Source organism: Eschscholzia californica, unplaced genomic scaffold (genome assembly GCF_041429995.1).
Source record: "Eschscholzia californica isolate CP2 unplaced genomic scaffold, dmEscCali1.0.p SCAF_4, whole genome shotgun sequence".
Classification (NCBI taxonomy): Eukaryota; Viridiplantae; Streptophyta; class Magnoliopsida; order Ranunculales; family Papaveraceae; genus Eschscholzia; species Eschscholzia californica.
Window position 1 is genome coordinate 8,890,986 of NW_028238461.1, and position 68,757 is coordinate 8,959,742.

General features: G+C 37.3%; 8 protein-coding genes and 1 long non-coding RNA gene across 15 annotated transcripts; 3 read left to right on the forward strand and 6 right to left on the reverse strand.

Annotated features, from left to right (window-relative positions):
• The first annotated feature begins 3,105 nt into the window (after positions 1-3,105).
• LOC147542351 (uncharacterized) lies at positions 3,106-8,763 on the forward strand. 2 transcript variants are annotated; one of them, XM_086635143.1, is made up of 13 exons: positions 3,106-3,740; positions 5,373-5,510; positions 5,620-5,707; positions 5,822-5,898; positions 6,042-6,148; positions 6,834-6,957; positions 7,036-7,152; positions 7,229-7,320; positions 7,473-7,539; positions 7,646-7,724; positions 7,950-8,041; positions 8,178-8,321; positions 8,416-8,763. In XM_086635143.1, the coding sequence occupies exons 1-13, from the start codon at positions 3,423-3,425 to the stop codon at positions 8,440-8,442; spliced, it is 1,470 nt and encodes a 489-aa protein (XP_086491269.1). In that variant the 5' UTR covers positions 3,106-3,422; the 3' UTR covers positions 8,443-8,763. The 2 variants fall into 2 exon arrangements, with proteins under 2 accessions (XP_086491269.1, XP_086491268.1); XM_086635142.1 differs by having other exon boundaries at positions 3,185-3,740; positions 6,834-7,152.
• Positions 8,764-13,889: 5,126 nt separating this feature from the next.
• Positions 13,890-17,845, reverse strand: LOC147542352 (uncharacterized). The gene is made up of 8 exons (XM_086635295.1): positions 17,685-17,845; positions 16,645-17,412; positions 16,279-16,419; positions 15,494-16,094; positions 14,461-14,893; positions 14,132-14,303; positions 13,957-14,049; positions 13,890-13,916 (listed from the first exon to the last, which is right to left on the reverse strand). The coding sequence occupies exons 1-8, from the start codon at positions 17,835-17,837 to the stop codon at positions 13,890-13,892; spliced, it is 2,388 nt and encodes a 795-aa protein (XP_086491421.1). The 5' UTR covers positions 17,838-17,845.
• Positions 17,846-20,416: 2,571 nt separating this feature from the next.
• On the reverse strand, positions 20,417-22,687 carry LOC147542353 (uncharacterized). The gene is made up of 4 exons (XR_015223516.1): positions 22,402-22,687; positions 21,327-21,414; positions 20,962-21,172; positions 20,417-20,796 (listed from the first exon to the last, which is right to left on the reverse strand). It is a non-coding gene; the product is annotated as an uncharacterized LOC147542353 (long non-coding RNA).
• A 1,631-nt stretch (positions 22,688-24,318) lies between these two features.
• LOC147542354 (putative protein phosphatase 2C 40) lies at positions 24,319-28,623 on the forward strand. Its single transcript, XM_086673339.1, has 3 exons — positions 24,319-26,347; positions 26,461-26,725; positions 26,843-28,623. Exons 1-3 carry the CDS (start codon positions 25,169-25,171, stop codon positions 26,971-26,973), a joined length of 1,575 nt encoding a protein of 524 aa, XP_086529465.1. The 5' UTR covers positions 24,319-25,168; the 3' UTR covers positions 26,974-28,623.
• LOC147542355 (forkhead-associated domain-containing protein / FHA domain-containing protein) lies at positions 27,293-34,153 on the reverse strand. 4 transcript variants are annotated; one of them, XM_086673336.1, is made up of 13 exons: positions 32,658-34,114; positions 31,980-32,114; positions 31,733-31,877; positions 30,934-31,236; positions 30,269-30,374; positions 30,113-30,166; positions 29,672-29,838; positions 29,437-29,547; positions 29,223-29,274; positions 29,041-29,150; positions 28,818-28,946; positions 28,313-28,402; positions 27,293-28,003 (listed from the first exon to the last, which is right to left on the reverse strand). In XM_086673336.1, the coding sequence occupies exons 1-13, from the start codon at positions 33,845-33,847 to the stop codon at positions 27,458-27,460; spliced, it is 3,138 nt and encodes a 1,045-aa protein (XP_086529462.1). In that variant the 5' UTR covers positions 33,848-34,114; the 3' UTR covers positions 27,293-27,457. The 4 variants fall into 4 exon arrangements, with proteins under 4 accessions (XP_086529462.1, XP_086529463.1, XP_086529461.1 ...); XM_086673337.1 differs by having other exon boundaries at positions 27,293-28,239; positions 32,658-34,088; XM_086673335.1 differs by having other exon boundaries at positions 30,113-30,374; positions 32,658-34,153.
• A 62-nt stretch (positions 34,154-34,215) lies between these two features.
• On the reverse strand, positions 34,216-35,859 carry LOC147542356 (uncharacterized). 2 transcript variants are annotated; one of them, XM_086673341.1, is made up of 3 exons: positions 35,658-35,859; positions 35,416-35,494; positions 34,216-35,291 (listed from the first exon to the last, which is right to left on the reverse strand). In XM_086673341.1, the coding sequence occupies exons 1-3, from the start codon at positions 35,688-35,690 to the stop codon at positions 34,396-34,398; spliced, it is 1,008 nt and encodes a 335-aa protein (XP_086529467.1). In that variant the 5' UTR covers positions 35,691-35,859; the 3' UTR covers positions 34,216-34,395. The 2 variants fall into 2 exon arrangements, with proteins under 2 accessions (XP_086529467.1, XP_086529466.1); XM_086673340.1 differs by having other exon boundaries at positions 35,416-35,497; positions 35,658-35,810.
• A 6,043-nt stretch (positions 35,860-41,902) lies between these two features.
• On the reverse strand, positions 41,903-43,817 carry LOC147542357 (xyloglucan endotransglucosylase protein 2-like). The gene is made up of 4 exons (XM_086632212.1): positions 43,445-43,817; positions 43,020-43,327; positions 42,745-42,938; positions 41,903-42,638 (listed from the first exon to the last, which is right to left on the reverse strand). The coding sequence occupies exons 2-4, from the start codon at positions 43,311-43,313 to the stop codon at positions 42,239-42,241; spliced, it is 888 nt and encodes a 295-aa protein (XP_086488338.1). The 5' UTR covers positions 43,314-43,327; positions 43,445-43,817; the 3' UTR covers positions 41,903-42,238.
• A 3,300-nt stretch (positions 43,818-47,117) lies between these two features.
• On the reverse strand, positions 47,118-54,564 carry LOC147542358 (uncharacterized). Of its 2 annotated transcripts, XM_086634393.1 has the most exons (13): positions 54,293-54,564; positions 54,056-54,181; positions 53,740-53,869; positions 53,507-53,637; positions 53,228-53,372; positions 52,218-52,396; positions 51,217-51,460; positions 50,794-50,892; positions 50,478-50,623; positions 50,298-50,405; positions 49,769-49,857; positions 48,331-48,860; positions 47,118-47,313 (listed from the first exon to the last, which is right to left on the reverse strand). In XM_086634393.1, exons 1-12 carry the CDS (start codon positions 54,359-54,361, stop codon positions 48,332-48,334), a joined length of 1,995 nt encoding a protein of 664 aa, XP_086490519.1. In that variant the 5' UTR covers positions 54,362-54,564; the 3' UTR covers positions 47,118-47,313; position 48,331. The 2 variants fall into 2 exon arrangements, with proteins under 2 accessions (XP_086490519.1, XP_086490518.1); XM_086634392.1 differs by lacking the exon at positions 47,118-47,313 and having other exon boundaries at positions 48,016-48,860.
• Positions 54,565-62,858: 8,294 nt separating this feature from the next.
• LOC147542359 (strychnine-10-hydroxylase-like) lies at positions 62,859-66,476 on the forward strand. The gene is made up of 2 exons (XM_086673342.1): positions 62,859-65,579; positions 65,698-66,476. Exons 1-2 carry the CDS (start codon positions 64,530-64,532, stop codon positions 66,331-66,333), a joined length of 1,686 nt encoding a protein of 561 aa, XP_086529468.1. The 5' UTR covers positions 62,859-64,529; the 3' UTR covers positions 66,334-66,476.
• Positions 66,477-68,757: the final 2,281 nt, after the last annotated feature.

Here is a 68,757-nt window from a genome sequence, read left to right on the forward strand (position 1 = left end):
CTACCCGGCGGCTAATCACAGGGGCCTCACAAATCAACTCCATCTGGGGGAGTTTTTTTTTTCTCCATCATCAATTTGATGTTGTTTAAAGGAAATATAAATCTCACTTTAATGTTGCAGACGCATAAGATGCAAGTTAGGTTAAGAACTACCAATCCCATCCAGTCCAATCCAACCCGGTCCAGATGAGTTCTCCACTTCTCATCCTCCTAATGCTGTTATTAGACGTTAATTCTCTCTTCAATGATATGACGACAACTCCCTCTCCTCTAAAGTTTCTTAATTACCCCTTCATCTCATCTCATCATCTACCAATCCCCCACCTTATTTTTTATTCACATCTTAGTACCTATTTCACCTTTCCATTTATATATCACTAAAATTCTATCTATTTCTACTATGACTTTTGGGACCCTGTAGAGTTGTAACCGATCTTGCTAGATTGTGATTTAACCAATTAATTATACTTCCGATTGTAGTGAGCGAATGCCAAATTTGTAAATGATTCCTTCATGTTGTCGATATATATGTATGATAATGTGGCATGCGATGTCCATTGCGTGTTGCATTTGTAAATGATGCCTCAGAATTGAGATAATCCCTGAAACCTCTCTTTAACTCTCTAAACTCTTCACTATATCGATGAATCCAAACTCAGTAGTCTTGGTGATTTTGATGGAAATCAGTCGAGGGTTCTTTAATAGGCTAAAAGATGGTGTTATTTTATGATGTTTATTTAGGTTTTTGTTGACTAGGGTGAAACAGTAAATTCATACTATTATTCAGTTTCGAACCGAGTTTGCTTCACAACCAATACCAAATACTGTTAAAATTGGTGGAGTCAGACCAAGTTCGGTTATGAAAGTATTCTCGAGTCCACAAATTTTAGCAGCGCCAATAAACAGAGTTGCCAAAGCAAACTTACGGCAGTCAAAAGGGGGGAGGATGTTCCAATAACACAAATTTGGAGCACCTTTAAGACATCCCTAATACAGAAGTGTTGTTGCTTAGGAGTTAAAATATATAATTGGCGATAAAATTTGTATTTATTATTTTTGCAATTCCAAAACTTATCGAAAACAACCCGAACCACACAAAATGAGAAAGTTGTATGATTGTTGAAGTATTTGTTGTATCGATATAATCAACTTTTTTCAATTTCGCGACACGTTCTTAATATAATTTGGCTGCCTTATTTTTTTCTTTGGATATAGTTGTTTTGCAATACGGAAAATTAGCTTATTAAACCTCATTCACATAAAATTACATCAAACGGGGCAACTATTCACTTGTGGCAATTAATATTATATTAATATATGAGAGTATACAAAAAGGAATTTGTGAAAAGGACTTGGGTAGGTAATAAAGGTTGAGTGGTTTTTATAGTTATCGTCATCTTTGTGTTTATAGTAATCTATTACACAAATTATATTCATCCATCTATTTGCTCTCTATCCCAACCCTTCAGTTGATGTGTCGACGGCTCACTATATTGGAATAGAGGTTAATTTTCTATTCCAATTCAGTAACGACAACTCATCTAAAGTGATATGACGACATATCATTGAAGTATATTTTCTCACAATTCTCTCTCCAATTTCTCCACACTCAAGTGATATGTTGCCACATCGACGGAGAGTTGGGAGAGGGACCAAAATGGAGGGATAAATAGGACTTATCTTCTTACTTAGCCCATCTCAGAATGTTATCGTCATCATCTCCGGACTCCTCACTTTAATTTTTATTGGCATCTTCTATCTAATTCATCTTTCTATTATATATCATTAAAAGTATCTACTTCTACCTCAATAATTTTTGTGGAAGTAGTTGGATGTCTCACCTTGTAAATCAATGCTAAAATTACACTAAGCATCTATGTGCATATTGTCAACCCATAGTCCTATTAATTGGCATGGTTTCATAAGAAAAATATATTAATTGGCATCGACATGTTAAATTATGTCATATTCTACATATTTATTTTTGAGGAATGCGAACAATGTACACGGTAATTTTTCGAAGTGACAGTCTCAATAGCTTATTGATTGAGAACTGATTGACAGGGTTTCTACATAGGCATGTTCTAGTGGCCCTTTTGATTTGTGTTAATAGCGCCTCCCAATTTTTAGAGAATTGTTAAAAAAAACCTTACAAAAGAGGAATTTTCACTTTTTGTTTGGCTCAAAATTATCGGCCTAAAATCGGCTCGAGTCCACTGATGTCAGAGGGGTTGAACACTTTTTTATTTTCTCTTTCCGTTCTCTATTGCCCAAGCTATAATATCACAAACTTTATTTCTCTCTAAGTTTGATTCTCTGTGCAATAAATATTTGATGTCTTAAACGCAGTGGTCAAAGCAAGCTTACCATACTCAGAGCTGGAGGGGAATGCACCTATAACACAAGCATAGTCAAAACAGAAGGGGGATGCACCTATAACACAAACTTTTGACGCGCCTTAAAACACCCCTAATATATAATGTTGTTGGTTAGGAAATAGAGTACATAATTTGCAACATGATTTGTATTTATTATTTTCGTAATTCCAAAACTTATTGAAAACAAACTGAACCACACAAAATGAGAATGTTGAATGACTGTTGTAGTATTTGTTGTATCAATTGATATAATGATAGAGAACAAGAAAATTCAGACATACTCTAGACATACATCTTACGTGGTTTGCTGTGATTAGTTGTCTAATGAATTAGAATCATCAAAAACACGAATCAGAATAAGCCACATAAGATGTATGTCTAGAGTATGTCTGGATTTTCTTATTCTCTATCATTTTTCATGTATAATGGAGTAAATCTTTTTCTATTTCGGGACACGTTCATAATGTATGATTTGATTGTCTTATCTTTTGGGTATAGTCATATTGCTCTATAATAATTGAGCAGAAAAACTAGCTTATTAAACTTAGCTTCCATGAAATGTAACAACTATTTCAGTTGTGGCAATTGGGTATGAAATGGGAGTTAACAAAAAAGAATATGTGAATAGGACTTGGTTAGGTAATAAAGGGTTGGGTGGTTTTTATAGTTATCGTCATCTTTGTGTTTATAGTAATTTATTATGTACACACATTTTGGTAGCGGTTTCTACGGCCACAATCAAAGAGAGAAAGAGAGAGAATCCTTTATACTTTTGTTATGTTATATATACTCTAGCATCTAGAGATAGAGAGAGAGAGAAATAAAGAGAGAGTTGAGGGAATCGATCACGAAAAGGAAAGGAGAGGTGTTGCCAAGTTTCCCCCTCATCTCCATTTTGGAACTCTACCTAGCTAATAATCCCCTCTCTCTCTCTCTCTCTCTTTCTTTCATTATGAAACTGGAGTGAGTTATTAGACTACTCTGTCTCTATTTTTGGGGGAACAATAAACAGAATTAGCTAGAGGAGAGAAAAAGAAGATTTACAATGTACAAGCTTATAAGTGAAGAGGAGAATGGGCACCTAATACAATGGGGGGCTGGAGATGATGAGGATAAGTATAATAATAACAAGCTCATGTTTATGGAGGAAGGAATAGGATTAGGAGACTCCTCCACACAAGATACAGAAATGGTACAACCCCCTCATCATCTAGTAGGAGCAGTACGAAATGCCCGCAGTGACATACCGAAATCATCTTCCTTACCACTAACCCGTGGAGATCCTGTTGTCGTTGCTGCTTCCTTTTCTGTTTCCAAGACGCGTCTCATTTCCCTTGATGTTTTTAGAGGACTCACCGTCGCGGTAAATATTGAATCTTCTCTCCCTTCTTTTTGTTTCTTTATATTTATTCGTTTTAGCTTGTATGTGTTAAACTAATTAGTCTCTCGTTCCGTTCTCTATCTCTAATTCTTCTCTCAAAATTCGTAAATACTTTAAGAGAATGTAGTACACATTCTATTTCTTTATTTTTATTTTTCCTTTCTTTGGGAATTGGGATCCATGGGATGGGATAGTAACATATTTCAACATTTGTTTGTGTGACAAATAAAATGAATATTAAAAGGAGGGCCATTTTTCAAGGAAAATGTAGACAAAAGCTTTTCTGGATACAATTATCTATTTCTCCCAATATTGGCTCAATCCGCTCTCTGGGCCTCTAATCATATTGTAAAGTCTAGATGCACGAAAATTGTGTCTGAACATGACCGAAATGATGACATGACATACATGGGAGTGGTGGAAAATGGACATGCTGCATCATAGCATCAACAGTCTGGCCACGCAGAAAACAAGTTTTGGGCCATGTGGTACCCTTTAATCATATTGTTTATCGAGTCCAATTTTCTCAAACTTTGAGTAGAGTACTTCCTTGTGTCCACTTTCTTAATGTATTGGGTTATTATTTCTACTTTTTTTTCTTTCAACAAAAAGAATTGTCAATCTCTCATCTCCATTTATCTAAATACAATTTTTGTCTTTTAAAAGTGTATGCAATTTTTCAAAGTCATTATTGGATTAATAAAATGAAGGCAGTCGTGGGTTGGTCGGAGTTGGGGATATTATTTGTGAATCCACATCAGTCCCCTTCTGCCGCATAAATATTTTATTTTTTTCTTCTTCTTTTTGTGCTTATCAAACAGATGCTCTGTCCCGTTTACTTACTTAAGAATTATAGAATAATAAAAGTAAGTTCCATGGTGGATCTTGTTCATTGTTGACAAACAAAGGAAATAAATGCTCAAATATATTTCTCAATGAAAAGTACGGAAACGAACATGGTGCCATGAACTATATAAAGAAATACTTTTTACTCTCTCCATTTTGTCACAATCACATTGATTATGACTATGGTTGTGTATCCATTGGGTTACTGATTTTTTAGTCCTCTCCACAGACCAATCCGAACGATTCGGTCGCTGCATAATTCAATCCGAGCTAATCCATTTGTTACTGAATCAAACTAAATACCTGAACGGTTTGTTCGGTTGGATAACCAAACCACAAAATTACACTTCAACAAAAAGATTCAACTTTAAATGTTAGATCTTTTTATTGTGTGTTACTTTTTTGTTTTTTTTTTAATTATATGATATTTTTTGTTTTCTGATTGTTTTTTCAATAATGGGAAATTTTTTGATGCGTTTTTATGTATTGGCTTAAACATTGAATCTCCACCACCCATCCTGACCATCATATAAAACACAATAGTTTGATTCCGTTATCAGACACACAGCTCTATGCATCAAACCAAATCTTTCGGTTATGACCTTTAATATACGTGCCAATCCGGGTAAGTTAATTATGGCTAACCACACCAAGAGATTGATGACATAAAGTCATAAATGAAACGTGAATTTTAATTTTTTGGTGTCATACGATCGATGATATTTTTTTTAAAAAAAATTTGGTGTGGGGGATGATTGGTGGCTGCAGCTAATGATAATAGTCGATGATGCTGGGGGTGTTGTTCCTGCAATAAATCATTCACCATGGGATGGTGTTACCCTTGCTGATTTTGTCATGCCATTCTTCTTGTTTATTGTTGGACTTTCCCTTGGACTTACATACAAGGTACTTTTCCTACTAACTACTACTACTTTTCTCAATCTAGCTAGCTAGTTAGCTACTTGTTTAACCAATAAGAAAGATAATTAATGTCAATAACCAACATTGTCTGTAGAAAGTGGCACATCGAGACAGAGCTATCGCGACTAGAAAGGCTATACTTCGAGCATTGAAACTTTTAATCCTGGGTCTTGTTTTACAAGGTGTCCTACTTCACTTGATTACAAGTTTTGCGAAATTACTTGCTTAAACATAATACAATCTTGTCCTCGATTTGCTAAAAGTTATTTTCTTGTTTCTACTCGATCCTGTCCTAGGCGGATATATACATGGACTCAACAATCTAACTTATGGTGTTGACATTCAACGCATTAGATGGACTGGTATTCTACAGGTGTAATATTGTCTTCTTAATTCCTCTACTTGCTTCGTACGTTCTAAAATGGTTATCTCTTTGACTTACATGGAAGAAATCAAGAAAGTTCTTCCTTGTTCTGAAATACATCAAGATAATAATGAACAATTGTGTTTTGTCAGAGAATTGCGATAGCTTATCTGTTAACAGCAGTATGTGAGATTTGGCTCAAGCGTGATAACGTTGTTAAGTCGCAGTCATCTTTGATTAAGAAGTATCAATTCCAGTGGTAAGTGATGTTCGGAATATTTTGTATTCTATGTGACCAAGACTTTTAGTTCAATATAGAAATGAGATCTAGTCTATGTGTCTAATATCAAAGTAAAAGTTGGAACTCAATAGTTCCGAGTGGAGATGCTCATAAATAGACCGTTCTCTTGATTTTTTATGATGTTTCTTTTGTCAGAATAGTCCCACATGGGAGAAGGGTGATCTAGCAACCAAGAATATAATGTCTAGATCCTCTCCACTCATTGCCAATTGGTTTTGAGTTGGATTACTGCAAACTTAACATCTTATTTGGTCGCTTCTTGGCCTCCAAAATTTTGTTTCTTTCCATATTTCCAACAGAATCCCATGCTATTTTGCACATTCGGTTTCTCTATCGAAGTGGATCCCATTTTTTGTAGTTTGTCTTCATAGTGTAGAATCTGTGAACATGCCTACAATTTGAATAAGAGTACACGACGGAGTCTTCCAGGGAATGTATTGATGTTTTAGTACGTAGTTGCCATGTCTTCGGCTTCCCACCGTATAGTGTTCTTATCCATCATTTGTCTCATGGTCTAGACATGATCAATGTCATTAAGTACCTATATCTTATCCTCTCCATTAGTTTTTATTTTACAGATTGTTGGAATATCACCTTTATCTATGATCTACAAATTTTAAACGCCATCCTATCTTCTTGCCAGGATATTGGCACTGGTGCTTACCATTACGTATGTTGCGCTGTTATATGGGCTATATGTTCCTGATTGGGAGTACCAAATCCCAAGTGAAAACGGCAGCTCCTCCTTCTCCACAAAGACATTCTTGGTGAGTTTTATCCTCACAATTAAATGGGTGCTTTTTTTATGTTTGAACTTGCATTGGGCTGACCGTCCGTTTCTAAAGGTGAAATGTGGAGTTCGTGGAGACACAGAACCTGCTTGTAATGCTGTTGGAATGATTGACCGAAAGCTGTTGCATATTCAACATTTGTACAGGAGACCTATTTACGCACGAACTAAGGTTGATATAATACAGCATCGGATGTTCACTTTTTTGTCGTGGTTTATTTTACCTTCAATAGTTGTTTTTTCCCCAGGAATGCAGCATCAACTCCCCAGATTACGGCCCACTTCCACCGGATGCACCTTCTTGGTGTCAAGCCCCATTTGATCCCGAAGGACTCTTAAGGTTAATTGTACTTTTTGTTTAAACTTTCATCAGAGGCTCTCCTTCATAATGCTCGGTTACTATCTTGAGGAAGATTTGATTAAATTAACGACGAAATGCAGTTCCTTCCTCTTCCCTATATTTGATGCGATGATTTTTGCTATATGTTGCAGTTCTATAATGGCTATAGTTACTTGCTTAATAGGATTGCAATATGGGCACATTATTGCACACTTTACGGTAATCACTCATTCTTATCCTGAAAAGCTTTTAACTCGAAACGGATTTAGACAGAAGAAATAGTTAAGTTTCTCACCCTCCTTACTCTTTACATATATATTTGCAGGATCACAAAGATAGGATTTTCTCTTGGATGATTCCTGGGTGTGGACTTGTTGCTATAGGCTTTGTCTTGGACTTGTGCGGTAAGAATGTAGTATATAAGGTGGATTACAATTTCGTAATACTCTTCACATCTCATTGAAAGAAAAATTGTATACGAAAACCAACGTGCGGCTTAATTTATAACAAATGTCTGACCGGGTTGTTCTGGCCTATTGAAAGCAAATTGTTGAGACAGAATTTGACTTTGTTCAATGGTAATGGATTGGTCTTAGAAGTAATCTTGTTTTTTCTCCTTGGGTTTATAGGAATGCATGTAAACAAGGCTCTTTACTCAGTAAGTTACACGTGCGTCACAGCGGGGGCTGCTGGAATTCTTTTTGCTATCATCTATATGATGGTGAGATCTCTAATTCATTTGTGTTCATGGTGGGCTTTAGCAAGAAGAAGAGAATGATATCGATAAAAGTTAAAAAAAAAAAAAAAAAAAGTGATGGGTCTGAAGGCATTGTGTGTTTGTTTGGTGTCGGATGCAGGTAGATGTATGTGGAATTAGAAGACCGACGGTAGTTCTAGAGTGGATGGGTATGCACGCTCTCATGATTTATATATTTGCAGCCTGCAATGTTTTACCCTTTCTCTTGCAAGGATTCTACTGGCAGAGACCTGAAAACAACATCGTAACTCTCTCTCGCTCTCTCCATATAACATACAAATTCTTCTCAATTAACCTGCTATGACTTTAACTGATCTTTTTTACTTTTTTTTCCGCAGTTACGATTAATTGGAATTGGATCGTAATACTTGTCTACGATAGAGCGATGATGGGTCGGTCCTAACATAGACTTTGCACCATTATCCTAAGAGGGAGAAGGAGGGACCAAGGGGCCGTAGTACAAGGAGTAAATCAGGGTCTCGCGTTGTATCGTAAAATGGAAGAGGCTAGATTATCATAGAAGCTTCTCTTTTCTTACCTTTTTTTAGCACTAGTACTACTTGTGTTTTCCCCACCCATCCCCCAAAGTCTCTTTCTTGTCCATTAGATGTGGGATTTATTGGGAGGGGGGGTTTTATGTATAAAGCTCCTGAATCTTATGATGAAATAAAGGCTAGATTGGTAGAGTAGTTGAATGAATCCATGTTACAAAGTAGTCTGTGTAATAGGGATCTCTTCTCTGCATATGTGAGAGAACCCTAACCAACTCTTTTACCGGCCGAACGGTAACCCAAATGTTCCCCCTAACTAGCTGACTACTTGGAAGAAGAAAAATTATAGTAACAAAGATTGGAAATAAGAAAACTGGACTTGGTCACAATGCTAGTAGCACAACTATTTTGCCTACCCAAATCAAATTGGTCTTGTGCTTCTAAGCTTCACTAAGCTTTTAAGTAGTTGGGGTCGGGCCACAACGATTAACTCGCCTAAATATTGGCGGAACTCAGTCAAGTTTCCAATAGCTTATTTAGGCGGAACTCAGTCAAGTTTCCAATAGCTCGCTCCTATACATACTTGTGTGTCTATATCTATATATATTATATATAGCGAAGTTTTATAAGGCCTCCCCAGTTTTGTTAAAGAATTTTTTGATGAAAGGCCCAAATTTTGGGCCCAAATACAAAAAAAAACCCAACAAGGTTTATTATCTCACCCAAAACCCAATAATCAAATAATAATTCATATCAAACCCAAATACACATCCCTATGCTTCATCTCTTCCCAACTTGTATCTCTAAGACCTAATGGTTTCTTCTATTCCCTCTTTTGCCCTCCTATATATATCCAACTACTCCCTCCTTTTCCAAACCAAAATTTTCTCTCTCTAAAATATCTCCCTTTTCTTCTCCATAACCGGGTTTCTTTCTCTCTCTACCTCATCGCCCAACACCAAACCCTCTTTTCTCTTTTCTCTTTCCAACCTCACCGGCCATCTCTTCCATCTCTTCCACCTTCATTCATCATCTTCTTCTCTGTAGACCCTCCTTTGCTGCTTCATTCATCATCTTCTTCACTGTAGACCCTACTTTGCTCGTTCACTCATCATCTTCTTCTCTGTTTTCGTTGAAGCCCAGACCTGAAAAGTTCCACCTTCCTTCATTCTTCATCTTCTTCTTGGTGGAAAAACCGTCCCGAGATAGATAACCTTTTTACCTTTTTCGTGGTTCAGTCATCAGCTTCAGTCATCATCTTCTTCTCTGTAGAAACTTCAGTCATCATCTTCTTCTTCCATAAAACCAGGTACCTTTTTATTATTTGTTCATCCTTCTTTTGTGATGATTAGTTTCTGTTTTTGTTCCCAATGTTTATGATTTGTCCGTACAGTTTAGGGTTTTTTCTCTACACTTCTGTTTTCTGTAATTTCATTGTTCAGAATTTGAAAACATTTTGTTAAATGTTAACCTAACTTTTATAATGTGTTAACATATTTGTTGCAATGCTATCTAATGATTACTGTGATTATCATTTTATGAAATGATCAGACATTGCAGTGTGGACCATATGATTTTATCACATATATCTTGTTTGGTCGTTCAGTTTATTAGTTTTTTTCTCAAAACCTTTCCTGTTTTTGTAACTAAACAGGACAGTTTGTGTTAACATTGTGTACCTTTGTACAACATTGTGTGAAATTATTCCAGTTTTTATGACAGTGCAAGGAATGTTGGAACATCTTAATAAATGCTAAAACATTCCATATTTTGTTATAACATTTGACAACCTGTTAAGACATTTTTTGATACTTTCATAACATTTTATTCAAATTTGCAGTATGGAACCTGAAAGGTCACTTTCTACATCTCAAAATAATGACAAGAAGTTAGTATGTGACTCATGGGGCGACGTATTTACGGAGATTGGGCAAATATTTCCCGGTGGTGTCAAAGCTTTTCGACACGCTCTCGGTCGATATACCATTGCAACCAAGAACAACTACAAATATATCAAGAATGAACCAGGTCGTGTGACTGCCGTTTGTTCTAAACCCGGATGTAATTGGAGAGTCCACGGGGTTGCACCATTGGGATGTAAATCCGTGTTTCTTTTGAAAGAATACGAACCGATACACGATTGTCTCGATGTTGTTCTCAAACCTGCGGATCCCAAACTCTCTAGTAAACTTGTTGGCAGCCTAATGGATGACGACATCAGAAAACACCCAAATTGGAGTACTGCTGAAGTTAAAGAAAAGTTTCAAGACGATTACGGTGTTGAGTTGAGCTATTACTTTTCTTACGGTGGTAAGAAGGTAGCCATGGACAAAGTATTCGGGCAGGAGGGTGATTCCTATGCAAAGTTGAAGTGGTACGTAGATTCTTTGGCGACTACTAATCCCAATAGCATAATTGATTTGCAAATCGAACCCACTACCAATAGATTTGTCCGAGTTTTTATTGCGCTTCACGCATCTATCCTTGGGTTTCAACATTGTCGTCCCGTGATCTATATTGATGGAACATTCGCCAAAACACGTTTTAATGGCTGCATTTTAGCTGCGGTTACCAAGGACGGAAACGACGGTATGTTTTCATTTCACATCGTACGTTAACATTCTAATGTTCCTGCCAACACTTGACAAAATTTTAAGAACACGATCTACAATGTCGCTGCATCGAGTGAGATGATGCGTCATTTATTGGTGTCACTGAACATTACCAAGGATGTTTAGACATTGGATCATTTGCTAATGCACTATTGGTTTATGAATCAACAACACTAATTTTGTATTATTATTTTTTTGTTAGGTCTCTTCCCCATTGCTTACGCAGTTGTGGACATTGAGAATGATCATAATTGGGATTGGTTTCTGCAAAATTTGAAATTAGTGGTGGATCCGATCAAACGTTACACCTTTATTTCGGATAGACATGCTGGAATTCTAAAAGGCGTGAAGAATGTTTTTCCCATTGCTCACCACTCATTCTGTGCTTGGCACTTACGCTGTAATCTAAACTTGAGAATACGTAACGGGGCGCGCCAGTCACGTTATTTTCAGAGTCTTATGTTTACGGCGGCACGTGCATTACCCGAGAGCGAGTATCACGCAACCATTGAACAAATGGTTGAGATGGGTGGAACCAATGTGGAGAGGTTTTTCCAATCCCTTAATCCGGAATCATGGGCAGATTCCTTTTTCCCCGGAGATAGGTATTTTGTTTACTCATTTTCAGTTGAAATGTTGAAACACCACGAGCCTTGTTACCGGCACACTTTTAGTTTACCCAGTAATTATTTCACATTTAATCATAGCTTCTGTTATGAGAGGACATTCTTCCTAGTGTTTTGTCATTCCAATTGATGTTTACACATTTAGGGCACGGTTGGAACACAACCTGATTTAATATAAGCATTCCGTACAATGTTGTTACAGACGTTATAATGTTGTCTTACAGGTATGGCGCCATCACTTCCCAACTGTCTGAGAGCTTCAACAACATGGTAAAGAAAGCCCGCGTTCTCCCTATTACAGCATTGTTGGATGCCATAAGACAGAAGATTATGAACAAAATGAGAAAGCATAGAGACGCCGCTATTGGATGGAATACATTTCTTTGCCCATCCATTAACTTGGAGCAACAAGCGAAATACAAAGTTGCGGAGACTTGGAGATACGTCGAGGCAGCCCCACTTATTTATGAAGTATATTCGACTCCACGCCATTCCGTAAATCTTGGTACTCTCACATGCTCTTGTCGGCGTTGGCAAGTAGATTCGCTTCCGTGTCAACATGCAATGTTATGCATCAACAAGACTCGGGGTGATAGTACATGTTTTTACGATCCAGTCTGGACGGTTGAGGCTTACAGGAACACATACCAACATTGTGTTTACCCCGTTCCAAATTATGACGAACCCTATACTTTCGATCCATTAACCAAGACTCTTCCTCCACTAGTTAGAAGGGCACCAGGGAGACCACGTACAACACGGTTGCAGAGTTCCGGAGATGTTACCAGGAGGAAAAGAATATGTCGCAGGTGCAACCAACCCTCTTATCACAACAGTGCAACATGTCGGGCCCAACTGTAGTTCTCATTTTTCTAAATGCTTCAACATCAACGATATGTCTCAACATATTGCAGACTGTCTGTACATTGTGTTGAATGTTTTAGAAAAATATTTTGGTATTTAGTACATATTTTGTTCTCTTGTGAAAATGTTATAACATTCTACAAAATGTTCAGTGAATGAATCCTTACATGTCTTACTATTATTTACAATGTGTCAACATTATGGATTTTTTTGAATACATTCGTATTAATGAAGGAACATTATTACATATTTCTCAAACAGTTATCAATTTGTCCCAGCATTGAAAGGAATGTTCTAACATATATGTGTATGTTCTTCCCTGAAACAAACTCTAAGGGGACAATGCATGTCACACATGTTGTTGAAGAAAAATAATAATATATTCAAATTTACTTCCCAAAATCATCCCATCCAAAATCATTGTATGTTGTTAACATCCCAAAATAATTTAGAAACCATATTTGTTTGTAATCTAATCAAGAATGAAGTCGTTTCGGGTTTAGTGATATGAACATAACCCGTTACCTGAACAACTACTTCATTTTTGATTAAAAAAAATCCTTTACCAAAAAAACATACACAGGGGAAACTACTTCAAGCTCGGGCCATCCTCCAAGATATCGTATTCTCTTTCAAAATGTTGTGTGTTAGCTTGGCCCTCTTCCTTTGTGCCAGGGATACCCAATCTGGGTTTTCTGTACGCTGTTTGGGTCCTGTTGTCGTGCAGTCTGCCACGAGTTCTTCAATTTTCAAAATGACAAACAGACCGCAATCCGGGCTGTTCAAGACACAAACGAAATGTTAAAGCATAACCAATAATGTGTCTACAGTCACAGACAATTCTGAAACATAATGTTAAATGAGACTAAATTATTAATAACTACGTGTGTTTTTATCAAATTTCTAAAAACATAAAAGTTGTTGTTCCAACATTTCCAGGAATGTTAGAACAATTTCAAACTAATTATAACATGCATCATAATGTTGGAACAAATAAAGAGTGAGAACACTTACTTTTCTCCCTGAGTAGGGAATTCTGGCTCCCCAACGACATCTGCATATTTTTGTTGGGTTCCAAACATTGTGAACCCAACTTCTTCCATTACATCCTCGACATATGCCGCGTACTCCCTGGCATTTTCGTAACAGTCCTTGGCCTTCTTCTTGTCAAATGACATTGAGTCATAATGGGTCCACCTATGGAGAAATACATTGTATATCAATAGTGTCCAGTGCGCCCCCCTTCCTGCGTCCCCCGTTGTTGGGTGGCAGATTGGTGCACACACAAACAAGATCTCCGGTTTCCCAGCATTATTACTCAACGTGCGATTGAGCATATGTTCGATTGAAGCTTGGTTGACCTCCGACTTTATCATTGTCTGTCGAACAAACACAAAGTTATCAAAATGTTCTCTCATATAAAAGATGACGATAGGAAAACATTCTAATCTCTTCACTTACGTAGATCTCTGATGGGAGGCAAAGCACACACTTTTCTTTCAATTCTTTTTGGTTAGTGACGAAGGAACTGGCCCAGTTGATAATCTGTGAATCGCATTCTAGATTCATCATCAACATGTCGAGCTGCTTTCCACATATGTCGTTTATCCCGTCACTAAACCACACTTTAGTACTGGAAAACGTGGGAAAAACAGTGTCACTTTTTGCAATGATAGGACATATCAGCCAATGCTAGAACATTACAGTAACCTAAAATTAATGTTACAACACAAACAAGAATGTTTAAACATTCTTGTCCGTGCATGAACATTACAGTAACCTACTCGTACCTTTTGTCACTTTTCCTGATGAATTCTTCCATCAGACCCTTTTCATCTTCCTTGACATTCTTCCAGACTGGGCTTCTTCTCCAGTTTCCAAGCTTCTTAACTTTCTCCTCTTCTGACTTTCCGGCTCCCAACTCTATAATGTCCTCTACATTGATTGTTTTCTTTTTCTCGAGTTGCTTGCCTTTCTCGGTCATGGTTCGGGTTCTTGGCTGTGTTTTAACCCTCTTCACCAAAGAGTTTGGTTTGTTTTTATCTTTCTTTTCCACAACTTCAGCCGTTTCAACCTTTGGCCTATCTACAAAATCGTCTTCAGAAGAACTTTCGTTCTCCACGATCTCGTAGTTTTCATATTCTTTGGCCACTTCACAAACCTCTGAAAAGAAAGCTGAAGGCCAAGTCAGCTGGAAGTCTACTTCTCCCGTCTCTGTTTCACCTACATTCAAAACACTTGCAAAAGACTTTTCACCTGCCCCCCACCACCACACGTTTAACTAGTCAACATTCGATATAAAACCCAAATCTTAACAAAAAGCATTCTCCAATTTTTGATCAATATATATAAACGTTATCACGGATGTTCCAACATTTTACGCATTTATGTGGGAGAAGAACACTTACTTGTTTGTTTCTTATTTATTACTTAGCCGACCAGTCTATTGTCGTTCGTGGTAAAAGAAAGTCTTCAATTGTCGTGGTAAAAGACATCGTGGGAGTACGATAGAACTCTTTTACTTACCGTTTATCAAAAAACTTGTAACGATGGCCGAACAATTTATGTTCATACCAATCATCTGACAAGTAAGTAAGAATTTCAGAGAAGATAGATTGATTGCACACAAGTTAATACGTTGCTTTAAAAAAAAAAACTAGAAATGATACCAACTTTAATCTAAACAAAGACAATATCCATTAATTTTATAACAGAAACATAAATGTTGAAGCATTGTGGTGTTTGCTCCAACATTTCCAAATTCTTATCAAGCAAAGACAGGAATGTCAACAGAAGTAAAGAATTGCGTGAGCATTTACTCACTTGACCCAGCAACTTGGCTCTCTTTCTGCTCCTGGTTGTGCCCCTCCCCTGAAGTTTGACCCTTTTCCAACTCATCAGAAATTGCCCTCTTACCCTTATTGTCTATTTCTGCTCCTTCAGCTTGGGCCTCGGCATCACTTTCTTTTTCGTTGCGGGCCTCTACGTTTACTTGTTCCGCATTTTTTGGGGCTACTTCCTGCTCCACTATCTTCTCTCCACCATCTCCACTCTCCACCTCTTGTCTAACCTCCCCACCCTCCACCTCCTCTCCAACAGTCACCAACTCTCTACCAACCTCGTCTCTAACATCCACCTCCCCTCCTACACCAAAATCAAATTCCAATACATCATTTTTCTCTCCTCTATCTCTCTTCATCCTCTCCAACTCCTCTTTTAATACTTCTCTCTCTCTCTTAACCTTCTCACTTTCTCTCTTAACCCTCTCACACTCTCTCTTAACCAACAAATTTTCTTCTCTCAACCTCTCCACTTCCTCCTTCAACTTTTCTACTTCCTCCTCATTCATCTCCTCCACCACCCTCTCCGTGAACTTTAACAACTCTTCCTCTTCCACAGACTCCGCCACCAACTCCACCTTCACCTACAAGAAGGGATACATAAGGTTATTATCTCAACACCTCTTAAAAAAACACATGCACTTAATTACATGTTCCAACATTTGTGCAAATGTTCCAACATTTCCAAAAATGTCACTCAGACATTAGTTATGTTAGAACATTAGTTTAAATCACCGAGACATTATAAGAAATGTTAAAACAAATTACCTGCTCTTCTGTAATGCTTTCCAGCTCTTCTTCCAGTCCTTTAAGGAAGAATGGCTCGATCATCCATCGAGCTATTCTAGGACTGACCCCTACTTCTCCAACCAGGTCCTCATGGATCCTGGTGTGCATGCAATACCAGTACTGCAAAGAAATTAAACACTCTTAGGTCAGTACTGTTTTTCTTTATCACCATAAGAAATGGAAACACAATTTATAACATGCCCAAACATTCTCCAAAATGTTCCAGCATTACAGAAGCCCCAATAAAATGATGAAACATTTAAAAGAATGTCAGAGCAAACTAATTTGAATTTTATCACTATAAGAAATTATGAAACATTTAAGTGCATGGTTATGAATACTTACGGGGAGAAGAGTCAGGCATCCTGAAGCTTTTTCCGGGTCTTCCGAGTGCTTGTTTATTCTCTCCATCATGTAGGAGTGAATAGCTCTCGCCCATGAAACTCTTTTCATCATTCTCTCCGTTTGGAGATTGTGATAAAAACTCCCGACAACCGAGGAGCCGGCAGCTGAAGCAAACAGGAATGTGGCTGCCATGTACATAATCCATAGTTTCAAGAACTCAATGGCCGGAGCCTTTGTTCTTGCAGCCACATGCAAAGCCTTCTCGATGCTGGGACCCCCAAAAGATGCAGCCTTTCCCTCAACAATACAGTCTTTGAAATACTTGCTCAAAAACTGGTCCTTAGCCACATCTATGGTGACATTGGTTGGGAATGCATCATATATTTGTCCTTCCATCGGGACTCCCAACAACAAAGCAACATCTCCGGGAGTGAACTGAATCAACTTCCCTCCGATGTTGAAGGCTTGGCTCTGTTTGTCATAGCAGTACAGAAGATCATAGATGGCTTTGTTCGGCTTCTCCATCACATTCTCTGATCGGAAACTAAAACTGGTCACTGCCTTAAATAAGGCCCCGAATGGTGAAGAAAGCAACATCTCCCTTTGCTCTTCAGTAATATATAACTGCAATTCCCGCGCCACCTTGAAAACTGCTTTGAAGTTGCATTTGTAATTGAAAGCAGCTTTCTTCTTCTGCTCTTTAGCCCCTGTTGGTTTTGGTTGAGGCTCCACCTTGTCCACTCTCGCCTTTGAAGTAAACCCACGGTGCTTCACAGAAACAATAACAGAAATGTCAGGGCATTCAACAAAATGTTACAACAGTAGACTTAATGCTTCATCACAATAAATAATGGGAGATCATTGTTTAATGTGTCTACACAATAAGCATAGGCCTCTACACAATAATGACAGATCAATAATTGAAGCAACAGTTTACAGAATGTTAACACACTAACAAATATGCATAACAATTATAAGAAATGTGAGAACACAAACATTATTGTCAGAACATAGTAAAAAATGTTTATACAATAACACACCTTTGCTTTTTGTGGGCTGGCAACTTTCTTGCCTTTCTTGCTGGGCCCAGCACTTGATGCCTCTTCAGCAGGTCTCTTCCTGGGGCTAGCCCTCACAGGAGTCTGCTGTTTCAATTCAGCACCATCTACTTTCTTGGTGTTAGTTTTTGCCATCTTTGGATTGTCTGCAAAAGTTCATATGTTTCAAACAAACACAAAGACAAACAAAAGCAGAATGTATTTACACAACCAAATTGTATAAACATATACTAGTTTTTTTTATCACAACCATGAATGGTAAAAAAAAAAACATTATGTTAATCAACAACCCATAAATCTTGAACAAATGACTAAATTTCTCCACAGAAACATAAATGTTAAAACAACCCTAACCTAGAAACTTGATGTAGTATCATAAACACCCAAATGACCTTTATGTGTAGATGCATGCTTTCGAAATCACTAACAACTATAAAAATGTCTGAACATAATCCAACATTTCTTCAACACAACCCACAATGATAAACCAAATCATGCACTTCATAAACAAAGACAGACCCCCAAAAAAACAAAGACAAAGTACTAAATGTCTCCACAGAAACCTAACTTTCGGATCACAACCCTAAATGTTAAAACAAAACTAACCTAGAAGCTTGATGAAGAACCATAAACACCCAAATGGTTCTGAAATCACAAAACAACAACCAAAATGTTTTATCACAAACTTTAGAGCAACTTAACCCTAAAACTTTTTCGAAAAACAACCCAAAATGATTTATCACAGACTATAGATCAGACTACTAAACTTGAAATCATAAACCCTAATTGTTTGAAAATTCCCCCAAATTTTCAAACACCCCTAAATCTGTACCAAAACCCACAGATGTGAAACAAGAAACCCAAAAAATGTTCCAACAATCATAATAATTTACTAACAACAGAGATAGAATCAAGAGTTAGAGGAAGAACAGAGATGTACCTGTTTGTGAAAGAGAGAGAAATCGAGAGAGAAGCTTTAGATTCGTTGAAACAGAGAGAAATAGAGAGAAAAAAGATGAGATCCGGTTGTTTAAATAGGTTTGGTTGAGAGAGTTTCGGCTGTAACGTTTGGACTCTAAGAGGCGTTAATGGCTGAGGGATTTCGCTTGAAAAAGAGACAGAGAGAGAGAGAGATGGACCGGTTTTCTGGTTTTGATCGAGATAGAGAGGAGAGATAGAGTGAATCGGTTGAATGAAGAGAGAGAGAGAGAGATAGAGAGGGTTGTGTCTTACCGGTTTGAATGAGGAGAGAGAGAGAAGAGAGAGAGTTTGATCGAAATAGAGAGAGAGTTTGATCGAAATGGAGGGAGAAGATAGGATTTCAAGTTAGAGAGAGAGAGAGAGCGCGGAAGCCAAGAGAGGGATGTGTGTTGTGTCTAATCAAAGTCAGGGAGAGAAAGAGAAAGGCTGGGTGTGTTGGCGGGAAATGTGTGAGGGATAAGAGAGGGAACAATTTCTTTTGGAGGGATAGAGAGGTAATCTAACATTTTGGGTTTTTTTTGAAATATAAATCCCTATTGGGTTGGATTTCCTATTTGGGCTGTGTTTTTGGGCCTTAGATTTATCCTCTCTTTGTTAAAAGGCCTCCCCATGAACCATTTTACTTGGTAAATTATCATTGGGGGGGGGGGGGGGGGGGGGGGGGCTTTTAACAAAAATGAGGGGCCCTATAAAATCTCTCATATATATATATTATATCTATTATATATAACACAATGGTGTTTTTTGAGGTGAGCCGTAGATTTATGTCTTTGATATTCACGTCCATCCAATATTCATCAAGTTTTATCTAATCTAACGACTAAAATTGAATTTCAAACCCACTAAATTAGAAGTTCCTTAATTCTCTCCCACTTTTTTTTATAACCAACCACAAAAACCCACTATATCCCACGATTTATGACTAGAGGTAATTACTAGAAAGGTCAAAATAATATTGAAAATGAGTAGAAAAGCACAAAACATTTGAAAATTATTATTCAGGTCAAAAAGTGTGCAAATACTATAATACCCTTTTTTGTCACTTTGTATAACTAAATTCTTTTATTTTTCTTTAAATTTTAAATCGATATAACTTTTGTTTGAGATGTCGGATTTCTATAAAAATTATATATTTAGAAATGATTTTTCATTAGCTTTCTAACAAGATCCACTTTCAATACTTTTTTTCAAAAAAAAAACCCAGAAAAAAACACCGTTTTTTTCCTTTACGTTTTTATGCAAACGTGTTTGCAACAATCTGTTGTGCAAACGTGTTTGCAACAATCTGATCTGCAAACGTGTTTGCATAATGTAAACTGCAAACGTGTTTGCATAATGTAAACTGCAAACTGTGTTTGCAAAATGTAAACTGTGTTTGCAAAATGTAAACTGCAAACTGTGTTTGCAAAATATAGTTTGCAAACTGTGTTTGCAAAATGTAGATTGCAAACATGATTTGCAAGCTTTGAATAATATAATCTTCAGTTGCATGTCTTGCAACCCAAAGAGGGAGGGAGAGAGAGATGGGAAAAGAGGAATTCCTACTAGATGGTTTAAACGACGAATCCCTTCTCCCATTAATGCATACAACTAAAAATCTGAAAGTAAATAATTCGTTTAAAAACATCAAGAGTATTTCCAAGATGATCCTCTGGCTAATAAATTTCATTTAGGAGTAGCTTACTTTCCTCCTTTAGCCCTTATTATGATCACTAAATAGAACAAGATAACAGTAACAAATAACTGAAAACCCATACACACAAAATTATTCAAAATCTTAATTAAAACAACAACTGTTATTTTACAAGATATTGAAAAAATATCAAATGAAGTTGAAAGTGCATCATCCTTCAACACATCCTCCTAGTTCCGAGAAAATAAGAACAATAACCCAAAACAAAGAAATTAAGATGTCTCTTGTGTGAAATCGCCATATAACCTGAATGAACATCGCCATTGCAGGACTTAGCTCCATTTTTCCTAGTTTTTTCTAGGTCAGATAAAATCAAACTCACAAGATCCGGCCTTTCCTTAATGTTACTCCAAGCATTACACATCCAATCTTGTGAACGTCATAAGTCGCGGGAACTAAATGTGGAAAATCGCCCTTCACCTGCAAGATCAAAAGAATGCTCAAATTTAAACAAAGTACATAGTAGCAGAACAACATAAAGGCATTTACTTATCTCCTAATAGGTTTGAAAATGAAGTTTTCATTTCATCAAGCTTCAGTAATCCAAGTGTTACTTGAAATGTAACCATGGTCATTCATCCTTACCTTTTAAGTAGATGTGAAATCTTTCATCATCTGGTTCTTGAGAAACCACAATGTCTTCCCATCATCCATCATTCCACCATGCATCCACAAGGGAGCCAACTTTAACAAGACCCAATAATGTTTTTGATGGATCAGGACGAATAGTTGTTCTCCCACACAAACGGACACTCAATTTGTCAGGCATCGCAATCCTCAACGCTGGAATCCATTCCTGCATCATTGAACAACACATATTTAATCAAAACTGTATTAATAACAATGTATATAATCAATTATTCAGAACGATACCCAAACAATGTTGGATCAAGCATATGTTTGAACCATTGCATAAAAGTTAATACTGTTATAGATAGTAGAAATTTTACCTCCAAATTTTTGGTTTCATCTAATGCATCTTTTAAACCTTGGTACTGCACCTTCACCTTGTCTTTGTGTCGCTTGAGAACCACGCCTCTAAACCAACTTAAAACTCATTAAGGTAGATAACAAACACACAACATCCATCTTACATACTAATTATGAATGTTTGTCGATCAAACGATAAAAGTTGGGGCTAACTTGGTAGTGACATATATCTATTCCTCAATCACTTGGCGTATTTTCTTTCCGCAACAACACCCGCACATACATCCAGTTTTCTCTAATAGTAATTTAGTACTCACATTATTTTTTTCTTAACCGTCAATTGCAACTGCAGAACGAATTGATTCCCACAAGACATCAAGACCCTTCGAGCACGAGTTCTTGCTTGAACAATTACAATGCTCTAGTTGATGGTGAACAAATTTGATGTTATAACTATGAAGATATTGGCACATTGATCTTGATGTGAAAATATTCAAAACTAATCGACTAAAATTCAGACGAGTTCTTGATCTAAAAGTTATCAAACTACCACTAACCAGACCTAGGAAAATCAGATTCTTCAGTACCTAGAACCAGTTATCACAAATTCGTACCAGTAAGGATTTAAATTCCTAAAATACCTAGTTTTTGACTACATTTATTCTTTGGATTAGGTTAGATCTTTCCTTGTTTATCATTCTCCATGCAAATACAATATGATACTTTCAGTTTAATCAAATCAGTAAAACACAATTTCGTCAAACATCAATCTGTAATACTCTGATTAGCCCAAGCACTACTTCAAATCTAAATAATCGAACCCAATTTTCACCCAGAACCAATTAAAACAAACAGTAAATATGACCCTAAACTAAAAATTAATAATCCAAGAGAAAGTTGCAAACTTCAAATACCACAAAGTGAATACATAAGAACCTAGAAACCAAAAACCCCTAATATATCAAGAGACGAATCATTTAAAGAAAACCCTAAAAATTGTGTGCATACTAATTTTAATTTATAGATCATACTAACAATCTAATTTTAGAAAGTTCAAAGCAAGAAAGATGGATAAGCATAAAATAAGAAAAATACCTGATCCAAGGATGGATTTGATATCATCACCGGCTGGGGTTGTGTTTCCCCCAAAGCGCGAGCAAGTAAGAGGCAATAACTTTCGTTTCTGCTAAAACCTATTAGAAAAACAAAATTCTCAGTCTCTGAACTACAGAAATTAGGGTTTCAGCATGCTTATATTGACCCTGCTAAACAAATTGAAAAACAAAAATCGTTCACGCGAAGATGATGATGACAATCAGGAACTAATAGAAAGAAGGAATAAGAACCACGGAGAAGAAGAAAAACGCCCACAAAACTGGTCAGTTTCGTGAGAGAAAGGGGCTTTTATGGATAAGGGTATTTTGGGAATCAAAATATTAAAAAAATGAACTGAATGATAATTTCTGATATTATTTTAGACTTGATATATCATTAGGGATAATATTTTGACAAGTTTTAGTTAATAAAGAAGGTGGCCAATATATGGACAATCAAATATTTTATGTGGACAACTATTTTATATGGACAATTGATAAAATTACAAATCTTAAATGGACAACAATTTTTATAAGGAGGCATTAATCTTATATTTTTCAATCAGTCCTTCTCCTTCGTTGCTTTTCCTATCCCACTCATAAAGACCTTCCAATGAACATCTCAAAATTAAGAAGTTTCAATTTCTAGGGTTTTGATAAAGTGAGATTTGGGTATGTTAAAAACCTGCTCAATTAAGTCGATGATGGTTTTTACTAAGAACTTACCTTTCTTCAAACGTTTTTGCTAATCTTTCTCAATCTGTGAAGAAATCTTCGAACTCTTCTTCTGCTGGCATCTTCACCGCCATTATTATACTTAGGCAATCAGCCTCTGATTGATTTTCTAGTTGACTCCCCTTCGTTCAAATCCTTTTCCCTAAGAAGACTACTTCTAGTATAAACATGTCTGAATAGTAAAGAAGTAGAGAGAGAAAAGATGAATGGATATGAAGTAATTATAAGGTGTTCTCTAACTTTCTCTCTCTAGAATTTGAATTAAACGTTTAAGCAATCAATTTTATTGGCCACCCTTGAACTAATTAATTTCAAAATTGAAACACTCCCTCTAAGAAAAGATCCTCAAAATTTTGATTTAACAGAACACTTTAAAGTAGGACTAAAACCTAGTTCATGAAATTTTGAATTACTTCGAAATTGAACCCTAAGTTAATCATGGAGGATTTGAATTCCCAAGTTTTAACTCCATATCTTTTAAAGATTTTCTACAACTTCCACTGACAAGTGCACATGAACCGTTATTATGGCATCTACAGAAAAATAAAACCAGAGTTTTATGATATGATGTTGCCGTTAAATTCATCATCTCCGGCGTGATCATAGAACTCAGGTAATAATCCGTCAGTCTGGCAGTTTAGTTTTCTATCGAAAATCTATTGTATTTGTTTAGTCCCTGAATCAATTATTGTTTAATATTTAAGGCTTTAAAGTTTTGTCCCCCAATTAAAAATAAGTCAATTCCTTCCAGCACAGTTGACTTGCACCGACCCGAAAATTGTTGTCCACATAATGTATTTGATTGTCCATATATTGGTCACCATAAAGAAATATACTTGTTTTTTTAGCTATTATGAAATCTTTTACTACCTAAATAGTCATTTTCTATTATGACTACTAAAAAAAACTCCTTAATTTTCTAACTAATTTTCTAACTACCCACAAACACATTTCCTATTTGACAACTGTTTAATCTTTCTATTTTAAAATTCCTTACCATTTTTATTGTATTTTTATTACCTTCTCATAACATAATTATAAAAAATCCGTGCCCATAGGGCACGGGCTATACGCCTATACCCTAGTATATATATATATATATTAATATATATACACCCATATCTATGGACGTATTTGTACGGTATAACATTAAAGAAATGGTAGATTTGTAGTGATGAGAGCTGAGGGTAGAGGGGGCAAAACCTTGAAACCCATGGGATGGGGGTAGTAGTCCTTTGATATTGTCCTGGGGTGAGAAGTCCACCACTCTCCGTTCTTCTATATTGGCTCTTGGGGATTGGGTAAGGTCAACACCTGCATGTATATTTGGCCCCAAAACTTTCCAATCCCAATCAAATCAGCTTTCTTGTTTTTCATATTCTTAATTCCATGGAACACCAGTACACCACCCACAACCCCTTTATTAATAAATTAATTTTGTACAAGATAATGTGTTGCTAAATCAATTTAGCCTGTCACTAAATAAAAGGAATATTGTCCACAAGTTGTTGTCTGGCTTCAAACTGCATTTGATCTCTATTTAAGTGTATACTTTTTCCTGCTTAGTGTTATTTGGAGAAAAAGAAAAGCACCATTTGACTTAACACTTCAACAAAACTATCATTTTTATGTTCACAGAAATGATATTTTCCCCCGGCCCCTTCTTTTAACCCATCAATAATTGACCTCCTGTCTTAAGTGTATATATTCTGTTAGAATTGAAATCCTTCTTGATCAAGTAAAGTCATTGATGCTATTTTGTGTTTTTGAATCTCAGATAAGTTTTCAGTAAACAGTAGCCACTCATCATTGGACTAATGGATATAGTGGACTGTTGAGGCTAATATGTGTGAAAATGATATCGATTTCATTGTTATGCCTGAGCATTACGTAGTCGTCGTTTTTCCATCAAAATTACAAGTGAAGTTCTACCCGTGTTGCTTGCAAGTTTTAATTTCAACTGATTTTTGTGACGAAGATCTCTGGTAAAGAGGGAACATCAAAGACGATTAACTCCCCAAGTGTTAATTCCTATGAGTAAACAAGTGATGAAGTTACCCGAAGAAATTTCAGAGCCCTCTGCTGCGGAGCTTAGTGTTAGTTTTGGTTATCAGTGCAGCATCGTGGGTAACTCTCGTTTGGTGCCTAACAATAATGATTTAAATAATTCTCCTCCTTCTCCCGGGATTTCGATTCAAAATACTAATATGATGATGATGAGGAGCAGTAGCTCATTTTCTTGTTTGTCTGGTGCAGCGATTAGTGCTAATGCTACCTTGGCAAACACAAATATTGGTAATGGTCTGATAGGAGAAGAAATATTACCTATTATGGATTCTCCAAGATCATTTAGGAGAATGGAATCTTCTCCTTCTTTTTCGCGGTTGGATCATTTATCGTCATCTACCGAGACTTCTACCTTGGGTGGAAGCTTATTAACAGACAATGACCTCATCGAGACAGGAAAAAATACGGGGAAAGCTACGAGTGCTCCTATGAGAGTAGATTCATGCAGCTTCCTCAATGCTCTGGATGTACAAATGGCTGGTGGAGCCGCAGGCGAGGATAGAGTCCAAGCTGTTTGCTCTGAAGAAAATGGGTGGTTGTTCTGTGGAGTATATGATGGATTTAATGGACGGGATGCTGCTGATTTTTTAGCTGGAACTCTGTATGAAAACATAGGGGCTTACCTTCATTTGTCGGAGTGGCGAATGAGCAAGACTCAGGATTCGTCCAATTACAATTCAACAGATATTATTCCAATAGTATCAACAGCTAATGAACATGGTTCTCAAAGAGACGGGATGGTTCTTCCAAATTCTTTTGCCCAGGATGAAACTTTTTGTGTGGGAGTGATGGACTGCCTTAGTCGTGCCCTGGCTCAGGCTGAGAGTGACTTTCTGTACATGGTTGAAAATGAAATGGACGAAAGGCCGGACTTGGTTTCTGTTGGTTCTTGTGTACTAGTGGTGCTTCTTCATGGGAAGGACTTATACGTCCTTAACTTAGGAGACAGCAGAGCTGTTCTGGCTACTACAGAAAATGATAGGATCAAAGCTATCCAACTCACAGAAGATCACACAGTTGATAATGAAAAGGAGTGCAGGAAAGTCATAGCTGATCACCCTGATGATCCTTCTCCTATTGTTGGAGGGAGATTGAAAGGAAAACTCAAGTTAACCAGGGCATTTGGAGTTGGTTACCTTAAAAAGGTAGTATTTCTTGTCCTTCTGTTTCATTTTGGTCTTCGGTTAATAAGTTTTGGAGTTCATGGCACATATAAACCTTCGTTTTTCTTTTTTACTTCGCCAAACTTGTACGGCAGTCCAAAATGAATGATGCACTTATGGGCTTGCTACGAGTTCGAAATTTATCCAGTCCGCCATACGTTTATACTGACCCGTGCACCAAAAGTCACAGAGTATCAGAAGGTGACCAGTTCATTGTTTTGGGGAGTGATGGATTGTTTGATTTCTTGAGCAATGAGGAGGTTGTGGAACTTGCTCATTTGTTCATGCTAGACAATCCCTCTGGTGATCCAGCCAAGTATCTGGTGGAGCAGCTTGTTCTAAAAGCAGCTCAGAGTGCAGGTAAAGACTACTGATTCGCTCTTTTGAATCTATCCTTGCAGTTTTCTTCTTCTTCTTCTTCTTCTTCTTCTTAGTTTGAGAAACTCAGATAAAGTAGTGGTAATCACGATGATGTAGGTTTCAGTAATGAAGAACTGATGAAGATTCCAGCGGGGAGGAGGAGAAAGTATCACGATGATGTAACAGTCATTGTTATCATCCTGGGTATTCAGCAGCATCGGACGTCTACTGCTTCCACATCTTTGTAGGTATTCTGAAGGGAGAAGAATCCAGATTTTTCTCATATTCTCTTCATTAGGCATCCAAATGTGAATTGAACAAGTGATGACAACCAACTAGGTAGTTTTACATCAGAGCAGTTGTGATGGGATGAACAGCTCTATGCTGTGGATGATTGCCAGCTGAATACCTATGATGGCGGCTCCTTCCCTGCAGCTCCATCTGGGCTTTGGGAGGAGGAAGACGGGAGGACCTCCTCTTGATTGTTTTGTTTGGGCATCCGTGGACAATTGCCTGTAATAACTAATATCGCTATTAAAAATAAGTGTTTCCTAAAACAAACAAACAAACGAAAAAAGTTAATTTATTTGGTAAATAAGTTAGGACAGAATGGCGCTTGATCACCACTCGTCCTGCAAATGATCACTATAAACAAATAATGAGTTGGCCTTCTAAACGAAAATGTAGTTACATTTCAGAAGGCATGGTAATGTGTCACCACAAAGAATTGGATTAACTCTCGGACGAATCTACTTGGCTCCAGAGTGTTTCAGCATAAGCCTTTTCTACCTCCTCTTCCTCCTGAACAAACTCACTCATCTCCACCACTTCCTCTTCTTCCGCAATCTCCCCTTCCATCATCTCTCCTTCAACATCTGCTTCTTCGAGATTTTTTCTCTCTTGTTCAGCGAGTTCTGCCAAGGCTTCTCTCATGGCATGTGCAGTCGCGGGTCTATCGCTGCGCCTATATTTTGGAGCAGGCACGACAAATGGCAAAACAATATCATCCAAGCTCAAACACTTGGAACTGGTGGCGTCTCTGGAGGTGGTGGAATCAGCTGATGGAGGAACAATGAAAATGATTCCAAGTTCGTAGTTACAGATATGAAGTCTGGAATCCTGAGAAGGGGTGATGGTTCCCACAACTTCATCGGCTTTAACGCCAGAAGAAGAGAATACAGGGCGTCCCCAAGCAGCGGGGCTGAAATTATGTGATCCACAATACACCCATCCAAAAGAAGACTCATCTTTCTTTCTCTGAAAGCGCCTTCTTGCCACCTATTTAAGAAACAAATTCTTCCACCCATCAGTAAACATAGGTTATGTATTCCATTTAAACCATTCTGATCAATAACTTATAGAGGTTTAGAACTGCTTGGGATGTTACAACCGCGGTTATGTACTGATCAAAGAGAGGTTGCGAACTTTCAAGTTAGTTTCCAGCAGCTAATTCCTAGGAGGCAAGCCAATTCGGACTCTGGAGCCGGGGCATGAGTCGCAGGAAGCACTGGGATCTAAATACACTGTTAATCTACAAGTGTCTCACTGCATAACCAAAAAAAGAAAAGGAAAATATGAAACTCTTACCTTAACGTGCATCGGATAACCTACTCTACAGCTTGGGTGAGGAATTGCATCGTGAAGAATGTCTGCACTTTTCAACTTCTGCCATGTTTTCTGTCAAAAGAAAAGGAAATAACAGAAAAAGGGATAATGACATATGGTAAAATACATGATGATTTGCATAAAATCATTAATAGTTTATGCACAAGGAAACAACTAAAGGCATAATGCAGTGTGTCAATGCAGAAGAAGCACCGCATGTGACACAGCATAACTCTTCTCCCATTGTCACGTCATTTCTATAATAAATTCGTAATAACTGTGATTCTGTGAAATATCTTTTCTTTTTACAATTATGCGATTTCTTCAGCAAGTGAACAAAACACATCACCAACCTGCCCAATTTCTGACAACCACATAACCTACGAGTTTTAGGTACTCAACATGTCTTGTCAGAGTCTAGATTATAGACCAACTTTAGCTAACTGAAGTAGACAACATATTTCTCATCAAAATCATAACTTCATACCTCGGAGAAGCATAACAACCGTTTAGATGGCCAGACTCCACATGGTGCATCTCTAACTCGTTCAATAGTGGGAAAGAGGATTCTCATTGATGGATTTTGTAACTCTTCCTTGGCATCCCAGACACCCCACTGTCAAAAGCATCGACGGAGTACTTGATTAGATACATAAACACCAGACCCAATTTTTGTTGGTACTGGGAGTCACTATAAAAGCATGCTATACCTCTGGGTCCGACTCCCCTGAATCACAATATTGGACTGACTTCTTCCCAGCTGCTGCTGAAAAGGCAGCTAAGAATTTTGGGTCAACTGATGTCCCGACGGAGGATGAACCTTTGACAATGAAATAAAACTGTGAGTGAAAGTTATCAACGCCACTTGGAATTAGTAAGATTAGGAGCTCACCATAGATGAAATCAGTTTCTAGTAACTCTGGCCATTTGTATTGAGCTAAAATCTAGAACAAAAAAAAAGCAGCAGTAAGAGAAGATCATCACAAGTTGTCCACACATAAACATTACCGTTTGAAAGATGACTTGCAGCTTAAAACTTTAAATAACTCAATCAAAGAAACCGAGATAGTACACTGAACCATCGTGGTTAAATTCTTCAACTTTACCTCTTTTAAGCGCCAAAGACCTGTGCACCTCTGCACAGACGCGAGAAGTGAGCATATTGCAGCAACATGATTTCTTTTTATCAAGCTTGGTATGTCAAAAAATTTAGGCCCCTGCATTCAATTAACATAATCACCTAGATTACACAAAAATAGAACTTATTACAACACAAGCTTAACTAATCTAGAAGGCTAAGAAATAAGGAGAAGTCCTTTTACGGATGGAAATACAACATGCCTGTACTACATAAAGTTTCAGCTGTACTTTGCTGTTGCTTCCCTCAAAAGCAGCTGCAAGCACTTCTTTAGGATAAATATATGCAGAGAATCCGAAAAAACCAGCATCACACAATGGAGCTACCCAGCTCGCAATGGTTTTTGGCAAAAAGCCTAGCTGAATATAATCTGCTCCAAAGGGTAATAAAAGTATTATTTAGAGATAGTACAGACTGTAAGCATAGTAGAACTATAACACATTACAGGACCTCCTTATCTAGTGCCTGAGGGCCCAGAACCAAAAGACAGCAAGTACCATCTTTCAGCAAGTCCAGTACTCTTAAATTTTCTGATCTAATCCTTTTGGGAGAATATTTAGTCCTTACATTCTTTTCCATTTTTGATGTCATATTCTTCAAAATGCAAAACGAGGACCCACAAGCATAAGAATTGCATAACATACCTCCCTCAGAGAATTCATCTAGGTCGCAAATGAGAACGCTCACAGCATTTGCATCTGCAGGTATATTATTGTTTCTTTGTAGGATTACTTCTGTCATACCAAATGCATTTTGCCGGCACTTCGCAAGGAAAGCAGCCAATGTCTTAAGCTGCGCACCTTTTGAATCAGCTGCAGTATGGAAACGGTGCCTTAGACCAACTACAGATGCTTCGACAGAACCGAGAAACCTCGCCCCATCTGAGCGCAATGTACAATTTTTGGCCTGATTCAGAAACGAAAGAACTTCATATTGGGTACGACTCAAAAAGGTGCCAAAACAACGATACAGCTGTTTTCTTGTCTAAGTCAATAGGTCATGTACTCTTACTTGCAATCTTTTGGATCAACAATTGTTACTTCAGAGACAAATTACATTAGTCTAGAGTGGTATTTTATGGTCCTAACAAGATTCTGAGCACTACAAAGATATGAGCATACAATCTCAAATACCATTACTTGACACCCTATGCTCTCTCCTTTTATCTGTTTTCCCCCTTGTGAGAAAAAATAGTGCAGTTTTACATAAATAATACGGCAGTAGTATAAATCTCAAACACACTTTCAGGAGAAACTAGAAAGATTAAATAATAAATAACTGAAGGAAAAGAAAATATTAAAAAAAAAAATTTATCCCATAATATGCAAACAATGGGCCTTGTCGTTTTAACTTTAAGTATATTCAGAAGTTTCGTGGATCGAAAACAATGATACCGAAGAAAGATGTGATTCTAGATCTTCCACACAACTTCCCTTGTTCTAGCATTCTAAGGATACCAACTTACACATAGAACATTTGTAGGTTCCATAGGATAAGGATTGTTCTGTCTATGCATTCCAGGGACTGAAGCAACCAGATGCCCAACAGCATCTCCAAAGTCATACTTGCTCAACTCAACGATCCACTGTGCCTGACTAGGGACATCTGCAACAAGTGATGCCACAAATCCAGCTAGCTGAGCAGCAAAATCAGATCTGAAGCCTTCGAATGTTTCCCCATTAGCAAGATGTGTAAACAAAGATGAATAATCAGGGTCACTTCTCCGAGGAAAATCTTGCCACCAAACAGTATTTGTCACACTATTCCACTGTCAAACATCAAAGAACCAATGACTATGCCGTGGACAAAGTCCTAAACAGAATAACAAAATTAAGTAGCTGTAACAACTTAACATGAAGAAAAATACCCCAAACTGCAATCATATAAAAAGTTAATCGACTGTCGATTACACTTATGAAGCTATGAACTAAAAGCAGATGAATTGCAAGTCAGCCTATTTCTGACACTTGAAAAAGTCTCAGAATGTAAGCTATCCTTCGACGGGGCACCATTTTCTGGTATATAGTCAGTGTTAAGGAGTGAAAGTAAGAATTGGATCTCTCTCTTCCCTCTCACTGAAAAATGAGTTTCCATGAAGGTTACGTGCCTCTGAGACCACATCTATATATATATACACACACACACACACATATATATGTATATACATATTATAGGTAGGTAAAAACATACATCGAACAATTCGAACTATAAATAAATAAGCCCCTATTCAAGCAAATGAAAGAGCATCTTATAACACGAAATACCTGCTTTGATACTAAATTTGCAGAAGTAACCACAACACGAATGCTATCTTTTCTTTTCAACAACATCAATTTTGGATGATGGCAAGCAACACCTTGTTTCTTGCGGTCTTTACCAAAGGCTACAACATCAGGAAATTGAGGGTAACTATAAAATAAACAATATGATTAGAGAGTAATGGTTATTAAAGACTTGATTAAAAGTTGTTATGGCAAATGTCTCTACTAGGATAAAATGCAGATGACTTACACTAGTACTAAGTTAGGAAAATTTGTGTAGGGTGTTGAGGTTCTTTTATCAGGGTCTGCACTCCAGCATCTCTCTGTGTTATGACATGCTATAGTTATTGGTAGATGGTTGGGAACTTCACAATACGACAAAAACCTGCCAAATGTCTTCTTTCAGATTGAGAACAACAGCTTAATTAACTTCGAAGTAAGAAACAACTTTTGAATAGATATATAATAGGAGCTCTGCTTTAACAATCAACTTAAGAAACTTTTCCATTAAAATGGATAATAATTAATAATACATCACAAGGATAATGATCAGAAAATTTTCCATTAAAATGGGATTGAACTCACTCAATATTATGTACTAAGTGTACCATACACTTAGTTTTAAACCCCAGAGCGAGTTAAACAATCAACCTAAGAAATTCATGTAAGTGTCAAGTTTTTGCAATCCAACAAAGAAATAACTAAATATGATATGATATTTCGATTCCATTGGAAATTAGTTGTCGTCAGTTAAGACAAATAATCTTAGGTTAAACGATAATATAATTTATATAGTGAAAACACCCAAGAGTGGCATTTATGAGTGATGGTGACTATGTTAACTTCACTAAGTTATAAGCTATAGAATGTAACCAACAGAGACAGAACGGTCTCCGAACAGTAAGAAGGGGCATAGAACTTCACATACCACAAAACATCACTAGTAAATGTTGCAATGAATATCCGGGAAAGGGTTGCAACAGGATGAAGAAGCTCCGGCAGAGAAACAACTTCATGCTGATTGGATAAGTTTTCGGCTATAAACTCAAGCCGGTTTAGGTAGAACTTCTTTCCAATTGGTGTGCAAAGAGGGAGCATATCTTTGTTTGAACCCGAACCCTTATTACCTTGACGAACTTCACTCACAGAATCAAAGATTATATCTTTTTCTCTACAACTATCAAGAGCATCCTTAGTAGAAGTTCCTCGTGAGGGTATAGCTTCAGAGTCCAGAACTGCATTTTCGCATTGTAAGACTGATTTTGCCTTCACAACTTTTTCTACTTGTCTGTTACTCGAAATTTCAGTTCCCTTATTCAAAGTCATACTTTTTCGTATATAAGATATTGGATCGACACTCAGCAATGTCTCCCTACACTGATTTAGGAAGAAAACTGCTCGGGCAATCAAGTTCCCGGCATATAATTCTGAGCTAAATTCCTTCTTACACATCATTGTTGTACCACTTTGTTTCAAAGCAAGATTTTTCATTTCTCTAACTTCCTTGGGTTTGCAGATCCCATCTCCCACAAATGGCTCACTAGTGTGCATAATCGCATTATACCCAAATGAAGCTTGCTCGGGGAAAACAATCCTTTCGACAGAGAACCCAATGAAGCTTGGGTCAGACTGATTACCACAAACAAATGAAACTTGATCACCAGGAGATAACTCCATGACTCCTTGTATTCTGGTGCCATTAACAAAGACCCCATTTGTGGAAGGCCTAGTAGTTTTATGAAGATTGGGTTGGAGCAAATGTGAGGGGTTGATAGAAAATCCATCAAAAATAAGAATCTTGGTTTGAAAGGAATCATAGAAAATCTGGCAATGGCGTTTACTAAGGGAAGGGCTATGGAAGAAGAAATGGGTATAGCGTCTGGAGCGTCCAAAAGTGTAGAGAGTATTAGCCCTAAGAGAAATAGAAGTAGAGGAAGAGTTGGTGGTTGAACAGAAGAAGGGAGTGGTATTATCTAGAGATTTCAGAATGAGAAAAAATTCTGCCTTACCCACGATTCTCCTCCTCCTCCTCCTCCGTTTGGTGGCAGTTGGGATTAAGGAGGAATCGTCGGCAGGGCGCTTGCCTGAATGTGGAGGAGGAGGAAGAGGAGTTTCCATCAAGTATTGGGTTAGTGTTGAATTAAGAAATTCATATTCATATGGGGAAAAGAATCAATCAATAGTCCTAGATAGCGTTGACATAGGAGAAAGAGGGAAGAGAAGAAGACCTAAAAAAGAATGTTGCCGGCGGCCGGTTCTTGGTCGTTTTCCGTTCTCCCTCCAGTAGCCGCCGAAAGAAACGGTGGTCAATCAATCAATATAGGGAAGGAGTCAGTTAATTACTATCATCACCCAACCCACTTGAGTATTTTCTGCCTGGGTTTTAGGCCAGTAGTAATACGTCCGTTATTAGTTTCGTTGGACTTTAGACTAGTAGTAATTCGACAGTCATCATGCTTATCAAAAGAATCTCATAAATAATCCAATAAGAAACAAAAGAATCCATTTAATAAAACAATCATCCCCTCCTCCTCCTACTACTACTAATGGTTACAACTGCTACAGAGTTCAATTAAAAGAAAACTACAAGAACAAGAGAAGATCCATAATATTATATGTGTGTCTTCTGTACGTAGCCGGTGCCCTGTGGTGGTGGTGGTGATGGATCACATAATATGACATCCCACAGTATTCTCATCACTAAAATAGTCACCAACCCCTGGTCTCACTGCCTCTAGCTGCTGCTGCTGCATTAACATTTGTGGTGCTTGACGATGATCAGATACTTGATGATACCACTGCCCTTCGTTATCATCATCTGTGGTACCACTGCCATAGTAGTTCATAAATGAAGAAGGTGCAGGCGTAAAACACGAGTGTTGTGCCATTAATACTGTGGAGCTCCCAAATGTGTAGTATGAATGCTGCTGTTGCGTGTTAGTTCCGTCATCGTACACTATACCTGGTTGTATGGAAGCATTAATATCAGCTTCGTCGTTATAGTAGTCATCGCCTACACGTACAGGAGTACTCTTTGCTGTATTAATATTTTGGTCATTGGTTTCGGTCGTTACTTCCTTATATTGATTAGGAGTTGTTGTACCATTCTTCTGATCACTCGCTTTCTGTTTATCCTCCTTGCTTTTGTTATAGTTTGAACATGACGACGATAATCCTTTCTTCTTCTTCTTCGACATCTTCTTCTCAGTATTCACATCATCACTTGTTTTCGAACTTTGTGTCGTATAATTACTCGTCGCTTCATCAATTTCATTAAGTTGATCATTACTATTATTCACAACAAAAGTTTCTACTTTCTTATTGAGCTCCTCCACTTCCTCATGTGGGAGTACTACTGCATCACCCTTATGATAAGTAGCAGCAACAGCAGCAGGAGCAGCAGGAGCAGCAGCGGCCGTAGTGGTGGTGGTGGTCGTGGTGGATATGATAAGTTCAGCTTGCTTTCCTATTCTCCCCAACTTCTTGATGAGAATTTGTGGATCAACATTACCAATCACACTCACTTTTGGCTCTGAACTGTCTATCTCAATCTTCAACACCCCTGCTTAATTTGAAAAAAAAAACATCTTTTCATATTGTAATCTTTTCGTCAATCATATAGAAAACGAAGAAAGGAAGAAATAACATAAACAAACGCGTGATATTTGTCTATACGTTATACGAACCTTCAATGGTTTGAAGTAACTTCTTGACCTTGCGCTTGCAACCTTGACAGCAATTGACAAAAACCTTCAATTCAACCTTCTGCTGGAAATAAAGCCAACTTCTCTCAGTCCTCCTACTACCATACCAATTAAGGCATAACAACAAAAAAGAAGAAAAAACAAAAGAGGAAAGACAAGAACAGAAATAGGTTAATTAACATCTTCTAATTAAGTATATGAGGTTAGAATGCTTTTAAGCACACCTTTAGATCTAACTCCTCCTTGTCTGCAGCCATATACGTATGGAATTGAGTCTGTCTGTCGGGGCGAGGACTACTCCTTCCGATTATAGACACGCTCGTCAAAGTGAGTTAGCAGTTGAGGATGGATGAACAAAACCAAGCAGCCACCCACAAATTAAGATTACAACTAATCGAGAAATCGGGCAACTATTGGAAGTTGGATGATTTGTGTGGGGTTTCCATTACAACCATATATATATACTACTATGTGTTGAGAAGAGGAGAGTTAGAGAGAATAGTGTACTAGTTACTACCTTAATTAGTGGTGGTGGTGGTGGTAGTAGTAGTAGGGTCAGTCAGAGAATGAAGCTAGCTTGAAAGCAGGGGGTGGTGATTAATCTAATTAATTAATTAGAGATATTATGTACAATAGATATCTTAATTAGTTGCTTTCTTTATTTCTTCTAAAACAAAATTCCATTCCTCCACTACTACAAAAGCATTTTGGAAAATAAATGGGGACAGCTTCATTTACAAGCATGTCACTACAAAATTCACTCATCTACTACATAACTAAATTATTGTGCTTGTGGTTAGAGAGGAACAAGCAACTGTTTCCTGAAATTGATGGCTGATAAATTTATGGAAGAAATTGATGCAGTCAAAATAAAGTTGATGAAGTCGGAAAGTGGTTTTACGGGTATCGCTTAGAAAATTGATCTTCGTACACTCTACCAGATGCTTTTCTTCATTGAATATGATGTGAGATGAAGTTAGGGGCCGGTAAAAAAGACCGTTTGACACTCATGTCAATCAAATGTTATGAAGTAATATGGTGAGGGTGTGTGAGAATTCTCCGCTGACCTACTGTGCTGATATAGGTTTGACAAGCGGTGGTAAAGCACAACTGAGATGATGTGGTGTAAAGACACTACCTTGATGGTTGTCATGTGCTATGGTCACTAGACGATAATATCTTATTGAGTGTGTATCTTCTAACATTGACAGATCATCTTCATAACAGTTTGTGTATGAAAAACAGATCTTTGGTACTGTTTGGCCTTCTACGCAATTGTCGTACTTTTGTGGCTATAGTGGGGCTCACGGTGTCGAACTGCTTTTGCAGGCTTCCGTGCTTCGTCTTTTCTGATCGGAGCAAGGCTCAGGCCAGAGCTGACTCGATCCACCTATACACTTTCCTTAAGGTATAATAGAACTTAAGATGTCGAGCTGACTTCTGAAAATCTCCCTACTCTATTTGGAGACTCAAGCAAGGTCAGGGGCATAACTAAATCAGATCCACCTCTCTGTCTGCCTCTGTAGCGGCGCAGGGTTCAAGGTGTTTAGGAGACTCAGGTCTACCTCTCAAAAATCTCTCTGATAAGAGTTGGGCTCAAGTGGTAGAGATTTGTCAGATCCACCCCCTAATGGTTATATCACGGATTTACTCGTCCGTGCGCGAACACTTACACATACAATCGTGGTCAATTGACTGCTTGAGCTGTCAACACTAACCAATATTTATCTCTACAAAAGAAAATAGGTTTAAGTGTTAAAACTAAAGTTGTCTGTGTCAAAATTGCGCAAAATTTGAACCGTTGATGCAAAAGAATATTCAACTCAAGAGCCTAGCTTATGCCAAAGTGAGACCACCTGGAGAGCCCAATTCTATCATTTAGGCTCTCAAACAACATTTTTCTAATTTATGTCTATTTTCAGCCTGTTTTTTTTATGTTTTTTTTAGATTCTACAGTTTTGATTTTTTTTTGCTAGTTTCTTTTTTGAAGTTGTGTAGGCTTTTTATCACTTCTATCCATTCAACTCATTAATATTTTTCAGTAGTTTCTCTACTTCAAGAGCTTTCAAAAGTTCTAGATTTGGCTGGCTTTCTAAAACTTCTTTTAAGTTTTTCACTGCCTCATAAGCATATAACAACATCCCAAGAGTCATGAGAAATGTTATATACACTTACCGTTTCGACTTGCCACACTCACATCCCCTTGGACTTCAACAAAAATTACCTTAAATGTGAGTGTATATAAGAAAAATTATGAGTGCATTTAAGATTTCCCAAGAGTCATTATTGTCAAACAAGGCCACTATTTCCGGCGAGGGTTCAATCACGATGACCCTCGCAACCCAAATCGGTTTGATGCATAGTAAAATGTCTGGATAATGTTTCAGCTATAGATTCCATGAAATCTCTATAAATTTTTAATTCAATTTATCTAGCTACTTTTCCTTCCAACAAAAATAACTTTGGTGGTGATGTTGTGGTGGTTATTTGCGGTTTGGTATGGTGTTCCGATCTGGTTGTGTGGTGGTGGTTCTGTTGTATGGTGGTATGTGGTGAATGTGTGTTGGTAGTGTTAACTGTGGTGGTAGTGGTGGTGTTAACTGTGGTGGTGGTGGTGGTGGTGGTCTATTCCTGGTGGTGGTGGTGGTGTGTTCTTGAAGAAGGGAAGATGTCTATGATTGTGTAATTTAAAGTTTATCAGGGGTATATGCTGTCTTTTGTAATTTTTCAGATTTTTGGTTCACTTTTCAGACTTGTTTTAAAGTCTGAAATGTATGGGCCTTTATTCAGCCAATTCAGACCTTGGCCCAATTCAGCTAGAATTTCTTAAATCCTAAAAACAAACATCTGAAATCTGAATCGGATACCAATTCAGATTTCAGATCTGAAAAAATAAAAAAACAAACAGCACCTAACTCTTCACAAACAATATTGTCTAATATGTTACTCTCCTTTATTTTGAACTTCTGGTACTACTATGTTTGTGAGTTTTCCAACTACTTGGTCATTTCACTCAAAAATAAATTACGAAATAAATCTCATTAATTCCTATGTATTCTGGATAACGAATTGCAGAAGAGTATACCCTAGATAAAAATAAATTTGTGACTTAATAAATTAATTATATTTAAATGTAATTCTAAGTATTTCAAATAATAATTAATAATTTATAGGTCATTTACAATACGAAGTTTGTTTAGGGAAAATGAAGGAGTCCAACAAATTCGATCTGTTCACAATCGAAGTAAGATGATTGATTGAGCATGCACTTTATATTGTGTATCATCATTATTTTAATGTTAAATTTTGATATAAAGGTGCAAAGTATATAAATTCCATTGGAATAACTAAATATAAAATAAAAGAAAAATAAAAAACAAAAGAAAAGGAAAGGGTGATATTTTAGGGTTGGAGACCACTACCAGCCATCAACGTGTACTATTTGAAAACTTTTTATTTGGAAAGAAGAAAAAGGTGCAGTCAACTCTATAATCACACTCCTTTATGAAGGTGGCAACATCTTATTAGATATTCTTTCCTCTACATACGACAGAGACCCCGCACGATCAACCTGCTGCCGGCCGGCGGGCAGGGCTTTAGCTTTCCAAAGGTAAAGGAAAGTTCCAATTTGAGGCATAATTAACTCCAAGACCACCGCATTCTTAACAACCAGATTAGTAGACAATCATACAATATACATCAATTAAGTGAGGTACATTATTTGTAGAAACGGAATCAAGATTTTTTTAGGGGTGGTCAAACCATTCTAGTCATAAACTAATTGACGAAATTGATTATAGTAATTTCATTTAAAATTATCACTTAAAAATATCAATTAAGTCATAAAGGCGAAACACAAATAAGAAAAATAACATTAGAGTATCACGTCTGATAGTTTTGAATTGTACCCACTTTAAATAGATTTTATTAACATTATTAGTTAAATGATTACTTACAAAAATATATACAATTATGTAATTAACTTGTAACTGCAGAGAGAGAAAAATGTAACTGAGAGGGAGAAAGAAAAAGAGAGAGAAAGAAAGATAAAATGTAGAGGGACTTAGGTAAAGAGAAAGAAAGTGAGAGAGACTATTTCTCCAATAAATTCACATGAGAAACAATCGATTTTGGTTAACAAGATATCAAAACTTGGATGACTCGAACTGATTTGTCTTTAGGGCTGAAATTGATACAAATTAACAAATAAAAAGGAAATTTAAGTTAACAATAAAAACTTACACTTAGAAATAGATGGGCAGTGGAAACTAAGATCATTGAAGTTTAAGTCATTACTATGTAATTCTAGGCAATGGAAGTTGGTGGATTAGATTAGATCTTTGTAGAGTAGAAATTTAAGTTGGGGAAAGATCATTGGTGGGTAAGCATCGTAGACGGTCGAAATGATAACTTAGGGTCCTTTTGTTAGGCGGGAATGTCTGAGTAAGAAAATCCATCTTTTTCTAATGGGTAAAAAAGTCAATTCTTTCACACGTGAAATCAAGCTTTCAAGTGTTTGGTAATGGTGGTAAGAAAATGTGGTGCCTTTAGAAAATCGTGGTGGGTGTTTGTAGAAGGTTATATGATGTTAAGCATTTGAGGAGTGCCTTTAGAATTCCAAGTTCTTTTCTTCCCCAAATCATATCGAATTTCAACTAACCCTAAGAGGAGATAAAGAGGGCGCAGAGCACAAAGAGGGATGAATTAGATCAAAGAACTACAACTGACAACTAAAAAGCAGAGTAGCTATCTTTTTTTCTTCTCGAAATCGTTTACAGTTTGTTCAGCTTGATTAAAGCACAACTCCATTGAAGCAAAGGTCGGTTGAAGCAAATAGGGTTTCATTTGTTTTTTGTTGTAATCCGTTCGTCTTCTTCATCCTTGACTTAAAACTCGGTTGAATTAGGGTTTCTATTTGTTCTTGGTTATAGTTTGTTCATCTTGTTCTTGTTCTTGATTTTTTTTTTTTTTTTTTTAATTTGTTTGTGATTGCTGATCCTTTAATGGTGGAAACCTTAGAACAACTTTTTACTTTTTGTGAGCGTTTAGATAAAGGATTTGGGAAAGGCGAGATTAAACCCTAAAACACCCTTGTGTTGACAAAGATGAAGAGAGAGAGTTACGATAGGAGAAATAGAGAGAGAGTTACAGGAAGAGAGAGAGAGAGAGAGAGAAATCACCTTTCCCATCTCAAAAAGTGGGAAAAAATAGATCATTTGCCTACTTTTTTTTTTAGGAAATCGATTTTCTTACACAAAGTGGCAAACCAAACCACGGAAAACTGATTTCTTGAGAAAACGACTTCCTTACTCACATTTTCACACGTATCAAACGGACCCTTGGATTAAATTTTTGTGGGATAAGAATTTAAATGGCCTTGAATTAAGTTAGTTAATTTTGGGTTAGAGGGGGTGCCAATAAAGTTTTAATTTCCTAATAAAGAATAAGGGACGGAAGTTAGGTGAAATTTTTTTTTTTTTTTTTCTAAACCCGCGAAACCATATTTCATTCATAAGTGATACAATCACAAATTTACAGGGATAAAATCTTATTCCTCTCGGCCAGATACTTGAGAGTTATATAAGTAAGTTCGCAGAATTCCGAATGTAAAGTGACTCATGTATTGAGAGAAATTGACTAGACAGTGACGAAAATAAGAAAGATGAAAGGATCCTAAAAATCACAGATGAAAAGACCATGACTAATGTCAAACTACTTCACTTATCTCACATGGTGTACACAAAGTCTCAAGTAATTATTACTTTAAAATTCTTAGTAGCAACTTTATTTTTGTTATTTATAGGCCCACGTCGACTTGGCTTTAACAAGTGACATATCGTTCATTTATTGATTCTGAGATGAAATGAATAAAATCTACAGAAAAAGAAAGTTAACTTCTGGGTCCTCTGTAAAATCGTCGATACTATTATTATTGGATCCCATTGCTTATTGAAATGTGTGTATTAGGGAATGAGTGGAAAAGAAATATCAGTCAGGGATTGATAGTGTGATGTAATTAAGCAACAAAATGTCAAAGTGAGGAGGAAGATTAGATATAAAATGATAAAAAAAAAAAATTTGCATTTTAGATGTTTATGATTATATAGCTCATTTGTTTTTACATTGATCGAGTATCATTTAATTGTAATGTAACGCTTTCAAACTTAATACTTGATTCGAATTTATTTATTGATAATAAAATGTAAAGCTTCACAATAAAGATGAAGTATAGTTGTATACTAATAAAATTAAAGAAATTGCATAGGGGTAAAAATGTCAAAGTCCTACCATTGGCTTGCCTTTTAGCGTTTATAAAATATTTGGAACGAAAAGGAGGACCAACAAAACATACGTTGTTTCTGTAATTATTTTTTGTTTTACTTTATTAGAGAAGGGCCGAAGCGGGACTGTATATCTCTTTCACATTCTTCGAGCTTTCTATCTCTCGCATTAACTTAAGAAATCACGATTACCAATAGTCTCCGACCTAATCTCATGTATTAGTAGCAAAATATGGGATAATATAAAATAAATACAAATCGGCCACAAGATTAATGAAAAATCCCACGCCAAGTTTCTTAATTTCTAATACCAATTCTCGAGAGCACCTAGGTACTTACTACTCAAGGGAAGAACATGCCAATACCAGTACTACTAGTAGTAGTATTAGTAAATATTAGTATTAGAATAAATCAAATATAATACATAAAAAAAACACACACACATAGAGCCAATTACTAGAAGCTAAATAATGCCCCTCCAAACTCAAACCCCACCGAAAATGGGCCGGAAATGAAATGTTTAATTAGACATCTCTGTCTCTCTTGCATTCAGCAGGCATAATGGGTAATCTGGCCCTGTCTGTACAGTAATTGTAAATGGTGTATCTCTGTCTTACATTCCTCAGCTTCCTATATTGAACCCCATCCAAATCCTGGAATGCCTTTTGATCCCACCATCTCTTCCCTTGTGTCTTACAGAATTTCGCATTCACCGACTCTTCGCAGCCGTCGATGTGGAACCCTCTGTATGCTGCTACAAATGGTGCCTTGGACCAATCTGTCTTCTCCAACCCACCTCTTGTTGCCCAATCGTCCGCGTTCCATAAGCTAGAATATAACTTCATTGGTTGGTCAAATGGAAATTTAACTCCCAAATCTTTACTATTCTTGAATACCCTGATTGGTACATCATCTACAAAGAACCTGCATCATACAACAAAATTATATATGAATTAGTAATAAGATTAAGATGATGGGGGGAGAGAGAGAGGGGGATTAGAGAGAAAAAGGGTGGTTAATTAGGGCTTACACAATCTGGTAGAGGTTCCAGAGGATAGAGTAAGAGTGGTAATCTTTTGTTGGGTCGAACCAGAGAAAGATCCTTTGTTCTCTGTTTCCGGATCCACCAGTGAAAACATTAGTTTGTAAAATGTATGGTTGTCCTGTCCTGTTCCCCAAGAACTCGAAATCTATCTCATCATGCTCTGAGTTTTGGGACGATAGCTGTTCATTCATTAATTAATTTTTGTTAATACAAGTTATTAATTGTCAAATTAAACACAATCGAGACGGTCGTAAACTTACATAGAAGGCGGTGACAGTACCGGCAGAATCCCCCGGAACCATTTTAATATCCATACTGAAGTGGCCAAACAAGTAGGAGCCTTTTGATTGAAAGCCAGTACCAGTGTATTTGTCAAGTGAGAGTTGAATGTCTCTACCACCATTATAGTACTTGATATGGTCAAATGCCCATGTTGGATAGTAGTTCCTTGAGAAGGGTACACTCACTGGCTTCCTTGGTGGAGCACCCATTGCTCCACTCACCACTGCCATCACCACCACCACCACCAACAACAACAACAATCTCATCCTCATTTTGTATATCTAATCTGCACCAGTACAACACAATCAAGATGATATATATACTAGGAAAGATGAAAGAAGAAATATGGTTGGGAGATCTAGTAATTAGTTAGATATCTATTTGGGTCTCCTCTGTTTATTACCTGGAAAGTTATTGAAGCAGGCTTGAAAGAGACTAGATATGATTTGATAGGGGCTCCTCCTAGAGAAGAGTAGAGAGTAGAGTGAGAGAGAGAGAGAGAGGTGATGTGAAGAAAAATGAGGGGATATGCTAGGCCTTTTGTAGGCAAAGAAAAAGGGAAAGGGCATAGCTTTATTTTGAAAAAAATATTGTACTGTATTATTGTTTAGGTAGGGCGTAGGGGGATGTCTCTGCGCAATCTCCTCCTACGAGGGGAGGGGAGGGAGGAAGGAGGGGGGGTACACTAAGTAATTAAACTATTGAGGAGGGGTCAAAGAAGGAAAGAATAGTATAGTAAATTAGTAATATTAAAATGGAGGAGATTAGGAAGGTGTATAATTGGAGTACAGCTGCATGCCTGCTTATCCCTTCCCATTTCCCCCCCCTCCTCCTGCTGATGGCTCAGGCAGCTTCTGGCTGGGTGGTACTGCTGTAGCACTGTATGAGAAGCTACCAAACAGAGAAGTGATTTCATTGATTCATTATGATGATGATGAGAGTTTGGTCAATACATGGACTCTTATGTCATACAGAGCAGAGCCCTTCATAGTCTAGCTTGTGAGGGGGACCCCCCACCCCCCTCCCTGCTTGCACAATATGATCTTTGGAGCTTCTTTATCCAAACAAGCCTACTTGAACTTATTATGACAAGATAAATGCTATTTCCTCTAAAAAAAAATAAAAAAATGGAGTCGACCACAGGGCGAAAGGACGGTGTGCACGACATCATGTCATTTCTCTATCTACATCATCTGGCCAATGCTACATCAGCTTTCGATCCGTAGTTGGCCTTACTTTTCAAGCCAAATGGAGTATAGCATGTTTGTTTGATGATAAAATAAGGAAATAGAAGGCAAGAAGTGACATATTGTCCTCAATTCTATTTTTCACTTCATATCTTAATATTTAGGCGGTTAAGTGGATGGTCAAATAGAGGGTTGGCCCTATTTTTACGCGGGATGCTTAAATCTAAGAGGGCAAAGTATCATTGTTGTATCCCAAACCTAAAAGTTTGGCTTACCCTCCTCCACACATTTCCCTAACTTCTCGCTTTATTTGTCTGCCTTCTTATATCCAACACTAGGATCTGCCTTCTTAGAGTTAGTTACTCCAGGTGTTTTAAATTGTTTGAATGGTTAGAAAATTGAGCACCGTGTTATCATATAATCATTAATGGTGGTAGAGTGTTTTAACCTAGATATCAATCCTCGTCACAAGAAAGTTAGGTATCCAACTACAATTTATGATATCCATTTCTACCGATTATTTGGTAAAGTTCTACGTCTTCGTTCTAAATTAGTTTATGTTTCCAACATCCCAGAGAGTTTCGTAAGATAAAACATAGTATATTGCTTATTTTTTCGGCTTTAAAAATGGAGCTAGCTAGAGATTAAAATAGGGAGTAACTTATCATGTGATAGACCATGGTTAGATTCCATAAACACATGGATTATTAAAATGACATACCTTCTCTTTTTCATACTCCTTAGAATGCAAACCAAGGAAAAGAAGAAAGAGAAGCATAATATTTGTTTGTGGTAGATTTTTTTGGCAAGACTAAGAAAGTTAACCCTAGATAAGAACAATGTGGCAGAGGATTTGCAACATTGGTGACCTAACCAACCACATGCTCTCCACCCTCTTATAATTGTATTAACTGATTAACAAATCAAAATCACAACAACAAAGAGAATATTGGTAATGGGCAAATCGTGTAAGTCAATCCAAACCGTCGGATCGGGTAGGTTGGATTTGAGTTTCTCATAATGTGAAGGGTGGGATTTTAGACATGCTACTCGCAGACATACTACTATGTATGATTCTTTAAAAAGATCTTATTAGTGGGAAAATGTATCGTAGGAGTTTGGTTATTCCCTCAAGGCCGATACAAACACCCCTACACGATGACTAGTTAAATGTTTTTCACACATGTGAAAAGATCAAATCAAAATGCGCCTTATCTTATTCGCCACAAAAAAAAAAAAAAAAAAAAGAAAAGAAAAAAAAAAGGTATAAAGGGTTGAAACCTGTCGGTCAAATGTGAGTAGATTTTGTATCCTAGTTTGACCCCACACACATATCTCATCTGTCCTCTACTTTGTAATGTGTGTGTGATAGGAGGAAAGAGAATAGAAGAGGGAGTCCAAAAATCTGAATAATCACATGCTAGGTTTCAGCTCTGACTGCCTCACCCACCATCATCATTTGATTCAATTGGTCACCCATGTTCAATATCACCCACTAAATGACACACCATTTTGCATATGAGTTGTTGCCCTACTCCCTCTCCATAGTTTAAGGCCCCCTCCTCCAGCCCCACTCCCACTTTTCCCTACTTCCCCACAACACGCCAAACGTCTCCTCCTTTTCCAATCATCACCTCTTTTCTCTGTAATTCATTTTTTATTGCCGGGAAGGATGGGAATCAGTCGGGACGGGTGGAAAATAGTAACTAACTCAATCGTTCTAGGAGGAACGAGCACAAATTCGAAGTGTCCATTCGGACATCCAGATAAAACGGATAGACATTTCAAATTTTTCTCCAACAAAATGTTCGTCCGTGACCGTTTGATAGTCGGACAAATTGGATATCGGTCGGTCAGACACCGATCGCTAATGAACAAATAAATAAATTTTTATTCGAAACTAAAACTATTTAGTAGCTAAATACAACTTTCTAAACTCCCGTTTTACCATTAGAAAAAGTAAATGAATATAAAATTAAAAGATAATCATTGAGATTTCTCATAGATTACGATCAGTTATATTCTTCTTCTCATGGATTACGATCGGTGCATAGTGGATTCTTGATTTACTGATGAGATATTGAGATTTTAGAAGAGAGGTGGACCAGAGAAGTAGAGAGGCGAAAACAAAATTAAGAAAAGTGATTTATAGGATTATATATTTTTACTCTTGAAATCTAACGGCTGTATCTAAACCTACCAATCTAAAGGCTTAAAATCAAACATATAGGCGGGTGGGTATAACGGGTAGGATATATAGACGGGTTCGGTCGGGCAGATTATATAAGCGGGTGGACTCGGTCGGATCACCGGTAAGGACTTATGTCCGCGTCCGTCCGCTTAAGCCCTTTCGGTCGGGCGGGTACAGACTGATTCGGGCATCGGACGGTCACAAAACTTTCGGACAAGGACGGTCGTGGGCGGGTTCCGGGCCAAAATCCCACCCCTAGCCCTTCCTATGGTCGAACTTTTTTTTTTTGTTGTTGAAATCCTATGGCCCAACTGGATTTTTGATATGAATGTTCAAATATAATCACAAAAAAAATGTGGTGCGGTTTTGATCGTCTAAACAATGAAATTCGATCTTACAATAAAATTTCATGACAAAATAATGGATCTTATTTAGAAAGTCAATTTGAGATTGGCGAATTTTTCTTCAAATTCCTAAGACTATACGCAATCTTTTGTTCAAAATTATTTTCGTTTAAGCTCAAAGGATAGCAAACATTTTATATTTATACGCGTACGTGACTTTGGCTTTTACACGAAAAAGGTCCATGAGGTTTTGAATGTCTAAACATTAGGGATCGGTATGAAAATTATTTATGGTGAAGTTGCAGATCTTGATCAGAAAGTAATTTTACATAGAAGAGTCCCAATTTCGTGCGATTTTGAAACCAGCCAAATTTCCTTTCAAATTCAAAAGTTTTACTTCTTGAATTTTCTTCAAAACTTGTAACTTTCCAATAAGCTCAAAGGGCAGCAAATTATGCTTTACAGGAGTACATGACCTCAACTTAAACACAACAATATCGGTGTAGTTTTGAATGTCTAAACTATGGAATTCAGCCTAGAAATCAAATTCCTCACCAAAAGCTACGAATATTAATCAAAAAATCATTTTTACATGAACGATATGAGTTTCGTGTGGTACCTAGACCTGCAAAATTTTCTTCAAAATTCAAAGGTTATATATACGGTATACCACACGAATATTCGCTAATACTACCAAATTTTTGTCTCAGCTTTAAGAATAACAAATACTTTATGCTTTATACAAGTACATGGTCTAAGACAAGTGAAAATAATTGATGTGATTTTAGATGTCTAAACATTGGAATTCTGCCTAGGACCTTAGAAGCTAGATTTTCTCACGGAAAAGCTGTAGACCTTGATCGAAAAGTTACTTTACATGAATCGTCCGAATTTTGTGTGATTCTAAAACCGACAAAATTTCTTTAAAAATTGAAAGCCGTACCACACAAATTTTCTTCAAAACTAACAATTATTCGATCAAATGATAGCAAACACTTCATGCTTTATACAATACATGGTCTTGAATTGAAACGAAAAAAGGAATACAGTTTTCAATGTACAAATGAATCAAATTTGACCTTGGAAGTGAAAACTCCTCCTGGTATAGCACGGGAATTTTCTTCAAAATTTAACTGTTTTTTGACCAAGTTAAAGGGATAGGTAACACTTTATGAGTTACACGAATACATGGGTTCGGTTTCCGAGAAAAATCGATGTGGTTTAATGTCTAAGATGGCTAGATGGGAGAGTATTTTGACAAGAGCAATGCTACTATTAAATTGTTTCTTCTTTTCTTTCTACTGATCAATACTGCAACAATCACATTGAATGACTATATCTTACACATGATTTAACACCAATAATGTGGCTTTAGCTCTACATAGTTGGTCTTATAACAACTAAGCCATCTCATGAAATTCACTTGCATGACTTCATGTTCAGGGTGACTTCATGTCTGGATATGTTGGGAAAAACCTAACTATATCATTTCATGCATCTTGGTAGTAAGAAATTCTTATCGGAAAAAAAAAAGAAATCTTATCGGAAGAAGTAGAAGAATATCTACTCTACCTTTGTTTCCTTTTAAGCCTCTGGAAGTTGGGTCTAATTGGTTGGCTTGAGCTCCCACCCTGACTCTGGTTCTGATCTATTCCATGGTTTGCTGGAAATGGAACCAGAGGCTTCTTTTTTGCCACACATGCCGTCATGTCTCTCCCTCGATCACATACGCCACTAGTTCCACTCCCCTTTGTCTTTGTCTGTCTTGGACCCTCCAATCTCTCCAAGATTCTTGATGTTTTCTCATCCAACTGTTTATTAACATCAACTGGTGATAGGACCGAACATTTTATCTTTGGCCTGGATATACAGGTCGGTGAATAGATCTTGCCTTCTTCGTCCACAATCAACTGTTCCCATTCTTCTGCGATGCAATCAGCACTCTTAACTTCTCTTCTCATCTGGGTCGGTTGCGGTGTATTGTCTTCTTCTTGACCGGATACAGTTGTTGATGAAATAATATTCTTCGTAGCTGGAGGATTTGCCCTTGGTGAACTGAATCCAGGGGTAATCTCATTTCGTTTTGGTGGTATGGACCTGAAAATTCATACCTTAACACTGTTAAGTTCATCTAGATTTCAAGATTAGAAACCATACAGCTAGAATTTAGAACCTAAAAGAGTGCAAACTTTCATATTGAGTGCACATCTTTGTGATCTAGTATTGGTCATTCATGATGGAGCCAAAATCTATTAAAAAGTACAACCATAAAATCAAGATTGATTTGGCTAGATGGACTCACAAAATTACAGGATGAACTTAGCAGCAATGGTAGGTTATCGAATTATGAATTCTTCATACTTGCAAAGATTGGTTAGTGGATTAAAGATGGCTTATGTTAAACAGTTCCTAAGCTCAGTACATCATCAACAAGCGATTCTAGTTTAGATCTACACTGTATACACTCCAGACAACCGATAGAAAAGTATGATTGGAACTTGAGTTTCGAGATTCTTTCTAGTCTCTTTAGGCTTTGACTTGGGAGGATTCAAACCCTTCTACTGAATAAATTGAATAAAAGGGGAGGCCCTTCATTAATTTATTGAAGATGTTCTACTACTGACAAACATAAGATCGTCATATCATAGACTCTAAGGCTTAGTCTAGCAGCTTAGGTACAAAGATGAGGAAGTTATGGTTGGTTGATTTTGTGGTTCACTAAGGATAAACCCAAGATCCAAGAGTACTCCCAAAACCTTATTAGTAATAATGCAAAGCTTCTTTTTTAAGCAGGCAAAAGTGAATTACCTTAGGTCAGAGTACTGAAGCAACAACCTCAATAGCCAGTACTACAAATAAATCCAAAATCCAAGAGTTCTATTGGGACCTTAATAACTAGGCTAAAGAAATTTTTTTGTTCATGCAGTTAAGGGTGAATTACCACAGAAGGTAATTAACAACTTAACGTAGAAACATACGTTAAGAAGGAGACTATAAATGATTACCCAAACTGTAAGCTCTCCTTTACAAGCAAGTTGAGCTTTGGATGGAAGCCTCTCTCATGCATAAGAGGGTTGTAATCCCTTAGTTCCATCTGAAAAGAAGGGAGTAGAAATGAAGTTCAAGTTGCGCCCAGTCAAATAGCGAAAAAAAAGAATCAACAGGGATGACATAAGCTGATTATCGTATTCCTTGATTAGACTAAACCAACTATCTAATTCCAAGTACAAACGTTTAGTTTTAGCATTATGGTTTCGAATATGTAGTTTTTTCACATGGGCTCTGCATGGTAAGTTGTTGCTGACTGGATACCATCAACTACGTACGTTCATAAGCGGCATTAACACCAAACCTAGAAGTCCATAAGATACAAAAAAAATTCCTTTTCTATGGTACCAAATTCTTAGAGGGGATAAATTTTTTAGTGACATCTTTGTGTACAAGAACATAAATTTAACAAAAATGGAAAGCAAAACAGAGACCCCAATGAAATTAGTTATTATTCAAATTCATAGGAAATGAAATCCTACCTACCCTTGATAAAGAGGCCCCAATGGAGTCCTTCATCCCCTCTGGTACAGCGAAGTCAACCAACCCAAAGACATCAGGAAAGGGCAGGATTTCCTCTGACCCTGCTAGCCTCTACAGAATTTTGAAAAAATGAGATACGGGGATAGAAATATGAAGAAAGATGGAGAGAGAGAGGTCGCTTACCCTAAGTAGCATTGGGCCGTTATCTGAAGGTTGGAGAATATAAAAGCATTGAAGGGTAGCATCCATCTTGGTTTCGAGATTGCAGTTTGAACTGCATATTAAACCTTGATCCAGAGAATGCAGTGCTCGACACAGTGCTTGAAAAACTGTCGTGAAGATAATAAGTGAAAAATTACAATTATAACCAGATAGCAGAGAACATAAGCAGTCAGAGCTCATCAACTTTGAGATTTTCTACTCACGTTTTTTTCTTTTGAACAATTTGTATTAATATAAAGAAAAAAGAACTATACAACCAAGTTCTTTTCGTACTCACTTTGAGTATTTAGTTCAGATTTATCGCATTCATCCGATGTACTTTCTATCTCCTGATAAGCTGATGGAGTGACCATATAGGAACTCCCAACTATTAAACCTATTTATGTTCAACATAAGGAAATAAGTAAGAGCTCTTTACATGTAAAAAGAAAGCGTTATTGTTTAAAGGAGCATGACGAGATCAATTCAGTAATCTGTAGGTTGAGTCGGAGTTCAATTCTAGCACTCAAAGAAAAAATTTCTCTAATATCTATAACTCCCTAAAATCTCTTCCATTAGTTTCTAATTTATTGGTTTTTGAAATAAGCTTATGAATCGCAAGGACGAGTAAGCAGAAATGCTCTTCCTACACCAAACAGGAGAAAAAAGTTCACAAACTGTTCAATAAATAGGGGCTCAAGGGAGATAATATGAAGTCCACCTTCACTCAGAGAACCCAAGTTGGTGCGCTCGATAACACTGAAGCTGATGGGTGAACATATCCGCTGGGAGTTCGGACAGTTCTGGAAAGAAGGTAAAAACAAGATAGTTTGGTCTCCAACCCTCACTGCATTTTCAATCAAATTACAGGTACCCAGCTCCTGGCGTGTTATCGGACAGAGATATGGCCTATTGACCTTCCTTCCACCTGAACCATCTAAGGGAACGCCATGGCACCTACATGTCTACACTAAGCACCCGATGAATGTAATTTGATCAATAAGAATTACTGAAAAATATTGGCTTTCTCACAATGGCAGATGACATCTGCCAGTATTCTAAATGATGCATAATGCTATGTACGTTTATGTCATGTCATATATACTTGGTGCTTGGGGCAAGTTCGGTGCATATGCTTAGGCAGTCAGTTTACAGGGATTATTTTTGTCATGATCGATATTTTGGGAAAACTGAAGCGGCGGTAAAAAAAATCTCAACTCTTACTATGCAGCAATTATCATCCAGTAGTCCAGTAGACCTAATCCCAAATAAGAGACCTATAGTCCACCACCCTTTGGTGTAACAAATGGACACCCCTCTTAAGCCCATGAGGTCGTCGGATCGAGTCTCGGTGGAAGCAGTTTGCCATCAAGATTTATCCCATGTAATTTAGGCAATATATAAAGTAAATATTATAATAAACTTGTCGGGCTTTAGGCCTCTTTCATATTGTCGGGCTTTAGGCCTCTTTCATTATGGTTCAAATTAGGCAGTTATCGTGCTCATCACATCTTCATGATGTATGAATGCCTTGTAACGACTAACGTAGATCGTAGTCGATTTCTCAAAAAAAAAATAAGAGACCTATAGAAGTATCTAAGAAATTGTTTTTCAATTAACCCAGGAACAAGGTAGAATTAGTTAAACCTACGCAGAGAATATCAGATAGTTGGGAACTTTGTAATGATTGTATTATACTACTTGACAGAAGCAGCATCTTACCTGACACGGACTAAACCCATCGATCATATGGTTCATAGATGCAATCAAGTTGCAGAAGATCTGATTGGTTGAACCTATAAGATGGTTCTTAAAGTGAAATATAGCCTGTAATGGTTCCTCAAGGTCATCTTTCAGCTCCTGGTGCCATCGTTTCACTAGGCCACACATTACCCAAGTATCTGCATGCCAACAATCTTTAGTACATTCCCAATCTATTGTTCCCCTCATGTCTGTAATTAAATTTCTAAGTCTGCAACATTAAGAAGTTTAATAACAACCACTTCTTGCTAAATGGAATTTCATTATGCTGTATCTTTACTAACGAATAAATGTAGGCTGAAAAACGAATAGATATTTATTTCACTCCAAACCCTATGATAAGGACATACTCTAATTCATATGGTTAATTGAGCTGCATGGTGTTGATCCTGATAATATATCTCTCTCCTTAAATATTAGTTATTTAGTGAACCAACATGTTTTGCACTCAACTAGATTACAATTAAAACCAATAGATTTCTAAAAAGAAGATACCTAAATAAACACCAGGATTTTAAACAGTCTAGATCAATGACCATGAGTCTTCATGTTGATACTAAAAGTAAAGTGGTTGTAAGTTGTAACCATTTACCCTAAAAGCTCAACCAAACAGCAAGAGATCACTAGACCAATAATTTAAATACCATGGGTTAACCGTCAATGCGTCTCACAATGAGTCGAACTATTGGGTAATAACATACAAGTCGAACGACATTATGCAGGGGCTACTCTTTGGAGTATATAATGTTTGGCTGCAGGGCTCAAGGTTGCTACGCCAATACACTCAGGTTAGTTCAGAGAAGTTTTTTTTTTTTTATCAAACTGAACTTGCAAGTCTAAGGACCACTTTTAAAGGGCATAACCACCTTTTTTATGAGATCAACAAATAAAAGTTGGTTTCAAGAGTTTTAAAGTCTACTCATTCTCAAATTTGGGCAAACACCTGTTATGGATCTACATACATCACTTACCCAAAAGATGAGTTTGAAGAGAACAATTTTCAAGATCAGAGATTGTGTTAGTGAATTTCTGAACATCTTCAGACATGTTGTTGAGCTGGCATGATTCCTGCTCCAACAGTACAAACTCTACCGAAACACATTTATCTGCGGCATCCTGTTGGTCAATTGATAGTGTAATAACCAAAGTAGTACATTTAGAATTCAATCATGATCGTTAAAAAATTGAGAAATCCAGAGGTGTTTTTAAGAAAGAAAATTCAAAAGTCAGTAGTATACTAAATGCCTTACCATTAGAATCTTCCGTGCAGAATCGAAGTTCTCTAACAAGCAAGTGCTGATGAAAATCACCTTTCTCGAAATATCTTTACCACCCCAAGAGAATATAACTTCTTCACTTAGGAGCTTTGCGAATACCACATCTGTACTATTACAACGATAAAATCACGAATCATAAGGTAGAGAGAGAAGCTACACGCAACTGAAAGCTACAAGATTACAAAGAAAACACATGAATTCCTCACCTCCGCCTCCCATCGTAGTCACTACGGAATCAGCCAACTCAGGTAAATATCCATCAGTAGGCAAGTTACTAACAGCGTGATGAAAATCGCGTAGACTAAAATTTCCTCTCGGACTATATGCAATCTTCAGCTGAAATTGTTCATATGATGAACCAAACAAAATGCATTAAAAATCAAAAACCTAATTTTGCTTATGTGTACATGTAGATCAAATTTAGGTTAAATCATTTCGCGAAAAGAACAATTATATTAAGACAAGTAATAAGTAACGAAGATCGGACACAGTAAATAGAGAGGAAAAAAGTAGTAGTAGTACCTCAAGGGAGGAAGAAGTAGTATTGTTGAGGAGATAACACAAAGCGATTCTATCAGTTAGGATCTCCGATTGCTTGCCTCTTCTTCCTGTTGAAATGGCGTAGTGATTCGCGAGCTGTAATAAACACTGGATGATCGGGAAATGAAAATAGTAGAGATTTTGAGAAAACTAGTAAAAGAGATTGATCTTCGAACACAAAGAAGAATCGAGCAAATCTGAGAAGGAATTGTTAGTTACCTGTTTTAATTCTTTGAGAAGCGGAGGCGATAGAGTTCGAAGATCGAGAACGAAACAGAGAACAACCATTTTACTTCACTTTCAAATTGATCTTTCAAACTCACAGGCAATTTTACTCCATTTATGTATGTGCTTTTTGCGCGGGATAAAGGGCACAATTCGCCCCCAATGTTTTCCCACCAGATCTTACCGTTAGCCGCATCGGAGATCTTACGGGGCCCGGGCACTCCGACTGATGATGTGCTCATTCCACCACTCATCCTGTGTTTCATTGGGCCCGATCGTTTCCACGTCATAACCCTATAAAGGGCAGAGCTACAAAATTTTAAAAGAAAATTGTAAGTTTTATCAAATTTTCCGGATCAACAATCAGACACAACTTCTCCCGCCTCAGACCACCCACCTTCGGGTTGTATCCAAAATTTTCCAACAAAAAGTTTGTACTCCAAATTTTTTTTCGGTTTCTCCAAGGCGAGCGCCATAAGTTTACACGAGCATAAAGTGGATCTTTACTTTGAAGATAATATTGATGTTATAGGTGCTCTATGTAGTATGTAAACCAACTTTGTAAACTTAGTTAGGCTATAACTATGTTATTTTGTAATCCATCAAGGAATAAAACAAGTTCTTTGATCAATTTCAACTTGGTACCAGAGCCAAAAGTCTTAAATTTTTGTTTGGGAATTTATATTGATTGAAAGAGAAGAGCCTTTCATCTTCATCTTGTTTTTCCGGTTTAGCTAAAGTGAAGGGCAACTGATGCTTCCGCAATAATAACTCTCAATAAGGCAAATTCAAATTTGCTAAAGTTGTTGGTCAATTTGACAAAATTACTTATAAGTGTACTCACTGCAACAAATTGGTCATACCAAAAGTCATTGTTATGAACTATTAGGCTATCCAGAATGGTGGGATCATAATCGAAATAAAAACTCTAAGAAGACCCTTGTAGATCCAAATGTTAAGCAAGGTTCATCGACGGTAGCCACTACAGGTAATGTAGGCAAGACTTTAAATATGTCTACACAATTTTCGAATAGTACTTGGATAATTGATTCTGGTGCTACAGATCATATGACTTTTGATTCTAGACAGGTCTCAACCATAAACCAATCTTCACATAAATATGTCTCTACTGCCAATGGCACCTCAGCCACTGTTGTAGGGGAATTACCTATAACTCTAACGAATGTTTGTTACATCGGATGTTATCTTTCACGAAGATTCTAAGTATTTTTCACCTGAGTCTGAACTTCAGGGGGAGAAAACTAAGCAGGAAGTTCTGACTCTTGATTATGAAGAAATGGATAATCATGTAGAAGAGAACAAAATTAGATCTAATATTGAAGTAAATTTGATTCCTGAAGAAATAAGTAGAGCTGAAATTGAAATTCTAGAATTACCAACACCTGAATCGGTAATGGAAGAAAGTGTTAATGAAATCGTTGAACAAATTGTGGATTCACCTCCAATTGAAGTCGTTGAACCAAGGGTTAGTAATACACCAAACCAATCAGTTGTTGCGGATGTTCCTGAAGCACCTTCCGAACCACCTAGGAAAATATTACCGTCGCGTCAAACAAGAGGTATTCCTAAACCGACACATGAACCTGAGCTGTCTAGTAGAGTCAAATATCCTATGAGTCAGTATGTGTCAGATCATCGGTTGTCAAAATCAAATAAGTCGTTTGTAAATCAATTATCTACTGTATATATTTCTAACAATGTACAGGAAGCCTTATCTGATTCAAAATGGAAAGCAACTACGAATGAGGAGATGAAATCCTTACAAAAGAATGACACCTGGGAGCTAGTTGATCGTCCAGAAGATAAAAATCCAGTGGGATGTCGGTGGATTTATTCAGTGAAGTATAAAGTAGATGGTACAATTGAACGTTACAAAGCGAGACTAGTGGCAAAAGGCTACACTCAAACTTATGGAGTCGATTACACAGAGACATTCGCTCCAGTTGCAAAAATCAACACTGTTCGCGTCTTGTTATCGTTAGCAGCAAATTTAGATTGGCCACTACAACAATTTGATGTAAAGAATGCTTTTTTGCATGGGGAACTATTAGAATAAGTCTATATGGACCTTCCACCGGGATGCAAGATACCACAAATACATAACCAGAAGGTATGTAGATTGAAAAAGTCATTGTATGGATTAAAACAATCACCAAGAGCGTGGTTTGGAAGGTTTACAAAGGCTATGAAGGAATTCGGCTATCACCAAAGCAATTCTGACCATACCTTATTTACAAAAAGGCAGAAAGGAAAACTCACAGCACTTAATGTATATGTTGATGACATGGTGGTTACTGGGGATGATCCTGAAGAACGAAAGGCTTTACAGAATTACTTATCTAAAGAGTTTGAGATGAAAGACCTTGGTCCATTAAAATACTTTCTTGGAATTGAAGTATCTCGATCTAGTAATGAAATTTTTTTATCCCAAATAAAGTATACTTTAGATTTGCTACATGAGGTGGGTATGTCAGCGTGTGAGCCGATTGATACACCTGTCGAAGAAGGATTAAAGTTGTCAGTGGAGCCTAATCAGATACCGGTTGATAAAGGAAGATGTCAACGACTGGTTGGAAGGTTGGTGTACTTGGCGCACACGAGGCCAGATCTTGCATATGCATTAAGTATTGTTAGTCAATTTATGCACATTCCCGGTGAAAAACACGTGAATGTTGTTTTACGCATTTTGAGATATTTGAAGGCGGTTCCTGGAAAAGGTATTTTGTTTACTAAAAATTCGAGTTATCGAACTATTGATGTATATACTGATGCAGATTGGGCCGGGGAAGTAAATGGTAGGCGATCAACTGCAGGATATTTTACCTTTGTTGGTGGAAATCTTGTTACATGGAGAAGTAAAAAACAGAACGTTGTTGCACGTTCAAGTGCAGAGTCTGAATTTAGAGGAATGGCTGATGGCATATGTGAAGCGTTATGGTTAAGACTCCTGTTGGATAATTTGGGATATCCTTCTGAAAGACCAATTCAATTATATTGTGACAATAAAGCAGCATGTGATATTGCTCACAATCCAGTCCAGCACGACCGCACAAAGCATGTTGAGGTGGATTGATGTTTTATTAAAGAAAAGTTGGAAGACAACATTGTAGAGTTACCAAAGGTCCGATCTGAAGATCAATTGGCTGATGTTCTTACCAAAGCAGTTTCAAGTCGAATATTTTCGAAAATGGTAGACAAGTTGGGCATGTGCGATATCTATGCACCAACTTGAGGGGGAGTGATGAAATATCTTTCTATATATTAAGATATCCCATATAATAGATATTAGAAAACATCTAAAATTAGAAACTAGTAAGGATTGGGAACTAGTAAATATATTAGTATAAACTATTAAGAAACTAGTAAAATATTAGAAACTAGTAAAGTTAGAAACTAGTAGTATTGTAACTCTATAAATGGAGTCTTGTATTTATTTTGTAATCCATCAAAGAATAAAACAAGTTCGTTGATCAATTTCAACTGTACAAACCCAAAAGTAGAACACTAAGGACTCTTTTTCTTCTTATAGCCCCTCCTCCCTCCAAAAATCTAATTTATGAAAAGGTTTTATTCTTTATTCTTGTTTATCTTCTCATTTTCTTTGTTCTCTTCATCATGGACGAATTATTTCAGTATATTATATGGTCTCCCTGTTGAAAATGGTGATGAGATAAAGCTACTTTGTTTGAAGCTTTAGGTGGCATCAACCAAGCTCTTGGTGTCAACTACCATGTGAGGTGTCAAGCAACATGAACAATCTATTCTAAATGAGACATCTCACCTTGGTGATAAGTCTCTTATCATTTGAGGTGGCAATTTATCAAGTAGACACCATGAGTTGGTGAGACACCTCATTTGTTGAGGTGTCCACACCATATTTCTCCTCCAACACTATAAAAGGAGATGAAGAACTTCAATTCAAAATCATCCCATTCTCATCCCATCCATCTCATAAGCAAGCCAAGATAAGAGAAAGTAAGTTAGTATTAGAAAGAGAGTTTAGTTTCTTCTAAATACTTGTCTTTCCTTTGGTAAAGAGAGAGTTGATAGTATATCTCCTAGAATAAGAGAGAGGTTGTTCATAATTGTTATCTCCTTATTTAGAGAGAAGAAGTTGTAAGTAATTCATCTCTAAGTGTAAATCTATCTACAAAGTTGTTCATCTTCGTGTTATTCGATATTCGACTTTAGTTGCAATTGAGTGTCTAAGACTCACAACCTTTCTAACAGTGGTATCAGAGCCCAGGTTCTTGTCGGTTTGGTTAGTGGGAGAAGACACCAAAATAATGGCGGCAAAGTACGATATAGAAAAATTCAATGGGAATAATTTTTCATTATGGAAAATGAAGATGAAGGCAATTTTGAGAAAAGATAATTGTCTGGCGGCAATTGAAGATAGGCGGGTTGATATGCTTGATGACGCTAAGTGGAACGAGATAGATGGCAATGCTATTGCAAATCTACACCTAGCACTAGCCGATGGAGTATTATCAAGTGTAGCTGAGAAGACGTCAGCAAAAGAAATATGAGATACTTTAACAAAGTTGTACGAGACCAAATCACTACACAACAAAATCTTCTTGAAGAGAATACTCTACACTCTTAGAATGATGGAGTCAACAACGGTAACAAACCACATCAACACCCTTAATACTTTATTTTCTCAACTTACATCTATAGGGCATAACATGGACACGGTTGAACGTGGGGAAATTCTACTCCAAAGTCTACCGGATTCATATGATCAACTCATCATCAATATTACCACCAATATAGAAGTTCTGTCCTTTGATGATATTGCTGCTGCAGTTCTTGAAGAAGAAAATCGACGCAAAAACAAAGAAGATAGACAAGAAAGCTCACAACATGCCGAAGCTTTGACGATGATGAGAGGGCGATCAATGGAACGTGGCTCAAGTGGGAGTCAAAAGCAGCGTAGATCAAAATCAAGGAGTAAGAAGAATGTGAAGTGTCACTATTGTGGAAAGAAAGGGCATTACAAAAGGGAGTGTTGGAATCTCAAGAAGAAAGAAGGAAAAAGTCCTGAGCTGTCAAACGCTCAGGGTTGTGTAGCAGGTACCTCGGATGAAGGTGAAATTTTATACAGCGAGGCAACAACAGTTCATGAAGGCAGAAGAAATTTTGCTGAAGTTTGGCTAATGGATTCAGGAGCCACATGGCATATGACCCCTCAGAGAGAATGGTTCCATCAATATGAACCCACCTCTGGAGGATCTGTGTACATGGGAGATGATCATGTTGTGGAGATTGCTGGTATTGGGAGAATCAAACTGAAGATGTATGATGGTACCGTTCGCACTATCCAGGAGGTACGACATGTTAAAGGTTTGAAGAAAAATCTATTGTCTGTAGGACAATTAGATAGTCTCGGATGTAAAACCCATATTGAAGGTGGGAAAATGAAGGTGATCAAAGGTGCACTTGTGATCATGAAAGCGGAAAAGATAGCTGTTAATATGTACATGCTTCAAGGAGAAACACAACAAGAGGGAGAAGTTTCAGTTGCATCAACAAGTTCGATAAAAGAGTCAATAAATCTTTAGCACCAAAAACTCGGTCACATATCAGAACAAGGTATGAAGATTCTCGTTGAACAAAACCTTCTTCCAGGGCTCAAAAATGTTTCTTTACCATTTTGTGAGCATTGTGTTACTAGTAAGCAGCACATGTTAAAGTTCAGTAGTTCAAATGCTAGAAGCAAGACTATTTTAGAACTTGTTCACTCAGATGTGTGGCAATCACCGGTTATATCCCTAGGAGGTGCAAGATACTTTGTATCTTTTATTGATGATTACTCTAGGAGATGTTGGGTGTTTCCAATCAAGAGGAAGGCAGATGTATTTCCAATTTTCAAAAATTTCAAAACGCAAATAGAGCTTGAATATGAGAAGAAGATCAAGTGTCTAAGGTCAGACAATGGAGGAGAATATACTGGTATTGAGTTTGATACCTTTTGTCAAGAAGAAGGCATCAAAAGGCAGTTCACAGTGGCGTACACTCCACAACAAAATGGAGTAGCAGAGCGGATGAACAGAACCTTGTTAGAAAGAACAAGAGCAATGTTGAGAGCTGCAGGAATGGACAAATCTTTTTGGGCGGAAGCAGTCAAGACCGCGTGCTATGTGATCAATCGGTCTCCATCAACCGCAATTGATCTGAAGACGCCAATGCAAATGTGGACAGGTAAACCAGCTGATTATTCTCGCTTACATATGTTTGGAAGTCCAGTGTACGTGATGTACAACGCCCAAGAAACATCAAAGCTAGATTCGAAATCTAGAAGATGTATTTTCTTAGGGTATGTTGATGGTGTGAAGGGGTACCGCCTGTGGGATCCCACTGCCCACAAGGTAATAATCAGCAGGGACGTGATATTTACAGAAGACAAAGTACATACAAATGATAGCACTTCAAAGGAGAAACCAGAGACTAGTACAGTTCATGTTAGATATGAACATGAAGATCAAAATTCTTCTGAAGCGGAACTGGAGCACGAAGAACAGGAAGAAGCTGAGACTGAAACTCCACTAATTCGACAATCAACTCGGGAGCGGAAAGAACCAGCTTGGCACTCAGATTATTTTATGGAAGGGAATATTGCATACTGTCTGCTAACGGAAGATGGAGAACCTTCAACTTATCATGAGGCTATAAAAGGTCAAGAAGCTTCTCTATGGATGGCGGCAATGCAAGAAGAAATAGAAGCTCTCCATAAAAATAATACATGGGATCTTGTTCATCTACCACAAGGAAGGAAAGCTATCGGAAACAAATGGGTCTTCAAGATCAAACGGGATAGCAATGACCAAGTGGAGCGGTATCGTGCTAGACTAGTAGTGAAAGGGTTCGCTCAGAAAGAAGGTATTGACTTCAACGAAATATTCTCACCTGTTGTACGACTTACAACAGTTCGGGTAGTCCTGGCGATGTGTGCTACATATGACTTGTACTTGGAGCAGTTAGATGTGAAAACTGCATTTCTTCATGGAGAACTTGGAGAAGAAATTTATATGCTCCAACCAGAAGGTTTTGAAGAAAAAGAGAACTTGGTTTGCAGGTTGAACAAATCTCTATACGGTCTCAAACAGGCGCCGAGATATTGGTATAAGAGATTTGATTCCTTCATTACGAGCCTAGGATACAACAGACTTAATACAGATCCTTGTACTTACAACAAGAGATTTGGTGATGGTGATTTTATAATTTTGCTGTTGTATGTAGACGACATGTTGGTTGCAGGCCCCAGCAAAGATCGTATTGAAAATTTGAAGGCTCAAATGGCTAGGGAATTTGAAATGAAGGACTTGGGACCAGCAAACAAGATTCTAGGGATGCAAATTCACCGAGACAGAAGTAATAGGAAGATTTGGCTTTCTCAAGAAAACTACTTGAAGAAAATCTTGCGACGCTTCAATATGCAAGATAGTAAGTCAATCTCTACCCCTCTTCCTATTAATTTCAAGTTATCTTCAAGTATGTGTCCTAGCAGTGAAGCAGAGAAGATGGAGATGTCTCGAGTACCATATGCATCAGCAGTGGGTAGTCTAATGTTTGCCATGGTATGTACAAGACCAGACACTGCACAAGCAGTGGGAGCGGTTAGTCGGTACATAGCAAATCCTGGTAGAGAGCATTGGAATACGGTGAAGAGGATCCTGAGATATCTCAAGGGTACCTCAAATGCTGCATTATGTTACGGAGGACCGGACTTTCTTGTTAAAGGCTATGTTGATTCAGATTATGCAGGTGATCTTGATAAAAGCAAATCCACCACAGGGTATGTGTTTACTCTTGCTAGAGGAGCAGTAAGTTGGGTTTCGAAACTGCAGTCTATCGTGGCCACTTCTATGACGGAAGCAGAATACGTGGCAGCTACACAATCTAGCAAAGAGGCAATCTGGTTGCAAATGTTATTGGAGGAGCTTGGACACAAACAAGAGAAGGTAACTCTGTTTTGTGATAGTCAGAGCGCTTTGCACTTGGCAAAGAATCCAGCATTTCATTCGAGGACGAAACACATACGAGTTCAATATCACTTTGTTCGTGAGAAGGTGGAAGAAGGAAGCATTAGTATGGAGAAAATTCATACAAAAGAGAACCTAGCAGACATATTAACAAAGCATGTAGACATTAACAAGTTTATATGGTGTCGATCCTCCATCGGCCTAGCAGAAAACGTGAGCAGCATAAGAGCAAAGTAGATAGGATGGAGAAGTTACAAACAAAAGTAACTTTAAGTGGGAGAATGTTGAAAATGGTGATGAGATAAAGCTACTTTGTTTGAAGCTTTAGGTGGCATCAACCAAGCTCTTGGTGTCAACTACCATGTGAGGTGTCAAGCAACATGAACAATCTATTCTAAATGAGACATCTCACCTTGGTGATAAGTCTCTTATCATTTGAGGTGGCAATTTATCAAGTAGACACCATGAGTTGGTGAGACACCTCATTTGTTGAGGTGTCCACACCATATTTCTCCTCCAACACTATAAAAGGAGATGAAGAACTTCAATTCAAAATCATCCCATTCTCATCCCATCCATTCCATCTCATAAGCAAGCCAAAATAAGAGAAAGTAAGTTAGTATTAGAAAGAGAGTTTAGTTTCTTCTAAATACTTGTCTTTCCTTTGGTAAATAGAGAGTTGATAGTATATCTCCTAGAATAAGAGAGAGGTTGTTCATAATTGTTATCTCCTTATTTAGAGAGAAGAAGTTGTAAGTAATTCATCTCTAAGTGTAAATCTATCTACAAAGTTGTTCATCTTCGTGTTATTCGATATTCGACTTTAGTTGCAATTGAGTGTCTAAGACTCACAACCTTTCTAACACTCCCTACTTGTAGAAGTCCCAACTCCCACTAACATCAGTACATCACCCTTCCGTCAAACAGTAACGTATTTTAAAAAAGAAGAAAAAATTGAGCAATAAAAAGATTTGAGAGTGAAAGAAATGAAAAAGTTTAAGAGAAAAAGGAAAGAGATTCATAGGGGAAAAGGAAAGAATTCTTTCCCTTCTAACTTTTCTCAATTTTGTCTTAGTGGTTTTTTTTTTCTTTATCATTGACTAGTGAAGGTAAAGAACTACGGCTGATTATCACACATACTAAAAAAGACTAGAATATGTAAAGGCATATCGTCACGAGAATCACTTACATAAATACGTTGGTAAATGTGAGATTGGAGCGGGATATATTCAATATCACGCGCTAACAACCGGTTTAAAATGAGAACGATGTAGGAGACGTGAAGAAAAAATGTCAGTAGCATGTGTGGCGGGACCAAGTTGTTTCCTTTAAGTTCTTTTATGTGGTTGGCATTGCTCTGACATATAACTTAATTTTTCATTAGTTCATGGCAGCTAGCTAGCTAGGTTCCTGTTTTCTTATCTTCATCAAGAGGTGGTGATATACTATGTGTATCTTGACTGTGATATACAAATTAACCATGAGACACAAGTTAGGTGGGTAGGTGGACATGAGCTATAGGTGGCTAATAAGGCAAGAAAGGGAGATATTTTCTTCGATCACCAAGGGTGTAGGTGGCTGGGTCATGAGCTATAGTTGGTTTTTGATAATTCTTCAATACGTGTGGTCCATGACATTCCTTAGGCAGGATGATTTGGTTGGAAAACTGGCTATAACGCTGCCGGTCTTTAGTCTAATGAACGTGGCATGAAGGATGGTTAGTATTGTGGTTAGCTCAATTCAGACTCTTTTCACTACATACGATTGAGAATGGTTGGACTTTGTTTGGTTTTCTCACTCGCTACGTCTCAGTTGATGGGTCTAAGGCCTCTTTCTTTTCGTTTTAGACTAATAAAGTTATCTTTATCGCGTTCTCATTGTAGATTATGTACCAATGATTATCTTTTTCTTTCTCTCTCTTTTGATTATGTGGTCTTTTGATTATTTGTCTCTCTTTAAGATGAGACAAATAATTGTAGCCCCTTTTTTTTCTGCATAAATGCAATTTGTCTTGCTACCATTTTTCGAATGGAACTTTAAGATGAGACAAATAATTATTGAGTGGTATGAGTCTATATGATGTTGACTTCATCATGGACCACTCCATACCCCCAAAAACTAACACTATGATCTAAAGCTATATTAAAACGGTTTGGTTTTGTGGTTAGACTACCAGTTCATCCTCTCTATCTCCTCCCAAGAAGTTTCAGGTAGCTAAAATATCTATGGAGAAGCCCATCCTCCTCCAGCTCCAAGCTGGTATTTTAGGCTTATTAGCTTTGATATGCTTCTTATATTATGTAATAAAGGTTTCATTATCTACAAGGAACTGTAACAAGTTGGTGAGGCATCCGCCGGAAGCTGCAGGTTCATGGCCTATAGTTGGTCATCTTCCTCAACTAGTAGGCTCTGGTAAGCCTCTGTTTAGAGTTCTCGGAGACATGGCTGACAAGTTTGGACCAATTTTCATGGTGCGATTTGGAGTACACCCAACCTTGGTTGTGAGCAGTTGGGAGATGGCAAAGGAATGCTTCACCTCCAACGACAAGTTCCTGGCTAGTCGCCCACCTAGTGCTGCTAGCATTTACATGGCATACGACCACGCTATGCTTGGCTTCTCCTCTTATGGCCCATATTGGCGTGAGATTCGTAAAATATCAACTCTCTACCTACTCTCCCATCGACGCCTTGAGTTGCTTAAGCACGTCCCTCACATAGAGATCCACAATTTTATCAAGGGATTGTACGGAATTTGGAAAGATCGTCAAAAACAGCAGCAGCAGCCTACTGCGAGAGATGATCAAGATTCGGTTATGCTGGAGATGAGCCAATTATTTGGGTACTTGACCTTGAACATCGTATTGAGCTTAGTTGTAGGAAAGAGGGTTTGCAACTACCACGCTGACAGTCATCTTGATGATGGGGAAGAAGCTGGCCAAGGTCAAAAGCTCCATCAGACGATAACTGATTTCTTTAAACTGTCAGGGGTTTCAGTGGCTTCGGATGCTCTTCCGTTCTTAGGCTTGTTTGATTTGGATGGACAAAAAAAGATCATGAAGCGGGTAGCCAAGGAGATGGACTTTGTTGCAGAAAGATGGCTTCAAGATAAGAAATCGAGTTTGTTGCTGTCTAGCAAAAGCAACAACAAACAGAATGAGGCAGGGGAAGGCGATGTGGACGATTTCATGGACGTATTAATGTCCACACTCCCAGATGATGACGATTCCCTTTTCACGAAGTATAGTCGAGATACTGTTATTAAAGCCAACTCCCTAGTAAGTTTCTGTTTTCCTTAATTTGTGCTTGTACATAGGCCCTAGCTCATCCACTACCTCACATATCGAACCCTTGGTATTTATTTTGCAATATCAATACATGTTTTTGGTGTTGCAGTCTATGGTCGTAGCAGGCTCAGACACGACATCTGTTTCTTTGACATGGGCTCTTTCCTTATTACTCAACGACAAACAAGTCCTAAGAAAGGCTCAGGATGAGCTGGATAATAAAGTCGGCAGGGACAGGCACGTAGAAGAGAAAGACATCGATAACTTGGTCTACCTCCAAGCTATCGTCAAGGAAACACTCCGCATGTACCCAGCCGGTCCACTTTCAGTACCGCACGAAGCCATTGAAGACTGTAGTGTTGGCGGATACCACATAAAAACTGGAACCCGTGTGCTGGCGAACATATGGAAGTTGCAGCGCGACCCACGAGTGTGGTCAAATCCATCTGAGTTCAGGCCAGAGAGATTTCTTGACAATGAAAGTAATGGAACAAAGCTGGATTTTAGGGGTCAGCATTTTGAGTACATACCATTTGGGTCTGGGCGGAGGATGTGCCCAGGCGTGAACCTTGCAACCCCGATTCTTCATATGACACTAGCACGCTTACTACAATCATTCGACTTGACCACACCCTCGTCATCCCCAGTAGACATGACTGAAGGTTCAGGATTGACGATGCCCAAAGTAACTCCACTTGAAGTACTACTCACCCCACGCCTTCCTCTTCCACTTTATAATTATTAGATATATGTTCGAAATTGTTAGACCTAGCCCTCTGAATAATGTTGCATTTTTATCTGTACCAGAAACTACTAATATCTTCACCGATGTTGTTGTAACATAATTTTTTTTGATATAACAAGTGAAGGTGTCATCTTCACGTTAAAGCGAGTATTGTTACTAAATCGTCGTAGATTGAAATTTTCTCTCGGACCATATGTAATCTTCAGCTGAAATTGTTCATACTAGGGTATATCCCGTGCCCTAGGGCACGGACACTTGAGAAAGAGATTTTAATTAGTTATTATTTTATTGAGAGAGAGACTTTTATTAGTTATAATTTTTTTGTTTATTTTCTCTTAAATTATTTATTATTTTATTGAGAGAGAGAGAGAGAGAGATTTTAATTTCTTTTTTTAACCTTGAAATTTATTTTGTTTCTTTTTTTTCTTAAATTAGAATTTTTATTTCTAAGAAGGAAAAGATTATTGTTTTTTAAACAGACAACTTTATTTCTACAAAGGACTATATTTTAAATTTTGAGAAGGACTTCTAGACAATATGAGAGTTTTTTATTAGTTATTATTATTTTTGTATTATTTTTTTGTTTATTTTCTCTTAAATTATTTATTATTTTGTTGAGAAAGAGAGATTTTAATTTCTGTTTTTTAACCTTGAAATTTATTTTGTTACTTTTTTTCTTAAATTAGAATTTTATTTCTAAGAAGGAAAGGATTATTGTTTTTTTAAAAGGTAATTTTATTTCTACGAAGGACTATATTTTAAATTTTGAGAAGGGTTTCTAGACAATATCCTTTATTAAAAAATGATGTATGTCCCAGTCTTCGTTTTCCCTTCTGTTTTATATAATAGATGATGAACCAAACAAAATGCATTAAAAATAAAAAACCAGAGAATATCGCGTACCAGAGAATATTCTTGTTTCTCCAAAGCGCCGACCAAAATTTAAGAGAAAAAGGAAGGAGATTCATGGAGAAAATAAAAGAATTCTTTCCCTTTTAACTTTTTTCTTCAATTGTTTCTTCGTGGTTTACTTTTTCTTTATTGTTAGCTAATGAATAAGGTAAAGAGTTATGGACTTATGGGCGATTAATTTCTTTTGAGAAAGTCAGGCATACTAAAAAAAGACTAGAATATCTAAATACATATCCTCCCGAAAATCACATACATTAATATATTGTTGAATGTGCGATTAATTGGACCGAGATAATTTCAAAGAACGGACTTGTTTTTCAGAGAACGGACTTGTTTTTCAGAGAACGGACTTGTTTTCCTTCTCTCTCTCTCCCATAACCGTTTCCAAGAAAACTCAGAGATCGTCGTGGTTTTTCCGGCGAAGGGTTTGTTGTTCTTCTAGTATTATGAAAAACCAAGAATCTGATCTTCCTGTCTTTATTCAGTTTTAAAACAGGGATACACTTTAGAGTGTCTTTCTGAAATAGATTCAGAGATAATTTTATTTCTAAAAAAAAATTAATATTGTATCTTAAACAGATTAAAAGGAAAACAATATTTTTTTAAAAAACAATGATTAAATAAAAGATTAGAGAGAGAAAGCCGAGTCGAGTTGTCTCTTTCCTTAAGACAGTGAACACCCTGGTATTAGTACTAAAACCAGTAAGATGTTTGTCTCCCAGGATACAACGGTTGTACCTTTCAGTATGACGACGAGAGTACTTCGTTTCTCTGAAAGCGTGCGAACTTAGAACAAGCAGCAAGAACGACAGATGAATTGACTTCTTAAACTCTAAATGCTCTTAACTTTGAATGCTAAAAATTTTCGTGTTTTGTTTGCTGGATTCTGTTTGGTATTTATAGAAGTATTGGTGACACTTAAAAGAATGGATGCTTCCCAACAGTCATATTTGTCTGTTGGTTTTCGGGTGCCATGTTGACCGTCAGATCTTAACGGATCTATTAAGATCTCGCGCATTGAACGCCCACCGTTAGATCATCAACGAATCTATCTTAAAGAGCGCCAAATATCCTGACCGTCAGATCATATCTATGATCGTAAAATCCAAGGCGCCCTAAACGCCCATTCGTTCACGCCGCGCGTGCGTGGTTTGCGTGGTGCAAACCACGTGAGTCACCTTTATATTCTAAAGAACATACCATAAATATATGGAAGGTTCTATAAAAGGAAATAAACCATTTCATCTTTCATAAATGTGGTACTAACTCAAAATTCCTGTTTTGAGTTAATGGTACCCATACCAAACGAATTTTGTAATAACTCACTCATACGGAATCGGATTTGGACAAAATTTGAGTCTAAATTCAAGAGCTCGACGAGACGAATCCAACGACACATCTTGCTCGAGATTCTAACGGATATAGGTACATCAAATTAACCAAAAACCGGTACAGCTACTTTTGAGCTAGGTACCGATTCCAACAGGGTTTTCCCTTCGTCGGATCCTTTTA

What these genes read in the sequence shown, in the direction of transcription:
- LOC147542351 (XM_086635142.1), top strand. Translation starts at nt 3,423, where the DNA reads ATGTACAAGCTTATAAGTGAAGAGGAGAATGGGCACCTAATACAATGG. An exon ending in CCCTTGGACTTACATACAAG is followed by an intron (nt 5,511 to 5,619) that starts GTACTTTTCCTA and finishes CATTGTCTGTAG; the next exon opens with AAAGTGGCACATCGAGACAG. An exon ending in ACATTATTGCACACTTTACG is followed by an intron (nt 7,540 to 7,645) that starts GTAATCACTCAT and finishes ATATATTTGCAG; the next exon opens with GATCACAAAGATAGGATTTT.
- LOC147542352 (XM_086635295.1), bottom strand. Translation starts at nt 17,837, where the DNA reads ATGGCAAAAACTAACACCAAGAAAGTAGATGGTGCTGAATTGAAACAG. An exon ending in GATGCCTGACTCTTCTCCCC is followed by an intron (nt 16,420 to 16,644) that starts GTAAGTATTCAT and finishes ATTTCTTTGCAG; the next exon opens with TACTGGTATTGCATGCACAC. An exon ending in GCCTCCCATCAGAGATCTAC is followed by an intron (nt 14,050 to 14,131) that starts GTAAGTGAAGAG and finishes TTTGTTCGACAG; the next exon opens with ACAATGATAAAGTCGGAGGT.
- LOC147542354 (XM_086673339.1), top strand. Translation starts at nt 25,169, where the DNA reads ATGAGTAAACAAGTGATGAAGTTACCCGAAGAAATTTCAGAGCCCTCT. An exon ending in GAGTTGGTTACCTTAAAAAG is followed by an intron (nt 26,348 to 26,460) that starts GTAGTATTTCTT and finishes CTTGTACGGCAG; the next exon opens with TCCAAAATGAATGATGCACT. An exon ending in AAAAGCAGCTCAGAGTGCAG is followed by an intron (nt 26,726 to 26,842) that starts GTAAAGACTACT and finishes ACGATGATGTAG; the next exon opens with GTTTCAGTAATGAAGAACTG.
- LOC147542355 (XM_086673335.1), bottom strand. Translation starts at nt 33,847, where the DNA reads ATGGAAACTCCTCTTCCTCCTCCTCCACATTCAGGCAAGCGCCCTGCC. An exon ending in AGATGAATTCTCTGAGGGAG is followed by an intron (nt 29,839 to 30,112) that starts GTATGTTATGCA and finishes CCTTTGGAGCAG; the next exon opens with ATTATATTCAGCTAGGCTTT. An exon ending in GGTTGTTATGCTTCTCCGAG is followed by an intron (nt 28,403 to 28,817) that starts GTATGAAGTTAT and finishes TTCTTTTGACAG; the next exon opens with AAAACATGGCAGAAGTTGAA.
- LOC147542356 (XM_086673340.1), bottom strand. Translation starts at nt 35,690, where the DNA reads ATGGCTGCAGACAAGGAGGAGTTAGATCTAAAG. An exon ending in AGGAGGAGTTAGATCTAAAG is followed by an intron (nt 35,498 to 35,657) that starts GTGTGCTTAAAA and finishes CTTTATTTCCAG; the next exon opens with CAGAAGGTTGAATTGAAGGT. An exon ending in GTTACTTCAAACCATTGAAG is followed by an intron (nt 35,292 to 35,415) that starts GTTCGTATAACG and finishes CAAATTAAGCAG; the next exon opens with GGGTGTTGAAGATTGAGATA.
- LOC147542357 (XM_086632212.1), bottom strand. Translation starts at nt 43,313, where the DNA reads ATGAGGATGAGATTGTTGTTGTTGTTGGTGGTGGTGGTGGTGATGGCA. An exon ending in GTACTGTCACCGCCTTCTAT is followed by an intron (nt 42,939 to 43,019) that starts GTAAGTTTACGA and finishes ATGAATGAACAG; the next exon opens with CTATCGTCCCAAAACTCAGA. An exon ending in TGGAACCTCTACCAGATTGT is followed by an intron (nt 42,639 to 42,744) that starts GTAAGCCCTAAT and finishes TGTATGATGCAG; the next exon opens with GTTCTTTGTAGATGATGTAC.
- LOC147542358 (XM_086634393.1), bottom strand. Translation starts at nt 54,361, where the DNA reads ATGGTTGTTCTCTGTTTCGTTCTCGATCTTCGAACTCTATCGCCTCCG. An exon ending in GACTACGATGGGAGGCGGAG is followed by an intron (nt 53,638 to 53,739) that starts GTGAGGAATTCA and finishes GTAATAGTACAG; the next exon opens with ATGTGGTATTCGCAAAGCTC. An exon ending in AAGGAGAGCTTACAGTTTGG is followed by an intron (nt 48,861 to 49,768) that starts GTAATCATTTAT and finishes ATGAATTTTCAG; the next exon opens with GTCCATACCACCAAAACGAA.
- LOC147542359 (XM_086673342.1), top strand. Translation starts at nt 64,530, where the DNA reads ATGGAGAAGCCCATCCTCCTCCAGCTCCAAGCTGGTATTTTAGGCTTA. An exon ending in TTATTAAAGCCAACTCCCTA is followed by an intron (nt 65,580 to 65,697) that starts GTAAGTTTCTGT and finishes TTGGTGTTGCAG; the next exon opens with TCTATGGTCGTAGCAGGCTC.